This window comes from Eubalaena glacialis, chromosome 3, assembly GCF_028564815.1.
Source record: "Eubalaena glacialis isolate mEubGla1 chromosome 3, mEubGla1.1.hap2.+ XY, whole genome shotgun sequence".
NCBI classification, from domain to species: Eukaryota; Metazoa; Chordata; class Mammalia; order Artiodactyla; family Balaenidae; genus Eubalaena; species Eubalaena glacialis.
This window is the reverse complement of record NC_083718.1, coordinates 148,619,742-148,689,027: the sequence shown is the minus strand read 5'-3', so window position 1 is coordinate 148,689,027 and position 69,286 is coordinate 148,619,742. Positions and strand designations below refer to the sequence as shown.

At 44.0% G+C, this 69,286-nt stretch overlaps 1 pseudogene; it reads left to right on the top strand.

Annotated features, from left to right (window-relative positions):
- The first annotated feature begins 9,216 nt into the window (after positions 1 to 9,216).
- LOC133087178 (small ribosomal subunit protein uS8-like) lies at positions 9,217 to 36,874 on the top strand (annotated as a pseudogene).
- The last annotated feature ends 32,412 nt before the right edge of the window (positions 36,875 to 69,286 follow it).

Below are 69,286 nucleotides of genomic sequence, written 5' to 3'. Positions count from 1 at the left end.
TATATGTTACTGGATTTAGTTTGCTAATATTTTGCTTAAAAACACAGTGATAATGTTGGGGAAAGAGAGCAATTACTTTTAGAGGAATCTGGAGTCTGATTATTTACTGCAAAAAAAAAAAATCAGTATGAAAAAACGGAGAAATCTAGAAGAAGGAAGAGGAAAAGGTAATTTTAAGTTCAAGCCTCCTCCCACCCTTTAGTAAAGAAAGCATATTGCCAAATGGGGAGTCATTTAAAAGTTACTGTGGGGGCTTCCCTGGTGGTGCAGTGGTTAGGAATCAGCCTGCCAATGCAGGGATCACGGGTTTGAGCTCTGGTCCGGGAAGATCCCACATGCTGCAGAGCAACTAAGCCCGTGCGCCACAACTACTGAAGCCCGTGCGCCCTAGAGCCCTTGCTCCACAACAAGAGAAGCCACTGCAGTGAGAAGCCTGCGCACCGCAACAAAGAGTAGCCCCCGCTCGCTGCAACTAGAGAAAGACCGCGTGCAGCAACGAAGACCCAATGCAGCCAAAAATAAATAAATAAAATTAATTAATTAATTTAAATAAATAAATAAATAAATGGAAGTTAATGTGGTGTCTTTTGTCACTTAAGAAGATGATACAGGGCTTCCCTGGTGGCGCAGTGGTTGAGAATCTGCCTGGCAATGCAGGGGACACGGGTTCGAGCCCTGGTCTGGGAAGATCCCACATGCCGCGGAGCGACTAGGCCCGTGTGCCACAGTTACTGAGCCTGCGCATCTGGAGCCTGTGCTCCGCAACAAGAGAGGCCGCGATAGTGAGAGGCCCGCGCACCGCGATGAAGAGTGGCCCCCACTTGCCGCAACTAGAGAAAGCCCTCGCACAGAAACGAAGACCCAACACAGCTATAAATAAATAAATAAATAAATAAAAATTAAAAAAAAAAAAAAAACAAGAAGATGATACAACTGACCTGATGGCAGTCCAACTTAGCTTTTGGTTATTTTTCCAGCAGCAGCTATGGGTTTTCCTGAGCCCCCATGACTAATGGGCAGATCTATCCCCTGTACATGCAACCTGATTCCCCTACCTCCACTTTGGGAGGCTTTTCACTTGTCGTAGATGAGCTAAGAATCCAGCAGTCCACAACCTAAGGAAATGCATGCCATCAGATTGTGGAGTGAATGGGGGATGGGAGATAAGGCCAAGGTTTTGACTGCCAAACTGAGGAGTTTTCCTGAATTTGTTAGGCAGTGAGCAGCCATTAAATATTTCGAGTCTGGGAATGACATGATTGAAGATGTACTTTAAGAAGGTTAAACTGGCATTAGTGTATTGAACATAAAAGATCAAATAAACAGCTGTGGGGTGAGACTGAAAAGAAGTATGCAGAAGGATTTGGCAATTGGATTTGATGATCAAGGAAAAGGAAAGACTCCTAGATTTTAAGACTGGATGATCTGAAGTCAGGATTCAACCAGAAGGGAAGATGATAACTTAGGCTTTAGATGAACTGACATTTAATTAGGAAAGACTGTAGACTTTCCCAATCATATCACATGCATATAACTGGAAATAAAACAGTTAAAGCTGATAGGCATTTACACGGAAAGGAGAATGGAGCTATTTAATTTGGAAAGTGAAAAGATTTTACAAAAAGAGAAAGATGAAAGGACACATTTATTTCTCTGATGACCTAGTTCCTGGCCTTTAGCTCATCATACTCACCTACACATGACACAACATGGCAGCTCAAGAAAGCAAAGCTTGTTCAGGCAGAAGTGTCCCAAACACACGCTCCCATTTTTATTCCACTGCTCCTCATTTTCATCTTCCTGCTCCTGGGTAGCCGGTTCTGTACTCCAGCCTTCCATATTGTGGCTAATCTGCCTGTGGCCTCTCGACTATAGTATTATTCGACTCCCCTTCCTGCATGTTGGATCCCTCTGTCCATGGGTTCAGATTTCACCAATCTCACAGTTTCCAGTAAAAGACTTCCTCTGCCAGCTCAGACCTTCAGAACCCTCCTGTTCAGGCCGACCCCAGAATCTTTGCCAGGAGATAGAAATTGGGCAGTTTATCTTAATTATATTTTCTGAAGAATATGCAGTTATAATGTAACAGCTTGCAATTCTCTGACTGATTAAAAATTTGAATAAAGAATATGTTTACCTTGTTAGTAATGTTGAAACTCAGTTGTTGAAAAGAGAAAAATGGACTCCCATATCTGTAGTTGAAAACCCAAGACTTGAGGCTTTTATTTCCTCTGAAACCAGGAGGACCTGGCGGTCAGACTTCAGCTTAATTTCAACATGATTTAGAAGTCTGTTTCATTTCCCTGATGTTGACTCACCAGTCTGGATTAATTTTCCAGGGTGTTATGCTAATTATAGGCTAGTGGAACTAATGGACTAAATCAAAATGGCAACAAGTGAAAAAGTAGCAGAGCGCTCTGGGTTCTGCTCCGATGCAGATCTATTTATAACTTCAAATTGTATGGTTACTATTAATTAGGAAGTATTGCAATGACCCTCAGTTTTCAAAGGCGTCCACCATCATTTCTAGCTAATCTTTCCCATCTATTACCATATCCGTTTTATATGGAGGGTGGAGCTGATGAATTACTTGCCTGAAGTCATGTCTGTGGTAAAGCCAAAATCATACTTTAAATGTTATGAATAATAATAAAAATAATATATTTGTGGAGCATTTGCAGTTTTCAAAAGGTTTCCTCCACTGTCATTTCATTTACACTTACTAAGCACCCCTAAGAAGGTTTCCTGTTGGTTAGTTTGAGGAGAGCAGAAGAGAAGAGAGTTCGGTTGACAGCTGTCTTGGTTAAATTTGAATAAGTAAGTGAAGAATATAAAGTTGTTGTTCAGGAGTCCAGAGTTCTAAGTTGTATGATCTTCACTCTCTATCACTTCTTTCTGTTAGGTTTTCTTGGCCTTTGAGGATCCACAGGGCAAACATTGTTATATTAACCTTTTATTTTATGAGTCTCTACTTTTGTTCCATCCAAATCTTAAAGATAGAAGAATCTAGTGCCGCTAGAGACCTCAATTTTTTTAAAGTTGAGATAATCCAGAGATTGTTATGCTAGAATGTTGGAAGAAAATCTCCAAAAAGTGGAAGTGGTTCCAGTGACTGCCATGAACCGTGATTGCAGTGCACCAGCTTCTCTCCCATTCTCCACGCAACAGCCTAGGCCTTTCCTGGCCTTCACAGGCCCAGAGTGTCCAGACTCTCTACGTCCGATCTCCCAGAACCTTTTATAATCCCACAAGCAGAGAATTATACAGTTAGATGGGTTCTAAAAGGTCATGGAGTCTAACATCATCACCTTACAGATGAAGAAGCTGAGACTCAGAGAACTGAAGTGACTTTTCCAAGTCCCACAGCTAATAATTGTCAGAATTGAGGTGAAAACCTCGTGGACTTTTGCTCAGGTAGAAAAGGAACCGATGACGACAGTCACTCTCTCACTGAAGCTGTGTTTGCTACAGCAACCTAGTGAATTAGCCACACAGATAGCAGTTCCCAAAATGTCTTCACAGATGCTCCTTGACACAGGGTCCTGTGGTCATATTACTTTGCCCAGTTGGGAATTCATAAGGCAAATCGAAGACCCTGGAAAGTCTCATAGGAGGAAAGAATTTTGTTTAATCAAGCATTTCTCAACTTATTTCATTATTTTTTTTAACTCAGAAAACCTAGAAATAACCTGTGTAACTGGTGCTCCTTTGAACACATTGAAGAATAAATAAATGGTACCTGTTGAAAAGGAGCAGTCACAAGCAGGGTGAAAGCTTATTGCTTAGTTCTTAGCTACATGTTATTTTATCTTCATAACACCTTAGGAACAGGTATTATTACCCCTACTTACAGATGGGCTCAAGATTCTGGTTGCATGTGACAGATTGAACTCAAACTTGCTTAAATGCAAAGTGGGGTTTATTGGTTCATGTAACTGAGAAGCTTGGAATATTGAAACTCACAAGATTCTTTCTCTCCTACCTCTGCTTCTTGCTGTTTGCCAAGTCTATTCATTCATTTTACTGACAGATGTCCTCATAAGAATGGAGACATGGCTGTACACAGCTTAGGTTCATGCCCCAACTTCTCTGCAGCCAGAGAGGAAAGGATTTTTCCCCTGCCAGTACCACTTAGCAAGATCCTGGAGAGGGACTCTATTTGGCGGGTGAGGGTCCTGTGCCCCTCTGCTGTCCACCTCTATGGATAGGAAAATAGGTACTGTGATTGGTTTAGACTGAGTCTCCTGCCCTCTCCTATAGACAAGGAAGATACATTTCCAGAAGACCCGAAAGGAACTCAGACAAAAAAATAGTCAGTCTGAAAGTTAAGTAACCTGTCTCAGGTCACATAGCCAATAAGTGGCGGAGCTGGGATTTGAACCCAGGTCTGTCTGACTCCAAACTCTCTCTCTCTCTCCATATATATATTTTTTTCCCTGTACACTTCGTTGTTTCAATAAGATATAATCTTCACTCTTAAGAAAGGAATAGTCTGATAGAAAAGATGCACAACCCTGTAGAATTAGTGGTGAAAGTTACAAGAACAATGGGCGTTCAGAGGTTGGTGAGATCATGTCTTGATCATATCTCCAGAGCCAGTGCTCCAAATTCTTTTGGGATTATGGGCACCTTTGAAGATCTCATGAACCCTGTGAACATTTCCCCCCAAAATACTCACACACATACACACACACACACACACACACACACACACTGTTGCCTGCATTTTTTGCATGCATTTTAAAGGTGTTCATGGACTCCTGTAAGCTCATCCTTTGTTTTCCAAGGTACTCGAGACTTTGAGTTAAGAATTACTGCTTTGAAATGTACTTATCTAGAAGAACCAGTTCAAAAGATAGAGGCTTGCTGTAGAATGTTGGTATGACCAACCTCAGGTGTTGGTCCTTCAGTATTAGCAAGGAGGACCCAGGAAGCCCAAGTCAGAGCCATGTAGAGAGAGGAAAGGCACAGGAAATAGTGTGTTCCTTGGAACAAACTTTGGGGCACATCGATAAACAAATAAATGGTACTTGTTAAATGAGGCAATCACAAGCAGGGTGGGAATGATTGTTAGAAGTTACTGCTGCTATTTTTAGTATAAATAATAGAATCATAACCATCTAATTTGACCTCATTTTAAAGAAAAAGAAAGATGGAGAGGGTAAAGGGATTTACTCAAGGACACACAACTGATGAAGTTCTATAACTGAACAAAACGGGGTTCACCAGGTGCTTTTGTCCAGTGCTCTTTCTTCATTCCATGTCACCACATAATCACACCTTAAAGGAAAGAGGATGAATATAAATAATAGCATTCACTTATTATAACACTCCTCCCACTTTATTATAACTTGTTTTAACTGTTTGTTTTTTCCACCAGACTGTAAACTCCATGAGAGCAGAACCTACGTCTACTTAATAATTCACTGCTCCATCCCCAGGACATAGCTCATAGGAGACACTCAGTAAATACCTCTCTCCTCTGAATGCCTGAAGAATGACTGAGCAGCAGGAATTCCATTCCTTGAAATGGAATACATCCCTTGCTGTTTATATAATTTCTGATGTGGCTTCTGTCACTCCACCCTCATTTTTCTCCCTTGGCACCCTCTGCAATTTCTCAGTGCTCCTGACTCATGCCAAGGAAGCCTCTACCTTCCATATATTTTAAAGGCACAGGGACTTCTAACTCCTTGTTGACTGATTGATGGAGCCCTAGAAATGCAGTGCTCACCTCCGTTTCCCTCCTGACTCCCACCGGGAGAGTTCTAGATCCCTGGGAAACACTCCTCTGGCCTGCCTAAGAGAGGACCAGCCCACTCCACAGAAAGTACCACTTCCTCCTCCTCATTAACAGATGCCACCAAGGGGATAGATCTTTTCTAAATTTCCTTGAAACCCAGGCCAGCTTTGATAAAAGGAAAAGTGTTCCCCACTGTTTATTAACCAAACCAAATGTCCTTAGTCACTTGGCAAAAGGTAGTTATGGATGCTATGCTATGTCTGTCAGTAGGCAGCTTGTGTCTAATTAATCCAAAGGAAATATTTGTATGATGTACTTTTAATTTACTGAAGAAGGATATGTGTCCAAACCTTTGCAAATTTACACTGAAATTAATTTTTCAAGGTCCATATAACCACAGCTCTGTCAAATCTTCCTTTAAAACACACTTCCTTTAAAGTGTGACTAACCATGATAAATTACACACATTTATAAATGTCATCTCTCATAGTGTTGTTGTGAAACTTAAAGAGAATGAAGTGTGAAAAACGCCCAGCACCATGCTTGGCATATCAGTTGCCTTTCTTCTTATTCTATTTCCAGCTCTTAGGGTGGTAGAAGCCAAAACAGGTGAAATTCCTATCTGTATGGGCTAGGAATGGTTTGGGCTGTAAATAACAGAAAACTCCTAAGAGCTTAAGAAATAGGAGCTTTTTCCAAGAAATAGGAGCTTTTCCCCTCACATAACATTAAGTCTGATGGAGTCTGCTGGTTTGGTTTTAGTCTGGGAGCCCAATAAATCCACAGCCGGTAGCTCTTCAGTTCTCTTGGCCTTTGCCTCATGCATATTGCTTCATGGTTCCAAAATGGCTACTGCAGCTCCAGACATCCTATTCATATCTGAGACAGGAAGGAAGGGTAAAAGACCTATCTAGTCCTTTCATTAGGAAAGCAAAAAGCTTTTTCAGACCACTCTCTACCCTCCAGAATTTTCATGTCTCATTGGCAACTCAGCCTCACTGGAGTTGAGAAAATGAGTACTTAGCTTTTTCAGCCTTTATAGTGGAGGTAGACAAGGGAGAGGTGGTCAGAAGTGGGTCTTTAGTCAGCTAACTTGAAATATTGCCACACTGAAGCTTTTAGTATGACCCTCAATTGTTTTGCAGAGCTGGGGGAGAGAGTTGAGAGTCACTTAGTAAGATTCAACTTTGCTTTCTCCTCTTGGTCTAACTAAAGACTCAATTTAGCATAGTTCGATTCCATCTGGGACATATATGGGTCTATTAAGCTGCATAGTAAGTGGGGTGCTGGAGCTGGCTCTTACCATCTCACGAGAGCCAATTGTTAAATTTTTAGGAATGTTGTGAGCCAACTGATAAACACAGTCATTATTAAAATGGAATTATATTAACTTAAAATTAAATAAATTATTTTGAAAAAGGTCATAAATACTCAAAAAGACTCACCACTTCCTAACATTGTATTACATTTCACTATTAACTATGCTCTTGAGGCTATTTATGTCTGCTATATCTATATGGCATTCTAAAAATGTGCTACTGTGCATTTCTTCTCATCTCTGTGTTTAGTGACAACTTGTTGGTAGTTTTAAATTGGCCATGGTGGGAATATTTACACCACAGAAATCAGCAAATGCTACAAATCTGGTGGTTTTGTTTTTTGAGGTAGTCAGTTAGACATTTACTAGCACACCATTGTGCACAGTCTTAGAAAACAATAATTTGGAGAGAGGATGGATATGCATGGACATTTGAGGTAAGTAGGTAGGCATTATAAAACAATTCTCAGAGCCCCGCCAGAGATAAAACACATAAAGAGATGGTTCCCTGTGTTTTAAACCAACACAATAGGAAGGCATTCTATAGATTGCTTACTTTTTTGCAGGGATGCAAAGAAAAGTGCAATTTCTTCAGCCCCTGGTACTTAAAGAGTCATCCTCAAACCATACTGTTCTCCTTCATTGCCACTTCATCATTAATAACCCCCCACTGCATACCTACTATGGGTTAGATTCTGAGTTTAACCAAGCAACATTAAATATGGTCTCTATTCTCAAGGAACTTATGATTAAACTGGAATATGCACAGAAAAAAAAATGAAAGTAGTCTATTCTTTTGTTCTAAATGTTCTATGCTTTTTCTTCACAGCACTTATCTTGATTTGTATCACTCTCTGTGAGTGTATCATCTCTCTCTCTCTCTCTCTCTCTCTCTCTCTCTCTCTATATATATATATATATATATATACACATATATTTAATGCTGTGTCCTCCTGTACACTGTAAGTTCCATTAGGAAAGGCAACTTCATCTCGTTTGTTTACAGCTGTGTCCTGGTATCTACACAGTGCCTTCAAAATAGTAGACACTCAATTAATGTTTGTTGAATGCATAAGTGAATGAATGAAATGAAATGGGTAGCATGGACATGAAGAGCTGTAGGAGGTGAGAGGAAGGAACACTTCCAATGACTAGAATGTTTGGGAAAGCTTTACGGAGGTTCTAAGACTTTAGTAGGATACTGAAGAAAGGGTAAGGCATAAATAAGGTACATGACATATTCAACACAAGGACTTGTATGGCTGGAGTGGAAAGTTTATTCCCTTTTGCTGGAGTTGGAGCAAACTCTCTGGAGTTGGTGGGTTGGGGTCACCAGTGTTATATTCATTGAACTTGAACTATGTTGTTACTTGGACCCAAAGGAGGAAAATGTAATTTAAGAAACAAATGAAGATTAGGGCTGAGGAGGGAACTCAAGGTTGAGAGAAAAGAACAATATCTAACTAGTTTCCCAGCTGCCATTCTTGCTCTTCTACCCATTCTCCACAAAGAAACCAGAGCAATCTTTTAAAAATGTAAATCAACCAATATCTCTCATGAACTTAGATGAAAAAATATTCAGCAGAACATTAGCTTATTGGATCCAGAAATGTACAAAAAATTTATATACTACAACAAAGTGGGGTTTATTCCAGGGATGCAAGGCTGGTTCAATATTTGAAAATCAGTCAATGTAATCCACCACATTAACAGGCTGAAGGAAATTCACACAATCATATCAATTGATGCAGAAAAAGCATTTGACAAAGTTCAATTCACAATCATGAAAACTCTACAAAAAATATAGAAATAGAGGGGGGACTTCTCAACTTGATAAGGAGCAACTACAAAAAATTCTACAGGTAGCATTATACTTAATGGTGAAAAACCAAATGCTTTTCCCCTAAGATTAGGAAAAAGGCAAGTATGCTCACTCTTACCACTCTCATTCAACATACTACCAGAAATTCTAGCCAGCACAATAAAGCAAGAAAAAGAAATAAATGTCATATATATTTGAAAGGAAGAAATAAAACTGTCTTGATTTGCAGACAGTATGATTGTCTATGTAGACAGCCCCAAGGAACCTACAAAGAAAATTTCTCAAAACAAAACAAAAAAATCCTAGCTCTCTCGGCCACCTTTCCATGCTGCCATAATGGTGTGAATGAATGTCCTGACTGATGCTCTCAAGAGCGTCAACAGTGCCTAAAAGAGAGGCAAGTGACAGGTTCTTATTAGGCCGTGCTCCAAAGTCACCAACTGGTTTCTAACTGTGACGATGAAGCATGGTTACATTGGCGAATTTGAAATCATCGATGATCACAGGGCTGGGAAAATTGTTGTGAACCTCATAGGCAGGCTAAATAAGTGTGGAATGATCAGCCTCAGATTTGATGTGCAACTCAAAGATCTAGAAAAATAGCAGAATAAACTGCTCCTGTCCCATCAGTTTGGTTTCACTGTACTGACAACCTCAGCTGGCATCAGGGACCATGAAGAAGCAAGATGAAAACACACAGGAGGGAAAATCCTTGGATTCTTTTTCCAGGGATGTAATACATACATGCAAATAAAATGCCCCAGAGGAAAAAAGAAAAATCTTAGAACAAATAAGTTCAACAAGGTAGCAGTTTACAAGATGAACACACCAGGAAAATCTACAAACAAAAAATATGTGGAAACTGAAATTAAACTGAAATTAAAAACACAATACCATTTACAATAGCTCCACAGAAAATTAAATACTTAGATATAAATCTGACAAAACATCTACAGGATGTGTATGCTAAAAATTATAAAATGCAGATGAAAGAAATCAAAGATCTAAACAAATGAGAGATATACCATTTCATTTATTGTTCATTTAGTGTTCATTTATTGAAACTCAACATAGTAAAGATTTTAATTCTCCTCAAATTGATCTATAAGCTTAATGAAATTCCTATCAAAGTCCCAGCAAGCATTTTTTTTATATTAGAGAAGCTTATTTAAAAATTTATGTCAAGCTAAAAGAACTAGAATAGCTAAAACAAGTTTGAAAAGGAAGAGTAGTAATATCAGAGGAATCACTCTATTTGATGTTAAGTTTACTATATAGCTACAGTAGTGAAGACAGTGCGCTACTGATAGAAAAACATATAGATCAATGGCACAAAATAGAGAACCCAGAAATAGACACACATAGATATGCCCAAGTGATTTTTGACAAAGTTGCAAATGCAATTCAATGGAAGAAGGCTAGCCTTTTCAACAAACGGTGCTAGGGCAGTTGGACACCCTTAAGCAAAAAAATAAATTGAAAAATAAAATAAAAATAAAAGAACCTTGAGCTAATCCTTACAGAATTAACTCAAAATAGGTCCAAGATTTAAATGTAAACATAAAACCACCAAACTTTTAGATAAAACATAGAAAATCTTCAGGACTTAGGATGAAGTAAAGACTTCTTAGACTTCACACCAAAAGCACAATCCAAAAAAAAAAAAAAAAAAAAACCAAAACCAAAACAAAAAGAGAATATGATAAATTTGACTTCATCAGAATTAAATACTTTTACTCTGTGAAGACTTTGTTAAGAAGATGAAAAGATAAGCTACAGCTTGGGAGAAAATATTTGCAAATCACGTATCTAGCAAAGGGCTACGATCTAGAACATACAAAGATCACTCAAAATTCAACAGTAAAAACAAACGATCCAGTTAGAAAATGGGCAGAAAACATGTAGAGACATTTCACTGAAGTACAGATGACAAATAAGCACATGAAAAGATGTTCAACATCATTAGCCATTAGGGAAATGTAAATTACAACCACAAATAAAATATCACTATATGACTATCAGAATGGCAGAAATAAAAACCAGTGATAACACCAAATGCTGGTGAGGATACAGAAAAACTGGATCACTAATCATACATTGCTGGTGGGAATGTAAAATGTACAGCCACTCTAGAAAACAGCAGTTTCTTTTAAAACCAAAAAATCACTTACAGTACAATGCAGCAGTCTCACTCCTGGGCATTTATTCCAGAGAAATGACCACTTATATTCATGTAAAAACCTGTACAAGAATGTTCATATTATTCATAATACCTAAACACTGGAAACAACCCAGATGTCCTTCAATGGATGATAAACAGGGCATTTATTCCAGAGAAATGAAAACTTATGTTCATGTAAAAACCTGCACACGAATGTTCATATTATTCATAATAGCTAAACACTGGAAACAACCCAGATATCCTTCAATAGATGATAAACTATGGTACATACATACCATGGAATACTACTCTGCAATAAAAAGAAACAAAGTATTGACATAAACAACCAGGTGGATGGATCACAGGGGAATTATGCTGAGTCAAAAAAGCCAATTTCAAATGGTTACATAATGTATGCTTCCATTTATATAATATTCTTGAACTGTTGTAAATATAGAGATGGAAAACAGATTAGTGGCTGCCAGGGATTAGGGCTTTGGGGGGAGGGGGAAGAGTGGCTGCAAAGGAGTTACATGGTGGAACAGTTCTGCATCTTCATTGTGATGGTGGTAAGACTACTCCTGTTATAAAATTGCCTCGAACTATAGACACGCACACACACACACACACACACACACACACAAGTACAACTATAGAACTGTTGAAATCTGGATAAGCTCTGTGGATGGCAGCAATGTCAATTTCATGGTGTCATTATTGTACTATGTTATATATAGGTACTCTATATATTGTATGTCTATAATTATATGATACTAACATAGGGTGAGGAGGGGTGAAGTTTCAGGAGACCTGTCTGTACAGTTTTATGCAAGTCCTGTGAATCTATAATTATCTCAAAATAAAAAGTTAAAAAATGTAAATCAGATCATATCAGATCTCTTACTTAAAATCAGTAGGAGACTTACTAATCATAATTAAAAGAAAATTCAAGCTCCTTCCCTTATGTCATCTTCTCCCTATCTATGTGTCTGACCTCATCTCACTCTCCATCTTATTAGTAAAGCTAAAGCCACGCACATCTTCTTTTGCATACTCTGTGTTCTTTCACATGCCCAAGATGTTTCACTTGCTGTTTCCTTCCTGGAAAGCTCCTCACATATCTCATCTGCATGTCTTATCATTCAGACTCACCTCAATGTCACCTCCTTAGAGAACCTTCCCTTTGCCCCCAGTCTAAAGCATCCCCCTCCACTCTGTTACTCTCCATGACATTACACAGTTCATTCCTTCCTAGCACCTACCATTAACTGAATTTACCTTTGATCTTTGTTTATCAACTGTCTTCTTCCTTTGGAATGTAAACTCTATTAGAACTTGGGTCATGCTGTCCTATCTCTAGCGGTTTAGACAGTGTCTGGTCCTCAACTCCAAGGGACTTCCCCCCTACACACACACACACACACACACACACACACACACACACACACACACACACAATAAGCAGCATTCCTCTTGCCCTTCAGGTTCTGAACAACTTCAAGAAATATAATAAAAGAGTAAAGAGAGAAGTGAAAATATCACCTGTATTACCAGTAGGGGCTAATTTGGAAGTGTAGCCTAGGCAAAGCTAACTGGTTATGGAATTAGGCAGCCTTACCCATTGGGTCTCAGCCAGCTCTGGGCTGGATTAAGCCCTCCTTCTCCAGCACGTGGAACATAAATGCATGCTAAATATTTTGTGAATGAAAGAGGGAAGAAATAAAGGCTGCGACAAATCTCTGAGTCCTCCATCGTATTGGGTTTGGGAATAAGGCACAGAGGCCTGCTGATTTAAGGATACCGGGCCCAGATGGAGAATATGGTGAAGGTTAGAGACACAGGTAGGAGGCAGCCCGTAGAAAATCTCACATGCCAAGGCATTCAGAAGCTATTCAAAAGGAAGTTGGGGTGATGGTACATTACATCTTTTTATCCAATTCCATCAGCTCATTTACTTTGGTGCTATTTTCATTATTTGGGGGAAGTGTGAATGATTGCTTTTCCTATGACTAAGCTCACATCAGTACTCGACACAGGTACAGTATTAAGCAATCCATCAACCTTAATAGAGTTCATGTCTTTCCCATAACTCTCTTGTCGCAAAAGTAATAAAAGCACGCCTAACATGCCTACTTGTCAGCTACTATAAGGTGCCACATTAATTCGAAGTGGAATTTAAAAAAAGATAACTCATGAGTTCCAAACCATCACCACAGTATTTCCTTTAATGGAAAAATGAAAGTTTTGGGGAGCCAGATAGATATATTGTCCGGAGCAGTCTGGCTACAGTTACGAATAAGAGATTTAAAAAAGGTGAGTGTGAGCAGAATCAGAGGAAAGGAACACAGGATATTCAAAAGTATGAGGGATAAACAATACAGCAAACTTGGAAAAGAAGACCTTTAAGAAAGATGAAACGATGTCTCTATTCTGAACCACCACCATCACCAAATGGCCACAATGTGTGTTGGACACACATCCAACTTTCTCTTGACAGTTTCCCCATTATTTCTCCAGATATATATGTGTAAAGATAAATTTTAAAATATAATACATATATTTCTATTTTTCCAGTTTGTCCTGTGCCTACTGGGCAAGCTTCAGCCCGCGTGTATGCTCTACTGTGTCAAATGCTTCCGTGTGTGTGTGTGTTTTGTGTGTGTGTGTGTGTGTGTGTTTATACACTGGGGAAATAATAGGAGTGAGAGGTGCTGTGTGTAAAAACAAGATATACTGTGTTTTGGCTTCATTTTAGGATTTTAAAGAGTTGTAATGGGTCACTAACAGCTTGGGGTACTAGTTTTTCTCCTTGTTTTCCTGTGGAAGAAGAGATCCAGAGCCCCAGAGTAGCACGAAAGGAGGGAAGGGGAGGGGAAACAGATTTTTACTTACTTCACAATTTTACTTAATGCCTATTTATAAAAACCAATCCTTTGAAAATGAACAGGCCTCTCCACGTTAATCAACGTTGCTCAGTGTTGCAGAAAAAAAATCTAAATCAACTGACATTTGAAAATGTCTTTTAGTCAGAACTTTACCCATATTAGTGAAAACCACAAGTGGCGCCCTGTAACTCACAAGAAAGAGTTTTTGATACAGATTTGAGGAATACATTTCTGTAAATAAGGAAGATGGACTGCTTGCTTGACAGGGGCTTAAACTTTTCTCATGTTTGTTATGGCTTGATTCATATCGCCATTTGATTTTTCAACTGTTTATCCCTTGTCCCCCAGGTGTGTCAGTCAGGGTCGTGGCAGGAAGTAGAAGTACACTCAGGTGGAATTCAGGAGAGAATTGGACAAAGGGACTATTTATAGAGGTGAGGGCAGGTTAAGGCGCCCCGGGACTAGCCGCAGGGTGGTGGTCTCTGCCACCCCTTGGGGCCCGTGGGAGCTGGTCTCGTGAGGGACGGGCTCCCCAGCGGGGGCTGAGGCTGTGGAGGGAGGCAACCATTCCAGAACCATGTGCGGATCACAGAGGGATGGAGAAATATACTGACTTCACATTCCTTTAGCTCTCTACCTCCCTCTAGTACTTCCCATTCGTACCTCCACGAACCCACCTGGAACCCAGAGGGCAAGGGAGCCCAAGGGCTATGGTCCACGGCAACTAGTTCCTTGACACACAGAGCAGGCACAGGAGGAAGGCGAGGGTACCCAGGGGTGGCAAAAAGAGGGAAGTGTGCCAATTCATAACATTGTGCTTGAATTCCAGGTGAAAGAAAAACTTGATGCAGCAGATTCCCTCTGGATAGGACCATTCAGGAGAGAGGGTGAGATAAGAAACTTTACAGTTTTTTTTTCTCATAAAAAACAATGCAGTTGCCCAGACCTGGACTATTCGAGGAGTGAAAGAAGAAAGAGAAGATAGCACATTCTAGACTGGTCTCCAGAGGCAGCAGGCAGCCCAGATTTGAAGCAACTACCCTATGTTTGGGATGATTTATGCCCCTTCATGCCAGAGTGTTGCTCCATTTTGCCTGGAATTCAGGCAAAGTTTGATTTAAGAGGCCTGGGTTCTCTGAGAAATTGTCTTGGCCAAAGAAGTGCTGACTTAGCTCACCAGGTCTTCAATCCCTGAGGTCAAGCCTTGTGGCATCCTCCTCCTGGGTTGCTCCTGGCAGAGCCTGATGGACTCATATTACTGTCACTGTGTGCTGGTCAGAAGTCATACTGTTTAGAGTAAAGACAGGGATTATCTTGCCACCAGGGCTAGCTACATGGATGAAGTTAGTGTTCTTACAAGTGGCTGAGATTTGATGGAACATGCAAAGTCCCTTCTGAACTCCAGTGTTCTTCAGAGGTCCTCTTTCTATCTTGTTTTTGTTGTTGTTTACTTGTTCATTCATTCAATAAGTATTTATTGAGTTCAATGGGTCAGGCAGAGCTACTATATCTTTCAATTCTAGGATATCCTGCAATGCCATAGTCCTGTTTCTCAGGGGTATAAAGACGAGTAAAATACAGAACATACAACGTACAACATACAAATTTAGGAAATGCAGTGAGTGGGAGAAACGGGTGATAAATCACATTGCAACATTGGGAGTACTGCAAAAGATACCAATCAAGAGTTGGAGACACAGGACAGAGCAATGAACTCTGCCTGGGGCAGTGTAATGACCTAGGAAGTCCCACATCATCTATTACTTGGGTTAAGTCATCAAACACCCATCTAAAAACATCAATATTTCCTGGGAGATGGGTGATGTTAACTTTACCCATTAACAATTTTCAAGTCCATATTATAGAACATGATCAACTTCTTTCTTCCTATGTATACTTCTCCTCAGCATTTAAGGATGCTCAAGCCTTGTACATCCTAAAGAATTCCCCCTGGAGTCCACTTCCCCCACCGCTCCATGTCCCCTCTTCCCCTGTGTAGTAAGACTTCGCACAAGAACTGGTTTCTTTCTTGCCGTCATCATTTTCTTACCTCCTAGTCACTCCTCATCTCCCAACTCACTTCATCCTGGCTTCCACTCCAGTCGCCATCAAAATGATCTTCCTTAAGATTAACGATGGCCTCCACATTGCTTAAGCCAACTGGCAACCTTTCAATCCTCAGCTTACCTGACCTCTCAGCAGCATTTGATGCCATGGACCCCAGCTCCAGTTGCTAACTTGGCATTTGTGAAACATTCTCCTGGTTTTTCTCCTTTTTTAAAAAATAGGCTTTATTTTTTAGAGCAGTTTTAGGTTCACAGTCGTACTGAACACAAGAGATTTCCCGTATGCCCTTTTGCCGCTGCATCGCACAGCCTCCCCCATTATCAACATCTTGCACTGTAGTGGTACCTTTGTCATAACTGATGAACCTACATTGACACATCATTATCATCAAAAGTCCATAGTTTACATTAAGCTTCACCCTTGGTGTTGTACATTTTATGAATTTGGACAAATGTGTAATGACATGTATCCACCATTATTGTACACGGTAGTTGCATTGCCCTAAAAACCCTCTGTGCTCTGCCTTTTCATTTCTCTGGGACCTGATTTTTGGGAAGTTTAGGGATTCTAATTCAAAACCAGAATGACAAAATGTCTGATTCCAAAGCTCGAAGCCCCTAGTAATTATGTGCTGTTGTTTTGTCAATAAATACTATCCTGGTCAGTAGCCAGGTCAAGGAATTTCAGGCATACTTGTTTGAATATGGGCTTTTGAAATCTCAGTGGTTTTTCTCCTCCTTTGGCTACTCCTTCTTAGTATTGTTTGCTGGATCACCCTCCCCTCTGTGATCTTTAAATGGTGCAATTCTTAAGGTCTTTTCCTAAGCCTCTTTCTCTTATCCCTCTGTACTCTCTCCCCAGGTGAACTCATCTGCACTCATGGCTTCAATGATCATCTATATAATAATAACACTAAAAAGTATATCTTAGACAAATCCTCTCTCCTGAGCCTCAGATCCATATATTTTGACATTTCCATTGAGATGTCTAAAAGGTATTACAACTTCAGTTTATTTAAAACCAAACTTACGGTGTCCTGGGTCAAAACGGGCCTTTTTACAGTGTCTATTCTGGCAAATAGCTCCACTATCTACCCAGAAATGCAACATCATTCTTAATATCTTCTCGCCAGTCTCCCCAGCCACCAAGTTCTGCAGATTTTTCTCGAATCTCTCTCCAGTCTGATCACATCGCTCCTTCGCCAACGCTACCATCACTTCTCCCTTGAACCATGGCAATGGACTGCTCATTTGTTTGCATATGTTCACTGTTGTCTCTTCTCCAATTCATTCTCCACAGGGCAGCCACAGCCATCTTTTCCAAATACAGCATGACCTGCGTCTTTCCTCTGCTTAAAATCATTCAGCGGCTGCCTGCTGCCCTGAGCAAAATCCTTAACAAGGCCTAAGGCCCTGAATGACCCAGCTCCATCCTCCCACATCTCAGCCCAGCTCTTTTCACTCTACCACTTGCTCTGACACACTGGCTTTCTTTTGTGCTGCCCACTTTTGTGCTTCTGTTTCAGGACCTGTGGAGTGCTAATCCTCCCTAGAATTCTCCCTCCCCTCTTTTCACCAAATGAACTTAATTGATTTTCAATCTCATTTCAAACACTACCTTCTCAGGGAGTTTTTCTTGAATTCTAGACTAGATAAGACCTCTCTGTTATATGCAGTCATAACAGCTTATGCTTATAATAAGTTTGTAATTATATGCTTGCCTGATTATTTGATTCATACCTGTCTTTCCCTCTATACCGTAATACTCGTGATATCCGAGTCCATTTCTGCTTTCTCACTATGGGAACCCTAGTGCTTAGGGTAGTGTCAGGCACATGGTAGGTACTCAGTAAATATGTTTTAGGAAGAAAGGAGACTTTGTAACCTGGAAGGGCTCGGGGGGAAAGTGACCGAGGGTAGGTGGGTTATGACATTTGGAATGACTCGGAAAAGACGTAGACAATTAGGTGGGTGGGCCATGACAGTGGTGACCTCTGGGCAGGAAAGAACGGAAAGGGCCTGTCAGGGACAGAGGGCATGTCCACAGGTGCCCTCTGAGCCTCTGTAAGGCTGCGCCTTGTGGGAGCAAGTGCCCAAACTCTGCCAGGAGACTTGCTTTTGAGGCCTGGATTTGATGCTAACTAGCTGTGCGTTTTTCCCTCTCATTCTTAATTTCACCTGTAAAATAACAGAGTTGGATTATTATAGCAGTCAGGGCTCTTAGCTGCAAAGAACAAATATTGCCCCTGGGCAATTTCAACAGAAAATGAACTGATTGAAGGGCTGTTGGCCAGCTCACAGGATTCCTAGCAAGCTTGAAGATCCAGACGGAGAGAACTGGTAAGAACAGGGAAGACTGAACGGGCAGAACCGAGGCCAGCATCTCAGTGAGGGGCCAGACTCCCTCAAAGCCAGCACAGCTACCCACCGGGCCATTGAACGCTGAGCGACACAGCTTGTGCCCCTGCCGGGAGTGGGCAAGGGACACCCCTGTTGGCACCACTGTCTGTGCTGCCCTTGGGAACTGGATGTTGCTGCCTTTGCTGTTACTCTCGGAAAGAATGCTCTGCTTTCTTTCCTTTGTGTCATTAGTTTCTCACTCAAAAACCTGAGCAGGTGCATTTGACATCCTGAGCTTGGTGTGCGGGGGCAGGTGTGGGGATGGAGGCAGGGGACGACTATGGCAGACTGGAAAACAGCTTCCTAGAGAGGGAGGCAGGCTCTGTTGGCCATCAACCCTCCTGAAATGGAGAGTTCCCCAGGGGAGGAATCAGAGGGTTCAGATCCCGGGTAGCCAATCAAGTCGAATGTCCAGTACTAGGCAGTCTCGACGGTCCCTCCAATGCTAACAATCCATGCGTCCACCAGCAAAATGAGAATGATTCCAGTCATCACCTCACACCCCTTTCCATTAACCTCAGCAACATAGAAAAGCTACGACATCATCGTTTTGCCTCAGAAGACTTTGTTCGGTATTACAACTCCTTACTTCTAGGTACTTGGGAGACTACTCTGCGTGTCCTTGTCTTACGTGTTTATTTGAGCCACTGAAGCCAGCCTGTGTTTCCTGGCTCCACAGCCCTAAAAATAGGGCATTTTTGAGTAGCCTAATAACCTGTTCAGAGTGCAGCAGGGCCTGTGCTGGTTTGTATTTTTAGCAGATGCTCTTTCTATTGGAGGATCTATTTTTAAACTAGCCAAATGTCAGTTCTCTCTCAACTGTCGATTTTCATTCTCAAAGACATGCTGGTTTGTTTGTTTGTTTTTTCCTGGTAGAATTTACTCTACCATATAAAAGGCACATTTCAGTCATTAATGGTTCTTTTTGGACAGAAGTAACATTTTCTTGCCCATACTCTACAATATCTTTTTTTTTTTTAACTTGACTGAGAACTAGGAGAATCAGTGAAAGGGAATTCTGGAAGGAAAGGGTCCAGGATCTTGGAGTTGATTTATGGCACCTTCTTTTAATGCAGTTTCCACCATATCTGCTTCCTTAGGCAAGTAGCTTGCATTTAAAGTAGCCGAGCTGTGGGAACGAGGCAAGCTTTATAAAATCATTCAGTGTGAATAGCTGATTCCGGCTTAATTTGTTACCATTCCAAGGTAACATAGAGGTGTGAATGTAAAGTAACGTGACTGATGCTTTAAAAACCACCAGAGATCTTTTTTTAAATTAATTAATTAATTAATTAATTATATTTTTATTTATGGCTGTGTTGGGTCTTCGTTTCTGTGTGAGGGCTTTCTCTAGTTGTGGCAAGCGGGGGCCACTCTTCATCGCGGTGCGCGGGCCTCTCATTATCGCGGCCTCTCTTGTTGCGGAGCACAGGCTCCAGACGCGCAGGCTCAGTAATTGTGGCTCACGGGCCTAGTTGCTCCGCGGCATGTGGGATCCTCCCAGACCAGGGCTCGAACCCGTGTTCCCTGCATTGGCAGGCAGACTCTCAACCACTGCGCCACCAGGGAAGCCCACCACCAGAGATCTTACACATCCTAATGAATGTGGAACTCCTCAAAGAGCCCCCTTCGGAAGGCATTGTACTTGGTCTGACAATGTCTTTTTGCTCAAAGTGTTTTTGGAGTACCTTTTTCAGAACTACCTTCCCAGGCGTGGATCAGGCTCTGGAATGTCCTCAGTGATCAAAGCCGTATGTGCTTGGGGAACGTGGGGCATTCGCTCAGGAGAAGATGCTGTCCCATTCTGGTGGTGTGTGTGTGTGGTGGGGGAGGGCAGCGTAAGTGTGGTCAGAGTGGAGCAGGTGTGAAATTTGGAGTGAGATGTTTTGGGCTCAGTTCCTCTCTCTTCCAGTTACAGACTTGGTCAAGCTGCTCAGCGTCTTAGAGCACCAAATTCCTTGTGTGCAAAATGAAAGAAATCCCACCTTCCTTGTGGGGTTGTTGTGAAGATTAAATGTATTAATGTGTGTAGAGTTCTGGTACCTGGTAAACATTCAAAAAGTGTTAATACCCTTCTTGACTACGCAGTTCTTCTAACACACTTTGTCTCCAGCCAAATGAAGCTGCTTTGCTCTTCCGCTTTCAAGCCCTCCCTGTCTTTACTGATGTTCTTCCCCATCCCACCTCCCACCTGTATTTCCCCCTCCTGCATCTCTGTATGTCCAAATCCTGTTTCTCTTTAAGGTCTGGCTCTAATAAAAATAATACTAATGAAGAAAGACGTTAAGCAATTTGCTCAAGGTCTCACAACTCTCTTTTTTAAAAAATAAATTTATTTATTTATTTTTTATTTTTGGCTGCATTGGGTCTTTGTTGTGGTATGCAGGCTTCTCATTGCAGTGGCTTCTCTTGTTGCAGAGCACGGGTTCTAGGCTCTCGGGCTTCAGTAGTTGTGGCATGCAGGCTCATTAGTTGTGGCTCACGGGCTCTAGCGTGCAGGCTCAGTAGCTGTGGAGCACGGGCTTAGTTGCTCCGTGGCATGTGGGATCTTCCCGGACCAGGGATCAAACCTGTGTCCTCTGCATTGGCAGGCGGATTCTTAACCACTGCACCACCAGGGAAGTCCCAAGATGTGCTTTTAAAGACAGCAATTCTCCTTGAGCACTATCCAAGGAAACAGTGTTTACCTGCACTGGCAGGCAGATTCTTAACCACTGCACCACCAGGGAAGCCCCAAGGTCTCACAACTCTTATGTAAGTGCTAGAGCCAGGCTTTGGGCACAGGCCATCAGACACTAGTGTCAACACTCTACAATGTCTACACTACACTAGGCTACATTATACCCACATGTATAAATGCCTCTTCCACCTTCTACATGAAGTTTTCCAGATCCCTCATTTAGAAACACCCTCTTCTGCCTTTGAATCACATATACTCCATTTACAAAGCTTTTCTTATGAAGCGTTAACTTTCCACATGGTATGATGATCATTTTGGTGATTAGTCTTACTGCCCTGCAAAACTGAGTGCTCAGTAAGTGTTATTTTTTCCACAGTCTCTTCTTAGTATCTTGCATAATTTGTTGTAGGTGCTCAAGAATGTTTGTTGAGTGAATCGTTTAAAAAAATGTAAATCTAATCACGTCTCTCTGCTTAAAATGTTCCATTTACTTTAGGGTGAAAATGAAAATGTTCGATACAGCCAGAAGGTCCTGAGGGCCTAGTCTGCCGCCTCATGCCTCACCTGGAACCACTCTTGCCCTGGCTCTCTGCTGTCCAGCTCACAGTGCCTTTCTGTTTACTCTTCACCCGCCCTCCTCCCTGAGGACCTTTTCACTTGCTTTTCCTTTATCTGGAAGGTTGGATTCTCTTTCCCACCCTTGCCTTTGGCTTGGTCATGACTATTCTGATGACTTACCCTTGTTACCTTGCCTCTAGGTACGTTGGGGAAGCACCCCTCTGGCCTGCTTGGGAATGGATGTGTTACATCCTGGCCCAGACTGTCCAGCCCTGTGACAGCGGACCTACCTGGTGGCCCTGGCTCTGTCCTCACTCTGCTGGTGGGAGTGCCAGGCTGGGTGATACTTGGGGATTAGGGCCTGACCTCTGCGGTGGCCTCTGGGGCAACAGAGGCTGCTTGTCCAGTCCACCTTGCCTTGTCACTGAGGAGGAGAGCTCTGACTCCAGGCCAGAGATTGATCCTGGCAGTGGCATTTTCTGAAGGCAACTGTACCCTTCATCTCCCCTTGGTTCATACATTCTGACTGCCAGCAGGCCTGGCTGAGAGCCATCTTGGCAAAGAGGAATTTTTATAGCCTGATTGCTTTCATTTTGCTGTCTTCCCAGATTCCTATCCTTGGGCAGAAATAGTCTCCAAATAGCTTTTGTACCAAGGGTGATACGAGGTGGGAAGCATGTAGGGGAGGAAAGAGATCACAGCAAGGACATCTAAGCTGGAAATAGGTTACTTCCTCATTTAATAATAATCTATTATTTTTATAATAATAGGTAACATTTATTAAATACTTACTAGGTCCCAGGTACTGTACTAGGGATTTGTCCATATATTAGCTCATTTAATTTTTATAATTATAGCCCTTTAAGTGGGGCTCTATTATTATTCCCACTCTATAGATTAGAAAGTTGAGGGTGAAGGAAATTAAGAAACTTGCCCAAGGTGAGTAATAGCAGAAGTGGGCTTAAAGCTGAAGATAGGGGAGTTGAAATTTTTGCCTTGAGGATAATAATATCAAATTACATTATGATTTCCAGTGTAGGGGTCTAGCAAAGAATGATCATCAAAACAGTGGACTCCAGAGAGATCCAAGCATGATCCAGAATATTCCCTGCATGTTGACACATTAATGATTACTTTATAGTTACTTATCCAGTTCACTGGGAAGCAGCCTGATGTGAAAGAGAGAACATGAGCTTTGGAGTCATGTAGACTCCAAAGCAAAGAATGATCATCAAAACAGTGGATTCTAGAGAGATCCAAGCATGATCCAGAATATTCCCTGCATGTTGACACGTTAATGATTACTTTATAGTTACTTATCCAGTTCACTGGGAAGCAGCCTGATGTGAAAGAGAGAACATGGAGTCATGTTGGAGTCACGTAGACCTGGGTTTGAAACCAAATGCAGCCTCTTCTATCTGTACTGCCTCATACAGTTTATATAACCTCATTGTGACTCAGTTTTCTCATCTTTAAAAATGGTCATTGTGATTCGTAACCCATAAGGCTGTGAAGATTAAGTCAGAAAGCACAATACAGCTTTTTGTGCTATGCCTGGCATGTAGATAGTGACCAATAAATGGTAGCTATTAACATGGCATGGATGTGAAGGGAAGCCACAGGTGATATTATTACTAGCCTCCCCTCCATAGTTCATTATTAGCTGATAAATTCCACTGTTGACATTTGAATTAAGATGTGCTGTCTCTGGGAGGCCCAGTGGCAAAGAAAATACCTTAGGGGATTCCCTGGCAGTCTGGTGGTTATGACTCCGCACTCCCAATACAGGGGGCATGGGTTCGATCCCTGGTTGGGGAACTAAGATCCCACATGCCGCACGGTGCAGCCTTAAAAAACAAAACAAAACAAAACAAACAGAAAAAACCTTAAAGAGAAAACATTAAACCACGATCAATCTCAATTATTAAGTCTTAATTAATAATTAAGCTATTTATTGTGCAAGCTGGAAAGTAAGCTTGTAACTTGCAAAAAAAAAGCCTTAAATTAGTAATACAACAACTGCCTCCATTTAATTAGGGTACATTATATGTTTAATGTCTTTTATTTTATTGTTAATCCTTGTGACTACCCTGTGGGGATAGTATTATTACCATTCTATCTATGACGCTTAGGAAGAGATTAAGCAACATGTCTGAAGCCACCTGAGAGTAAGTGATGAGGAAAGGATTCAAATAGGCCTAACTCCAATGGCCATATTTTCCCCGATATGCCTTGCTACTCTTGGGACTGGCAGTCCCACTTCTGAGAAAATGTCCTAAGTAAAAAATTTTAAAAAGAAAAGAAGGTCAGTTGTTAAAACAAAACAAAAGCCCCCAAATCTTTATAGCTCATACTCATCACATAGCCCTATAGCCCCAGATTGGACAGTAAAGTGGCCAGCTGCCACACATTAACATAACAGAACAAACTTCAAAAGACCAATACATGAATCATGTCAGCGGAGAACATCTGAAACTATATTTAGTAAAAAGGACAGAATGCAAAATAGTACCACAAAGAGTATACACATGCTTCTCAAAGCTAGAGAAAATTGGTATCTGTATTCCAATAGGGAAGAGAGATATTCAGAGTTATGCAAATGATTAGCTTATGAAGCCTCTGTTGTATTTTGGGGTAGAGTAGTTTATAATATTCAATTAAAAAAAAAGAAAGAGGGCTTCCCTGGTGGCGCAGTGGTTGAGAATCTGCCTGCCAATGAAGGGGACACGGGTTCGAGCCCTGGTCTGGGAAGATCCCACATGCCGCAGAGCAACTAGGCCCGTGAGCCACAGCTACTGAGCCTGCGTGTCTGGAGCCCGTGCTCTGCAACAAGAGAAGCCGCGACAGTGAGAGGCACCGCGATGAAGAGTGGCCCCCGCTTGCCGCAACTAGAGAAAGCCCTCGCACAGAAAAAACGAAGACCCAACACAGCCAAAAATAAATAAAATAAATAAATAAATTAAAAAAAAAAAGAAAGAAAGCATATTGAACAAGTTTAAAAAAAGGAGATAGATTTTTAAAAACTATCTAATTTTAAGTTGTAAAACTAGCTTCTTGAAAACACTGAAACAAAAAGTGATGACTATCTTGAGAGGGATTTGTTTATTATAGTGTTTCCTTACCTGGAATGTTAGGACTCCTAGGGATAGTGATACAGGAGCTCCAAATTTGTGCTGTATTTCACAGAACATGATGGAAATTATGTATTTTAAAAGCACGTTTAATCATGTTGGCAATAGTTAAGGATAGTTAAGTTTGGCTCTGTTATCAGCTCACCTGAATTTGAACCCCAGCCTTGTTACCTACTTGCTAAGTGATGCTAAGCAAACTAATCTCTTCTGTTTCCTTGTCTGTAAAACTGGGTTAATAATAATGCCTACCTCAATGGGTTACTGCCCCAGCACATGGTAAGTTATCTGTAAACATTAGCTGTTATTAAACTATAAAGCTTCTTTGCTCTAATCTAGAGTTATATCAATTCAGCACTAATTTTATTATCTCAAGCAAATCAGAAATCTCCATTGACCATTATACAGCATTTGATTGCCAAAATATGGGAAAATGGGTGAAATGTGAGTAAATGCAGTTTGGTCAATAAAATCTTTCAAAATATGGGTGAGAGGGGAGAGGGAGAGAAGTGTCAGGGATCCTTGGTGATAAAATCTGAGGATGACTCTACAAGATGGATGCATTTGATAAGGATGAGGGGAATGGGAGGCCTGAGCAGAGCACAGAGGTGGAAAGCCACAGCCTCCTCAGGCTTTCCCAGAGTCAGAGGGAGATGGTCAAGTTTTGTTGAGGCCTGACACGTCCTGAAGACAGATTGTTGTTCTCCTCTGCTCTCTGTGCCAAGGTCGGATTGTGACACCTGAACCCAAATCAGGACTTGCAGAGGTGAAGATGAAGGGGGTTGTGTAACCTGGGTACCAGCTGGGGCTCCCCATCCCTGGGAAGTCTGTGTAACCTTGACCTGAAGCCAAATTCCATGGCCTGTGACATCACAAGACTTCTGCATGGTTTCTCTCTGGTTCTGATCGCTTCCTCTACTTGCTGCTTTGTGCTGCTCTAAATCAAAGCAGATGCAAAGCCCAGCCCTCCGACCAAGTTGCACAAACAATGCACAGGCAATGATTCTTTCATGAACTTAGTAAAATGCTACTGACTATGGACAAGGGCAAGTATTCCAGGTCCGGGGCACATCCCAGACACAGCCTCTGCCTCCTCCCACTTTCCGTTCATTCCTCCATTTTTCTGGTCTCTTTCCCTCTCCTCCTTCTGTCCTGCACATAAATTCCTCCCCTGTATCACATGGGAGAGACAAACCAACCCCAGCCCAAGCACTTACCACTGTATTTTGCCAACAAAGATAGTTTACCCATCTTAAGAGGAATTCTGGTCAAAATGTGTTCTCATTTACATTACGGTTATGAGTATTAGGTCAATAGAGCATTTGTGACTATCATTTTACGCAAAAGGAGTGCTTATTAATAATATAGAATTATAAAAATAGGAAAATACTTATAAATAGTGGTCTATCAGTGGAGTTTTGACATATCAGAACCGCAATGGTGGCAAAGAGCTGGGACTAACAGTAAGGGTGAGGGGAGCTCTTGGGCTGCACCTCACAGGCCTGCAAGCCCTGGACTTGCCCAGCCTCAAGCTGAAGAAAGAGCCGGAGTCAGCGACAGAGACACCAGTTATTTAATAGATGGAGGATCTTACACCTCTGAAGCAAAAGAGTCCTGGCGCGACACCCCACCAGATGGCAGGCAGGACAGGGCAGCAAGGGGAGAGGGAGGTTACCAGTTATAGGGGGAACTGACATCTCATTGGTTAGCAGGGAATCCAGCAGAGGGGCATGCACATCCCTCACTACCCCTTTGATGAGCTATCATAGATCTAAAGATTAGAATAATCACCAGCTGCGGCTGGGGGCAAGTATGTAGGCATTTACTGACTAGGCTCTATGATGAAGAGAGAAGGTCAGTCATGTGAGTAGGGTGTAGGTGAGGCAGGAAGGGTACTTCCTACAGGGGGAGGTATAGAGAGCAAGAGAACAGCCATCTTGGGTGGCCTGATCATACAGGAGCCATGGAGCCATTGAAGAATCCTAGTAGGAGATTTATGCCATTAGACTTATGTCTTTCAGGAAGGTCACTCTAGTCACCCTAGGTGAAATGACAGGAAGGAGGCAAAAGTGGATTCAAGGAAACCACAGGCAGAAGACAAGAAGCTCTAGGATAAGGCATGGTTGGTGGTAGTGGAATGGAGGGATGGACTCAGGAGGTTGAGCTTACAGAAGTAAGTGGCCAATGGATGTGGGAAGTGGGGGTGAGGATCAAGAATTAGGGTAACCAACTTGTCCTGGTTTGCCTGGAACTTTACCTTTTTTTTTTTTTTTTTAATTGGAGCATAGTTGATTTACAATGTTGTGCTAGTTTCAGGTGTACAGTAAAGTGAATCAGTTATATATATACATATATCCACTCTTTTTTAGATTCTTTTCCCATACAGGTCATTACAGAGTATTGAGTAGAGTTCCCTGTGCTATACAGTAGATCCTTATTATCTATTATATAATATATATAGTAGTGTGGATATGTCAATCCCAATCTCCCAATTTATCCCCCCCTTTCCCGACCCCTGGTAACTATAAGTTTGTTTTCTACATCTGTTACTCTATTTCTGTTTTGTAAATAAGTTCATTTGTACCATTTTTTTTAGATTCCATATAAAAGTGATATAATATTTCTCTTTATCTGTCTGACTTACTTCACTCAGTATGACAATCTCTAGGTCCATCCATGTTGCTGCAAATGACATCATTTCGTTCTTTTTTATGGCTGAGTAATATTCCATTGTATATATGTACCACATCCTTTTTATCCATTCTTCTGTCAATGGGCATTTAGGTTGCTTCCATGTGTTAGCTATTGTAAATAGTGCTGCAATGAACATTGGAGTGCGTGTATCTTTTCGAATTATAGTTTTCTCTGGATATATGCCCAGGAGTGGGATTGCTGGGTCATATGGCAGTGGAAGTTTACCAGTTTTTGTTTTTTTAAAAAATATTTATTTATTTTTTTGGCTGCATCAGGTCTTAGTTGAGGCATACGATCTTCGTTGCTGTGTACAGGATCTTCGCTGCGGCATGTGGGATCCTTAGTTGTGGCATGTGAACTCTTAGCTGTGGCATGTGGGATCTAGTTCCCTGACCAGGGATTGAACCCAGGCCCCCTGCGTTGGGAGCATGGAGTCAGCCACTGGACCACCAGGGAAGTCCCAAAATTTACCAGTTTTAAAACTGAAAGTCCTATGTCCTGGGAACCCCCTCAGTCCCAAGGAAATTGGGATGGTAGGTCATCTCCTAGGTGTATTACTCGGGAGAGTGGAGTTTGGCAGGGGCATCTACTGAGAGGAAGGATATAGAAGGAGGTGGTTAGTAGGTGATAAAGTGGGGCAGGAAGTGGTGGAGGTGGTGTCTGGTGATAATAGAATCTTGAATATCCTGTATTTGAGATGCCTGCGGGATATCCAAATCAAGGTAACAGTCTGGTGTTCAGATAAGAAGTTAAGACAGGCGATAAAAGCTTGATAATAACAAATCAACAACCACAACAACTGTGATTTAAAAAAAAAAACATTCTAAGTACTTTTCATTTTTTGCCTCCTTTGATCTTCACAGCAACCCTATGAGGTAGGAATTATTATTACCATTTTACAGTTGAGGAAACTGAGTCACACAGAGGATAAGGAACTTGTTCAAGGTCAAAAGTCAAAAAGTTAGTAAGTGGAGGTGCTGAGGCAAACATCTCTGGCCCAAGGTGTTCTTTGAGACATATGTTACAGGAGCAAGACATCAGAAACACCCTAACTAGGAGGCAAATAGATAGGACTAGGATACACTCATGAAACGGAATGAGTGTGCTCCACTTGTTCCCTGCCCCCACCCCCAGAAAAAGAATGCCACCTTCCTCTCTTTCTCTGCCCCCAGCAGTGGCTCTGGCTTTGCTGGTCTTGTTCTTTTAGGCCCCTGTGATGTCAGAAGGACAAGCAAGTGAGAGGGAAGATGAGGGAGAGTGCTGAAGACATTGGCATGGAAGCAGCTGTAATGTATCAGGGTTGTGGATGAGAGAAAAAGCAAACTTTGTAAAGACATATTCTTATTGCATGAGTCCCCTTCATGGTATTTAAAAATACAAAGGGCTTGAGCTTTTTAGAAATCACCTTCTGGTGGCTGAGGTCAGGTTCTGTGACATTGGCCACGTGAACGGTGCAACATGGTTGGGGTAATGGTTTTACCATTATTTGCCACAGTTTTGTCACCACCTCAGGGGGTGACAGAAACAAGGCAGGGGGTTCCTAGAAACCACCTGAACAGGAAGGGCACAGGGCTTGATCAGGTACTGAGAGCTTCCCATGTGCAGGTGCTAGAACACCTTTCAAACAGGGATAAACCACAGCCCTGGGCTGCCTGGAGCTTCCAGCTTCCCGGAGGAGAAGGATACAGAAATAAATTTTCCTTTAATGCAGTAAGTGGATTGGTGGTGATCCACACAGCAGGCTGCTCAGGCAGGGAGGAACCCCACTTTGCTTGGCCGTGGAGGGACTTAGGCTGTCAAACAAGGCTTCCTGGACCAAGTCTAGAGGGAAGGGAGAAGGCAGGAGGCGGATGATGTTCCAGAAGGAGGGACCTGTATGGGCAAAGACAGTAAGGCAAGAAAGAGCCTAGTGTGCACAGGGAACTACCAGCAAGTCAGTGTGACCAGAAGAACAAGTCTGAGGTGGGAGTGCTGCAGGAAGGGGGACCCCTTCCAGGGCCCGAGAGTGGGCTCTTGTCTAACACTTGGAAATGAATTGTCTGAGGAGACACATGTACTGACAGAGCAAAAGACTTTATTGGGAAGGGGAGTCCAGGCAGAGAGCAGCAGGGTAAGGGAACCCAGGAGAACTGCTCTGCCACGTGGCACGCAGTCTCAGGTTTTATGGTAATGAGGTTAGCTTCCGGGTTGTCTCTGACCCATCATCTTGCTTGGCCGATATTTGGTCTGACTCAGGGTCCTTCCTGATGGTGTGTGCATCTCTTAGCCAAGATGGATTCCAGCACGAAGGATTCGGGGAGGTTGGCAGGACATATCACGTCTTCCCTCCTCCTTGTGGCCCCTCCCGAATTCTCCCAGTTAGTTTTCGGTGGCAGCACCGATTCTTTATCGGGACCTCATGTTGTGAGACAACTCAGGCAAGTGATTATCATCGTGCGTGGCGAAGATGGGCAGTTGCCGTCAATGGTTCCCTAACAGCAGCAGGAGCTGATGGGGCTGGAGTGCAGATGTAAATTTTCTTGCAGCAGGAGAGAAAGCTCTGGGGGGTGCATTCATTGGCACCTCTCTTTTCTCAAGCAGTTTTTCAGAGTGTGTGTTAGGGGGTGGGCAATGATGGGAATGAGGGGGAGAGCCAACTACAAATTAGCAAAAGGTTGTCAAAGTCTGGGTCAGCTGAGGGGGGAGGCTGTGAACCAGTCAGCCTGTGCCATTTTCTCCAGCAGCACTTGGGGTGTGGGATGTAGGAACCAAGAAGACGGATTGAGGCAGGTGAAGCAGGGCTGCAAAGTTGGTGAGGAGGTAGAGGGGAGTCTCCTTCAGGCCAAACAACCATGGGCTGAACTTGGGTAGCCAGGAAGGAACAGAAAGGGGGTTGCTAGATTAGGAGATGATGGGGGAATCAAAGGCAAGGAAGTTACGGTTCGGCCCATTTTTCCCCACCCCGTGCCAGAATGGCTTGCAGTGGCAGTACTATGGTGCTGCCTGGCCTTGAATAAGTAAGTTCACCTTTCTGGGCCTCAATTTCCCCATCTGTATGATTACACAACCACTAAGGTATTCTCCAGCTCTAACTGTATGATTGTGCAAACCAGCATATTCCAGCCTCTTGGGCCCCCGGGTGAGACCCTTTCTGTACCTTCAGTACTGGAGGTGGAGAGTCAGTGTGCATCATTTCTGCTCAGAAGGAACTAACCCTGGGGAGGCGAATGAGATGTGAGATTTCAGTTCATCAGGGCTGGATGTGAAGCAATGGCCCAGAGTTCACATTCAGGTCACTTTGCCTCAGGGGTCTCAGTAAATATTAACCAACATACTGGATGACCTTGGTCAAGCTACTGAAATAATTCACCACTTGGTTTACTCAACCACCAAGGAAAAGCAAGTAGTTATATGCTCAGGGTGGCCACAAAGATGTGTGACTCAGAATCGTTGGGGAAACAAAGGTACAAACAGAAATATTTATTCCTGGAAAGGCTGCTGCCTTAGGTTGAGTTCCCTAGAAGCAGAGCCTGAGAGAGGGATTCTTGTTCAAGGGATTTACTGGGAGAATGCTCTCAGGAGAAGGGAGTGACAGAAATGGCATAGGGCAGAGGAGAAAATTTAGGGAAGTGTGGTTTCCTCCAGAGCCTGGCTTCAGTCAGCTCCTACAGGGAAGCTCTAGAGCACAAATTGTGCTGCAGGCTTAGTCTCATCTAAGCGTAAGAGAGTGGGCCTTTTGTACCCAAATGTCAATCAATTACTGTCTGAGGTCGGTGGACAGGTTGGGTGGAGGAGGGAGTTGTGTAACCTCCCTGGTGAGGTGCTCTTCTTTGGTCCAGGGCACTTCTATTCAGAAGAGGGCAGCAGAATTTTGTCAGCAGTACTCACATTCACTGGGTAGGAAAAGGGGCACCAATGGGATCCACTATAGCTACCCTAGAAATAATAAACAGAAGATGTATCTTCAGGTCTGTGGAGGATGGAAGATGACGTATTGGTAGTTAGAAAAGAAAAAAAAAGGAAACGATAGCACTATCATCCATGCAGAATTAAAAGACCTGAAGATCACATACATCAACTCATAAACATTACTCACATTCTAGTGACAAAGCAGTAGAACTACCTTCATTCCTTCTGCATGTATTTATTAAACATCACACTGCTGGCAAAGAATGAATATCCTTAGTATATAAAGAACTCCTACAAATCAATAAAAATGAAGACCCTGATAATTACATAGGTAGAGGATATTAATCAACAATCTACAGAGGGGGAAATATAAATAGCTAGCAGACATTTAAAAAAATCATTCAACCTTGCTGATAATCAAAGAAACACAAAGGAAAGGAATATGCAGATTTTAAATTACAAAGATTTAAAAATGAGAGCACACAAAGCTAGCAAGGAAAGGAGAGATGGGTGCTTTCTACTCAACTCACAGGAATGTAGATTAGCTCTTCTTAGAAAATAATTTTATGGTATGTTTCATGAGATTTAAAAATGTTTAAACTCTTTGATTTGTACTTCTACTCCTTAGACTCATCCTAAGGGAATAATCCAAATGTTTCACTGTTATCATATAATGGAATAGAGAAACTGCAGTGTGATAGGCATTGTGCTAAGTGCATTAATACGTATTATTTTTTTAAATATATACAGTTGACTTAGTAGGTGGGTACTTTCATTAAGTCTCTTCTTGCAAGAGAGGAAACTGAAGCTTAAGGAAGTTAAGTAAAGGTCACTTATTGTGAAAAAGTGGAGAAGTTGGGATTATCTGACTCTAGTGTATGGGCCCTTAATAACTTTACATGGGTCCAAAAAGAGGGTGAAAAGCTAGTGTTTTTACAAAGTGATTAAATCAGGTGTGGAATTAATTAAAGAAACCTCAACTAAAATTGGAGTCAGGACAGGCCTGTAGGGGAACTGTCACACACGCACCACGCATGTCAATTACTCTAAACAAGAAGAGACTTCTGCCTACATCTCTGATAAGAAGGTGTTGCCTACTCCACAATCCACCAGGAAGAAGAAAACGCTCTGTGAGAGTACAGCCCAGCCAATCAGAGACTGTAGCAGCCCAACCAATGAGAAACCTTCGTACTTTGGACTCCCAGCTTCCTCCAATGGACTCTTTGGTTATTACAGCCCCTCCAAATTGCCACCTTTCCCTATAAAAGCAAGTTCCCTTTCTTTGTTCTTTGGATTTGCCTGTGGTCCTCCTTCCGTAGTTCTCATATCTGGAATTGCAGTTCCATTGACTATTCCCAGGTAAACTCACTTTTGCTGTTAAATAACTGGCTATTATATTGTTAAAGTTGGCAGGGGCAAACTGTTCCTCGTTCCATTGATCAGAGAGCCTCAGCAGCATTTGGATTTCTAATTAAGTCAGACATTTAATTAGGGTTCCTGGGGCTATCACCCAGTCCTTTGAAATTTTTGTGATGAGTTTTACATAAAAATATAAAAGAGTCCTAGGCTCCTCTGTGCAAAATGGTGAAGTCAGCTACTGAGTTTGGCACCTTTTGGGGTTGAGGTGGTAGTGAACTGATGGCTTCATAACAACCGGTTACGAACAATCAATTGTATAAACTTGTTTACTTGTCTATCTCTCCTCCAAAACTGTGAGCTCTGTAATAACAGGGATTATGTCCGTCTCATTCATTGAAATAACCTTAGAAGGTGCGATTGGATTATGGGCAGGCATCCAGCAGTGTCTGCCAAGCTCTCCTGTGCCTACAGGAAGACATGTCACAACAATGGTCATTACAGTGGCATTGTTGGTATTTGTAAAAAAATTGGCAGGACATCTGGGTTGTTTCTAGTTTTTGACTATTTCAGATAAAGCCGCTATACACATTTGTGTACAGGTTTTTACATGAACATAAGTTTTCATTTTTCTGGAATAAATGCCCAGGAATGCTATTGCTGGTTTGCATGGTAGTTGCATATTTAATTTTTAAAGATATGGTCAGTCTGTTTCCCAGAATTGTGTACTATTTTACATCTGACTAACAATGCGTGAGTGATCCAGTTTCTCTGAATCCTTACCAGCATTTGGTGTTGTCACCCTTTTATTTTAGCCATTTGGATAGATTTGTATCGATATCTCACTGTGGTTTTAATTTGCATCTCCCTAATAGTTAACAATGTTAAACATCTTTTCATATGCTTATTTACCATCTGTATATCCTCTTCAGTGAAATGTCTCTACATATCTCTTTGCCACTTTCTAATTGGGTTGTTTGTTTTTTATTTTAACTGTTGAATTTTGAGCGAGGTTTATATATTCTACCCTTTGTCAGATATGTGGTTTGCAAATATTTTCTCTGAGTCTGTAGTTTGTCTTTTCATCCTCTGTATAGAGTCTTTCCTGGAGCAAAAGTTTTTAATGTTGACAAAGTACATTTTTCCTTTTATAGATCTTGAAGATTTTCTCCTACGTTTTCCCCCCAAGTTTTGTAGCTTTACATTTTACATTAAAGTCTATTATCCATCTTGAGTTAATTTTTTGTATAAGGTGTGAGATTTGGGTCAAGTTTCATTTTATCCCCCTTCTTTGGATGTTCAATTACTCCAGCACCATTTGTTGAAAAGCCTCTTTTTCCTCCATTGGATGACTTTTGCATTTGGGTGTATTTGTGTGGGTCTGTTTCTGGGTTCTCTATTCTGTCCCATTGATCTATGTGTCTTTCTCTCTGCCAGTAGCACACAGACTTGATTACTGTAACTATAGAATAAGTCCCGAAAGCAGGGAGTCTGATTCCTCCCATATTATAATTCTTTTCCAAAAATTGTCTTAGCTATTCTAGTTCCTCTGCCTTTCCATATAAATTAAAAAAAATATATTTATTTTTTAAATTAATTAATTTATTTAATTACTTCGGCTGCTCTGGGTCTTAGTTGCAGCACGTGAGATCTTTTAGTTGCGGCATGAGGACTTCTCAGTTGCAGCATGCATGAGGGATCTAGTTCCCTGACCAGGGATTGAACCTGGGCCTCCTGCTTTGGGCGTGTGGAGTCTTACCCACTGGACCACCGGGGAAGTCCCCCATATAAATTTTAGTATAAGCTTCTCTATAACTGTAAAAAGTCTTGCTGGAAATTAGATAAGAATGACGTTAAATCTACAGATGGATCTGAAGAACTGACATATTTACTATATTGAGTCTTTCAATCCAGGAATGCTGTATGTCTCCCATTTATCTCTTTGATTTCTTTCACCATCATTTTATAATTTTCAGCCTATAAGTCTTATACACGTTTTGTTAGATTTACACCTAAGGATTTCATTTTTTCTGAGTGATTGTAAATGGTATTTTAATTTTAATTTGTTAGTTATAGAAATACAATTGATTTTTGTATGTTCATGTTATATCTTATGACCTTTCTAAACTCACTTATTAGTTCTAGGATTTAATTTTTTTTTTTGTAGGTTTCTTGGCATTTTCTACATAGACAATTATGTCATCTGTGAGTAGGAACAGTTTTCCTTTTCTATCTATATGCATTTTATTATTTTTTTTTCTTGCCTTATTTCTCTGGCTAAAACTTCCAGCATGATGTTGAATAAGAGTGGTAAGAGGGTTAATCCTTGCCTTCATTCTTATCTTAGGCAGAAAGCATTCAGTCTTTCACCATTAAGTATAATGTTAGCTGTAGGTTTTTTGTAGATGCTCTTTATCAAGTTGAGAAGTTTCCCTCTCTAGTTTTCTGAGAGTTTTTTTTTTTTTTTTAAATCATGAATAAGTGTTGAAGTTCACCATAAGATTTTTTTTACAATTGATATGATCGTGTAATTTTTCATCTTTAGCCTGGTAACACGGTAGATTTTTGAATACTGAGCCAGCCTTGCATCCCTGGAATAAATCTTACTTGGTCATGGTATATAATTCTTTTTATGTGTTACCAAATTCTATTTGCTAATAGTTTAAGAATTTTTGCATCTATATTCATGAGGAATATTGGTCTGTAGGTTTTTTTTTCTTTTATATTGTTTTCATCAGGTTTTGATATCAGGGTGATATTAGCTTTATAAAGTGGACTGAGAGATATTCTATTCTCTTCTATTTTCTGGAAGAGATTTTGTAGAACTAGTGCTAATTCTTATTTAAACATTTGGTAGAATTGTACAGTGAAAACATATGGGCCTGGATATTTGCTTTTGGAGAGTTCAAATGAATTCAATTCCATTCATAGACAAAATTATGGAGACAGTACAAAGATTGGTGATTGTCAGGGGTTCAAGGGGGAGTAAATGAGGGATGAATAGGTGGCACACAGAAGGATTTTTAGGGCAGTGAAACTATTCTGTATGGTACTATAATGGTGGATACACATCATTATACAGTTGTCAAAACTCATAGAATGTACAGCATGAAAAGCGAACTCTGATGTGAACTGTGGGCTTTGGGTGATAATGATGTGTCAGTGTAGGTTCATCATTTGTAGCAAATGTACTACTCCGGTTGGGGATGTTGTGATGGGGTGAGAGGTGGGGTGGCTACCTGTGTGTGGGGGGCAGGGGTACGTGAGAACTCTGTACTTGCTGCTCAGGTTTGCTATAAACTTAAAACTGCCCTAGAAAATAATCTATTAATTAAAAAAAAAACACCAAAAACCAACTCTGAGCCTGTGTGGTTGCAAAATGGGTGCTCTTACACCATTGTCCCCATCCCTAGCGTTCAGCTCGTGACTCACATCGTGCCTGTATTGGGCTGCCCTTGTGTAGACACCTCCGGACTTCATTCTGTGAGCAGCTGGCCGGCTGTTGTGCCTAAGTCTGAGGCTGCCCTGGACTTCACTCCAGTTTGATCTGCTGTTCTGCTACCTCCTTCTTCCCTGTGGCTTGGTAGGTCTGGAACCTCGGAACTAGACAGACTTGAGTGGCAGCCTGCCTAAGCCTCTTTCTCCTCATCTGTATAAAAGGGGATACTACAAGATTATGATGCAAGGTACCCAGGGCGCTGCCTGGCACAAGGGGTAATTTCTTCCGTTTCCTTTCTCCTCTCTCGGTGGTGTGGCTTAGGGTGGCCCACTCTGGAAAGGCAGCCCTTTCAGAGTAAGAAGTAAGGAGACTGGTGAGGGAAGGAGAACGGAGAGGGATGACCCCCAGGAACCTGCACACAGTGGCCAGGCCAGCTAGTCAGTGCCCTTTCCCACGATGGACGCACGTCTCCAGATACGCTTGTTTCCTGGGTCCCCTTGAGGGTGGGGGTGGGAGCAGGGAGCACATGGGGTGACGGGGGCAGGATGTTGTTTTTCAGCTGACAAGAGCTACTCCGTTTCCGATTCTCACAGGCGACCTGAATGCCCGTCACATCGGGCAGGGAGAGCTGCCCAGATCTGACACTAACCCCTTGTCGAAGTGGCTGGCAGGCCCCCGGGGCGAGGGGACGCCTGCGGGCCAGCGGAGGCTGAATGAATTTGGAGCCTGTGAATGAGGTGGGGTTGGCATCCCTTGAGACAAACTCCCTCTTTGTTCCTGAGCTGTACCTCCTAGACACGGGCAGTGCCAGCTTTCTTCACTCCATCCTGCCCACATTCTCTGGCCCAACTCAGCTGTGCAAAGAGGCACAGAGGCTCCCATGTTTTAAGCCCTAAAAAGAATCAGTTAATTTGTGTCTCGGAGACCCACAAGCAGCCTGCAGCCTGCACGGCTGGGGTCGTAGAAATGAGTGTTGACAAGGCAGCAGTTTTCAAACATTTTTTTGACTGTAGCATTTAGTGAGAAATAAATTTTGCATCATGACCTTGTCTCGCACACAGACACCTTCATGTACACCCTCACGCATAATTTAAACATTTAAAAAAGGAAGTAAAATAGACTAGACAGTATCAGAGTGCAATGAAGATAGATACTCTTTTGGTGAAGCTCTCTTTTCTGTGTCACTGAAAGGAAAGGTGTATTCATTTCAATACACATTGGGTGTGTGTGTGTCTTGGGTCATGATATAAATCGTCTTTCTGACTGTGGATTGTGGTTAAAAAAAGATTGAGAAACACTTTTCTGGATCACTGTTTCCCCAACTATATATTAAATCGTCAGCTTGGAGAGGGACGAAACGTGTGCTTTTTAAAGGCCCTGAAAATTCCTGCAGTAAAGACATCCGTGGAACTTTGCTAATCCAGTGTGTTGCTTTGGATCGCTCCTTTCCTCCGAATCCTTATACTATCTCATGGAACTAATATTTCATAGCACACAGACTTAGAAGTAATCTGAAAAGTCCCCTAGAATTTCCTCAAGGGTTTCAGCAGCAGGGTGAGGGGAGGCTTCTTCAACAAGAATGCAGCTCCTAAATCTGTTACATTGTTGGTTGCCTTGTAAGATTGTGTCTGAAAAATTTCTCCTGCTAAAAATGTTTGAAAACTGCAAGTCTAGTTCAACTTGCTGGTGTTTTGATTAGAGAAACTGAGGCCCAAAGAAGGGAAGGGACTGGCCCAAGGTCACCCAGTGAAGTCATGTTAGAGCTGGGACTCAGTTTTGCTGAGTTCTTAATGGTAACCCTCTGACCCCACCTCCAGGGTCAGATAAACACCCTGGTGCTGGGGGCCTAGACGGGGCATCAGAGGGCCAGCCTGGCCTTATCCCTTGTCCCCTGCTCTATTGATGACCTTTTGAGAACGGTTTGACTACTCTGTATTTGAGCTTTCTCATCTGTAAGATGGTAAATAAGGATACTACCTTAAAAGAGTAGTATGAGGTAATAAATGACACTTCTTTGAAAAGGCAGATATTTTATAATAAATATAAGGAGCTTATTTCTTTTTTCTAAGCCTCAGAAGCGAGGTTCCATAGTTCCAACCAAGACGTTACCAACCCTATTGTATTGTAACTTAATGAATTTTTTTTTTTTTTTGGCTGAGCCTCATGGCTTGCGGGATCTCAGTTCCCCAACCAGGGATCGAACCTGTGCCCCCTGCAGTGGAAACACAGCGTCCTAACCTCTGGACTACCAGGGAAGTCCCTGAAAATTTTTTTCTGTTGTCCAACTCTAAGAAAAGTTGCTCATTGCTATATTTTAAAAAAGTAAAAGTGTTTAGGAATTCCTCTTTTGTCCAACTAAAACTCTATTCTTGTTTTCCCAGAAGTGACTTTGCTTAGATTGTATTCCAACCAGCAAAGAATATCTGTTCCACATCCACAGAGGTTTAAACTAAAATTGTTTTGCATCCAACAGTGTCTGAATATAGTACTGCTCATGGAGCTTCTGTTGAAGGGCCAGGCTTGAATGGTGTGTGATTGCTTGTACCTCTGAATCCTGTCATCCCCTGCCACCCTGCTCCTCGTCTCCGGAACCTGACATCCAGGGACTCTGTCAGTAGCTTCCTTGGTTGAGTCTGGCTGAATGAGAAGCCCTGGCAGGAGCTCAGAGGGTGGAGGACAGTGGGTCGGGGTATTTATCCCCTTGGTTGCTTCCCTCTACTGAGGGAGTCCTTCCGACCCAGCCTGCTTTAGCTCTGGGTCTAATAACCACTTCCTTGTCTGGCTTTGGCCTGCAGGTAAATGTCTGTCCACTGTTCCTTGTGGTTTCTTCACACCCTGATTGTAACTTTTGTAATTTCTTTATCAACTTTCCCTAAGTTACCCAGTTTGAACGAGGTATCTGTTTTCTGCTGGGACCTTGACTTATACACTGTTTCACACACATTTTCTCATAAAGACAGCATATTTTCTTGCATTTTTACCATTTGGTGTCCTGACACCTGTTAAAGTACAGAAGACTCACATTTTCCTTTCTTTTGCATTCCTTGTGTTGAGAGGCAGTGACGAGTAGGACCTCACCCTGGGATGATTTGAAAACCACTGGTGCCTGAAACCCACCTGGAGGTTTGGGTTACTGGGTCTGGGTGGGACCCCGAGTTATATTACCAGGAACTCTACATGGGAGCCACTGATGTAGGGAAGGAGGTCTAGCACTGCAATTTGTTTCTGCGAGACCACAGCTGAGGCCTCTGCCCTGAGCTTCAGTGCCCCACCTGAAGTGTGTGTGTTTGTATGTGTGTGTGTGTGTGTTTGTGCGTGCATGTGTGTGTATGCATGTGTGTTTGCGTGTGTTTGTGCGTGTGTGTCTGTGTGTGCGTGTTTGTGCATGTGTGTTTGTGTGTGCGTGTGTGTGCGTGTTTGTGTGTGTGTGTGCGTTGGTCCTTGACTGTGACTGGATCTTCTATAACGGTCCCTAATGCTGATATCAGGAGAACTTTTGTTCTGACCACATGCACCACTGCCCTCTTGTGGACAGTGGCACAGCTGTGATGGTGGCTGAAGTGTCACTTCACGGTCCCTGTCACCTACTGTCAGGACTGAATGGGGCTTCAAGAGGCGGTTTAATCAAGAATAAGAAAGGCTGCACTTAACCACTCTCAAGCAGACAGCTGTCTCCTTTTCTCTAACCGCCTTCAGTAAGGGCCTCCTCCTCGTTCCTGTGCATTCTTATTTCAGGAGCTTGTTCATTTGTTTAGAATTAGCTCTCCATGAGAAGGGCAAGGGGTGAATGAATTGCTTTGCAGAATAACCATGATTAAAAATAAGGCAGAACATTTAGGAAAAAACCCTCAAAGACCACAAATTAGCCCCTGGGAGACAGAGCCAGAGAGCAGAGTAGCCAAGCCCCGGGGACGAGGAAGCAAAGTTTCTGCATCCAGCTGCGCTGCTGAGAATACCCCACTCACCTTCCTCCCAGACGCCCCCTACACCCCTCCTAACATACCTCCTCCTGGAGATCCCTTCCTCTGGCTTCAGCCTCCTCTTGCCCGCATCTTCTGAGCCTTCTCTCAGCCCCTCCTCTGAGCATCCTCCTGCCTCTGATTTCCAGCCTCCACACCTGCTGCTCTATCCCCTTTCATGCAACGTGCTTTCAGCGGCCCTTTCACAGAAACGATGGTAGCAATTAGATAGCTGTTTTTCATCAAATTTATGTGCTATATGGTGCATTAATTATTAGTATATTTTACATTACATTATTATTATTTTTAGGGATGATATATGATGAAGAGTATTGTGCATTAATCATCAGTGTATTTTTTTTTTTTTTATATACTTTGCCGTTTCAGTGACTCAGGGGTATCGTGATGATGCTCTTTTTTTTTAATAGACAATCAGATGTTTTTATTTATGTATTTATTTTTGGCTGTGTTGGGTCTTCGCTTCTGTGCGAGGGCTTTCTCTAGTTCTGGCAAGCGGGGGCCACTCTTCATCGCGGTGCGCGGGCCTCTCACTGTCGCGGCCTCTCTTGTTGCGGAGCACAGGCTCCAGATGCGCAGGCTCAGTAATTGTGGCTCACGGGCCCAGTTGCTCTGCGGCATGTGGGATCCTCCCAGACCAGGGCTCGAACCCGTGTCCCCTGCATTAGCAGGCAGATTCTCAACCACTGCACCACCAGGGAAGCCCTCATCAGTGTATTTTATTTTTAAATTAAAGTATAGTTGATTTACAATATTAATTTCAGGTGTACATCATAGTGATTCAGTATCTTTACAGATTATACTGCATTAAAAATTATTACAAGATAATGGCTATAATCCCCTGTGCTATACAATATATCCTTGTTGCTTATTTATTTTATACGTAGTAGTTTGTATCTCTTAATCCCATACCCCTATCTTTTCCTTCCCCCCCATCAGTGTATTTCATATTAAACAATTTTTATGATTTTTGACGGGGGGATATATAAGAAAAAAGGCTAAATGTGTTCCTAAAAAGTGGATGTAATTTTGACCACTTAAATTTACACCAAACAAATTTTTGTGCCATATTTGGACAACTTTTAGTAATGATTTTAGGTTGCCCATGATCCCTACCACCATTCCTGCACTGCCATTATCTGGGTTAATATGAGTCTGTTCACTCATTCAGTGGTGGTTTTTCTTGAGCACATACTTTGTGCCAGGCACTGTTCTAGGCTCTGGGGAGACAGCAAGGAATAAAACTGTCTCTTCTTTCATAAAGCTCAGATTCTGATGAGCGATGAATGTGTATATAGTCTCATGGGCTGGATCATATTTCATTTGCCTCAATAGGTCCTTCTTGAGTTTTGGAAGTGGGAACAAGCCCCCAAGCTCCTTTCCTTTCACCATCTCCCACATGTGATCTCTTTTGGGTAAATTTTTGGGAGAACTTGGCTGCTTATTGGCAATGCCTGGTGACTGAGTTTAATTAACCATTCACAACCTGGTAACTTTTCTAGTCGCTGATGTCACAGTAAGAAGAGGAGGAAAGGGATGCCACCTTCCAGGGCTGAACTAGTTGTCACAGGGCCGCTGGCACTTGTACAAGGTGTGAGAGGAAGTCACACTGCATCAAGGCACTTTAGCATGGTGTCCACAGTGTAGCTCTGAGGACTCACAGACCTGGGTCCAAATTCTGGTTTTGCCACATATATATCTACACAGCTTTGGGCAGATGACTTAACCTATCTGAAGCTCATTCTCTGCCAGCTCCCACCCCTACCTCCCACAGAATGAGGAAAATGATAACTGTCACCTAAGAGGCTGCAAATAATCAATCAATGAGGTTTTATAAATGTATGTGTGTGGATACAGTGCTTGGTATAGTGAGTGCCTGGCACAAGGCTCAATGAATGGTAGCTGTTATTACTAAGTATAATTTAGTGTTACTTCCCTCCTACCAGCTTTACTGAGGTATGATTGACAAATAAAAATTGTATATATTTCAGGTGTACAGCATGTTTTGGTATACATATACATTGTGAAATGATTACTACAATCAAGCTGATTAACATATCTATCCCCTCACATAGTTGCCATTGTGTGTGTGTGTGTGTGTGTGTGTGTGTGTGTGTGTGTGGTGAGACCACTTGAAATATCAATGTATACTCTCTTGGAAAATTTCAAATATACAATATAAAATTATTAACCTTCTCTACCAGCTGTATCCTATAGTCATCATACTGTACATTTGGTCTCCAGAACTTATTCATCCTATAACTGAAAGTTTGTACCCTTTAACCAGCATCTTCCCATTTCTCCCAGCCCCCAGCCCCTGGTAACCACCATCCTACTCTGTAACTATGAGTTTGACTATTTTAGATAACACCTATAAGTGACATTATGCAGTATTTGTTAATGTTTCTTAATTTTCACATATAATGGGAGCTGCTTGATTAACTACACTGTAATGAGAGAACATATACCATACAGTTTGACAAGTGCTGAGACAAGGGAAATACAGGTTGATACAGGTGCATATAACAAGGACACCTGACAGTCTAGGCAGACTGCCTGGAGGAGGAGTGAGTTATAAGCATAACACTGAAGGATGAGTAGGATACAGCTGGTAGAGAAGGTGTGTATGTATGCATGTGTGTATGTGCCAGGGAGTAGTGGCTGAAGGGCCTCAGTCTTATGAGGGAGACCCATAAATGGACAGGACAGGTTCCAGTGTAATTTAGTAAATGTTATGATGGAGGAGAGCCTGGAACGTTAGGAGCACGGCAAAGTGTAATGGCTCTGCTTCATGAAGTTATGGATATGTAAAGCTAAAAGGTGTGCTGCATGCTTAAGGTAAAAGGTGTGCTGCATGCTTGTCAGACCTGGGTTTGAGTCCTCTTTTGCCTCTTAACAATTTTACTTTGGGCTAGATAATAAACTTCTTTCAGTCTGTTTTCTCATCCTTACAATAGGACTAAAAATCCCTGCCTGGCAGGATCTACATGAAGCTATCTGAGATACATCAGATACAATCAAGCAATTGGCAAAAGGCAGGTGTCAGGGCTCCGCTAGTGGGAGTGATTTTAATCCCCGGGTATCAGTTCTTACAATGTCACAATGGGCATCTGGCCCACAGAGAGACTCTGAGGTCATGCTGCCACTGCAAAACACCCAGGAGGCACGGCAGCAGGTAGAGAGGACAAGAATAGCCAGGAGCCCTGACAGAAGGAACCTGTGAGCATGGCACGCTCTGGCCAAGGAAGAGCCCAGCAAGCCGGAGGGTGTTGAAAGCCGCATGCGCAGAGCGCTGGGCCGGAAGATTTGGACCCTACCAGCTATGCACAGGCTCCTCCAATGAGCTTGGCCCTCCTGAGTCTCAATTTCCTTAAATGGAAAGTGCATTGACATATATACACTAATATGTATAAAATAGATAACTAATAAGAACCTGCTGTATAAAAAATAAATAAATAAAATGAAATTCAAAAAAAAAAAAAAGAAAAATGCAGGAGAAGTTTGCATGGCAGATTTGATCCTCCCCACCCGCAGTGGAGAACTAGATTGAGAAGAACTCAGAAGCTTTGTACAGATTCAGTAGGAAAAAGCATTCAGATCAATCAGTAGTGTCTGCTCTGAGTGACAGGGAAGTGGCAGCATGTGGGCCACGTAGTTTTTATTCCTGGAACTTGCTAGGAACCCCTAACATTGTTGTGTGCTTATTTTGTACCAAGCACCATACTAAATGGATCATGTGAATTATATAATTTAATTCTCTTAACAACCCTGTTAAGTCAGGGACTATTATTATCCTCATTTTACAGACGAGGAATCTGGCACAGAGAGGTTGAGTAATTTGCCCTAAGTCATACAGTTGTTAGTTGTGACCAGAGTCTCTTCCAGCTCTCGTAGTCCATTGAGACTGAAAGCTCTTTGAGAAGAGGAGATTTATCATACTTATTTTTGAATCCCTAGGGCCTGGTAGGCTTTCAGACCATATTTATTGCTATGCTGAACTCAGTGGTTCTAGCTGAACATACAATCATTTGGGGCCTCTAAAAATTTTCTCACACTTGGACCCAGCCTCAGATCCCTTGCACCTGAATCTCTGAGGCTGGGGCCTGGGCACCTGATTCATGATTCTGGCTAAATATTCTGATTCTTTACCAAATGCTAGCCCTCCTTCTCTGTTCCTGCTTCATGGCACTGGGGGGTGCTGTTGGATAGTCTAAGAATTAATAGCCCCCTCAACCCAGGAAAGGCGTTTCTTTTTGTTTTCAAATTTGTTTTGTGTTATCTCCTCTCAAGAACTTGGAGAACTTGCGAGATTGACCTGCACTAGACTTTCTGTGGCTCTTTTGAATGTTAACCATTGATGTTTAAGCAAATAGATGTATAAGATGGTGAGTCTGCAGTTTTGTTTTGTTTTCAGCCTTCCTTAGGAGCAGGAGTCTGTGTTCAGGAAGAGGAGGTTTGCAAGGTGAGGTGGTCTGAATAATAGGCCCTCAAAGGTGTCCATGTCCTAATCCCCAGAACCTGTGCTATGTTACCTTACATGGCAAAGGGAACGTTGCAGATGTGATTAAGTTAATGATCTTGAGATAGGGAGATTATCCTGTGGACCCAATGTACTCACACGTGTCGTTAAAAGCTGGAAGTGGATGCAGAAGTTTAGATCAGAGAAGGGGATGTGAGGATAGAAGCAGAGCTAGAGTCAGAGGGGGATTTGAAGATGCTTTGTTGATGGCGTTGAATATAGAGGAAGGGGCTACAAGCTTGTCATGGGATGAAGGCAGCCTGTAGAAGCTGGAAAAGGGTTTTCCCCTACAGCTACCGAAAAGAACACAGTCCTGCCGACACTTTGATTTTAGCCTAGCAAAATCCATTTTGGACTTCCGAACATCAGATCTGTAAGATAATAAAATTGTGTTTCTTTAACTACTATATTTATGGTAATAATAGCAGCAATATGAAACTAATACATGAAGAATACCTGAAATATCTCCCCATGGTAGACATTACTGCTTGGCTACCTAATGGCCATTCCTAACCCCCTCCTCCCTTACCTTCTTCCCAGGTACTTGTATTTCTAGCCTGCTTTGTACTCTGGTGATCATGTGACCCAATGAGTCATAAGGAAAAGTCAGCAGGGGAAAGTGTCTTCTTCCCTGAAAAAAGAAGCTAGATACTCAGCGAGAGCTCTCTCTCACTGTCTCAGCCACCCCCTGATTTCTTACTTTGAGAACATACTGTGAGAATGTGATGTTTAGAGCTGCAGCAGCCATCTTGGGACCATGAGGTGAAAGTCCATCCATCACACCCTCAACCATCCTTAGGATCTGAAACCATTGCTAGGTCATCCCAATGCGTCATAACCGTTATACTTCACTTTCTAAAATATGTACCTAATTGCTCTCTCAGGAGCCACACAATTTCCTCCAGAGAATTATATAAAAATCAATAAATATTTATTGACTGGTCCAGGCTCCAGGCTGAGCATTGGGATGAAGATATAGATTAAGCAGTCCTGTTCTGGAGGAGTTCACAATGTATTTATACGATTTTCTTCGGTTACAATTATGCCAGAAACCCAACTTTATAGTGGTGCTGTGAGACTCAAATGAGGCAAGAAATAAATAAATGGTGCTTAATAAATGTTAGTATACTGTGATTATTAGAGGACTTTCAGTTTAGAAAGCTCTTTTATATGTTTTTCTTTTTAATTTTCATCTTCATAAAGATCTTGAAAATAAGGAGAATAAAATTGTTACTCTCCATTTGCAGATGAGGAAACAGAGACCCAGATTTTGTAATACTTTCTCAGTGGCACTGAAACCCCATGTCTGGGTGCTCAGTAGGTCTCAGGTTTCCTAATTTCTGCTTTGCTGCTTTTTTCCCTCATGGATCATTCAATGTCAAAACGGGTAAAAATCATCTGGCTCAGGGATGGCAACTAGATTTTTATTTACTTCATGTGTCAGCTGTGGGCTACTTGTCCCAATTGCCTGAAGCAATGTATTATGTCCTGCTTATGGGGAAAGGGTGCTGTGATTGATTAGTAATGTCTGCATGGGCTTTTGGTGGATGAGTGAGGGTGGCATGTACTTGCTCTACCTGATCTAGTCCAACTCTGTCATTTAACCAACAAAGAAATGAACTTTAGAGAAGGAAATTGACTTACTCAAGGTTACATAATGAACTAGGGGCAGGGCTGGGACTAATGATTTTTCTCACTTCAGTCCAGCTTCCAAGACTACCAGTCATACTTAACTATTTAAACATCCTTTTTCTAGGGAACCCTCATACACTGTTGATAGGAATGTAAATTGGTGCAGCCACCGTGGAAAACAGTATGGAGGTTTCTCAGAGATATAGAAATAGAACTGCCATATGACCCAGTAGTTCCACTCCTGGGTATATATCCGAAAAAACCAAAAATACTAATTTGAAAAGATGCATGCACCCCAATGTTCATAGCAGCATTATTTTCAATAGTCAAAATATGGAAGCAACTTAAGTGTCCATCGATAGATGAATGGGTGCAGAAGATGTGTTATTTATATACAATGGAATACTACTCAGCCATAAAAAGAATGAATCTAAAAAATACAACAAACTGGTGAGTATAACAAAAACGAAGCAGACTCACAGATATAGAGAACAAACTAGTGGTTACCAGTGGGGAGAGGGAAAGGGGGAGGGGCAAAATAAATAGGGGTAGGGGATTAAGAGGTACAGACTACTACATATAAAATAGATAAACTACAGGGATATACTGTATAGCCCAGGCAATATAGCCAATATTTTATAATATTATAAATGGAGTATAACTTTTAAAAATTGTGAATTACTATGTTGTGCACCTGAAACTTACACAATATTATGGATCAACTATACCTCAATAAAAGAACTTAAAAATACCCATTCTTTTTCTTACCTCAGTGGATTTCCATTGTTTAAGTGGAAATCATTGAGGCAACCTAGAACATTAAAGACCATAGGCTCTAATCTCAGCTATGATGCTCTGTAGCATTAAACACACTAATCTTGTTGTATGTACAGATGAATCTGCTTCCCCTGCATATCTTCCCCTATCTCAAAGAAACTGGACAGCATTGTGAACTAGATATTGCTTAAGACATGTCAGCCAAGAAGTTTAACATGAAAGAAACACTGTGGCATAGACTATGTAGAGACCTTGAAAGGCAGCTTGAGTCAGTCAATTGGGCTCTCAGTGTGTGTCAAGGCTGTAAGCTGGAGAGGAAAGAATGGCTAGATTTGCACTTTGCAAGAAATAAAACAAAAGAAGCAATCCTTTCACCTCCCAGGTTACAGAACTCTGGCTTGATTTTTGACATGTGATTGGGCTTTGGAAAGAATCCCATTTCCCATGGGCATTTGGCCCTTTGTGAGAGAGGCTGGGTTGCTCTCAGGTTTTAAAGTAATCAAAAGCTCTGGGCCCTTCGGGTTAGGAGGGAGAGCAGTGACCCAGGCTGATGCAGGGAACTCTGACTGGCTCTTTCAGTTAACTGTAGCTCCTTAGGCCCTGGGATGTATGCTTGGTTTGTAAACTGTAAAAGCACCTTGCAGGTGAGAAGTAGCATTTCTATGGTCTGAACAACAACATAAATTATTTCTGCACTTTTCAGAGAGGGGCCTTGGGGTCAGAGGGAGTCTGTGGAAATTCTGCTTATCAGTGACAGTGAATTGGAGTGGCCTGGATAATTGAATCTGTATACTGGGTCTTCTAGCAGAAACATTATAGACCGTAAATGCAGAACCAGATCATAAAAAGTTAGCCTTTATGGTTTAGTATTACTATTGCCCTAAAAGTCAATAGTTTAATTTTTAAATACTCCATGGCATTTCAAAGTTTACAAAGTCCTTTTCCACTTATCATCCTGTTGATTTTCCACGAGTGGCAGGGGGGATTCTCCCTATTTTAGAAGAGAGGCAACAGAAGTTCAGAGATGCTGAGTGACAGGTAGAAGCTCAGGTGATGAATCACTGGAGAGGCTGGGACTTGACCTGGGACCTTTGGGTGCGCAACCCAGCGGTATTTCTGTCTCATGGTGGCGGCCTTTGCAGGGTGAGTGTGGTTACCTGGAGTCCTGAGGGAGGAGCAGAGGTCAAGGCCAGGGGAGGGGCACGTGTGGTTAGAGCAGTTGGAAGTGTTGGACTCGGAGTGGGCTTGCATTGGTGGAGGGCTGGGCAGGCAGGATTCTGGGGGTGAAGGACACAGCATAACCAGGAGATTGGTTTGTTATCAGCTGTTATTGATTGAATTCTTACTTTGAATTAGGCAATGTGTTGCAGGCTTAACGTTCATAACCTCATTTAATTTGTAGCAAACGCTATTACTTTTAGGATGTGCAACCTGATTCAGGAAGGCTGAACATCTGGCCCAAAGTCACACAGCTTGGGAAGGGACGGGGCCCAGGATAGAAATCTGGTGTATCAGCTCTGAAGCCTGTGCATCTGACGACCACGTGAAGCCCGAATTGCGTGAGCCCATGAGGTGTAGTATTGGGAAATAAAATTGTAAAAGTAGGCTGGGGCCAGCTGGGGAGGCTCTGAGATGCCAAATTAAGGAGCCTTGGGCATTGTCTTGTGGGCAGTGGGGAGCCACTAGATGGGAAAAGAGAACAGAAGTCTGCCTCTCCTTCCTGAGTCAAATGGAAATCTTACTTGTAAGTCAAGAGGGCGCACGCCTGGTGCCATTTCCATGGGCTCTCACTCTGCTTTACCCCCATTCCCACTACACCCGTCCAATTTCTTCTAAAAATAAAGTAAGAATCATTTAAGAACCTCTGAAATTCTGAAGCCATTCTTGCCGTGAGCTTGACGAAGGTCCTGCGAGGATGCAGAGGAACAGTCTGGCCCGGCCGACTCTTGCCTCTCTCTCTGGCCAGCAGCCTCTGCACGGCTGTTCCCCAGGGAGTGCGCTCTGGCATCCTCGACTTACTTCATGTGCCCCTAAATAAACACTGTGGATTTAAATGCTCCCACGGGGCCTTTCTAGAGAGAAGAGTGTTCCTGAAACAAAAACTCAGATGATGTTGACACGTGTCCAGCTCATTGGTCTCGCTGACGAGGGACCGCATTCCCGGCGGCCCATTCAGGAGGTCTTTGCTGATGCCACAGGGCCTGGCCTGGACTCCTTGCTGGCCTCACATGTCAGAGTGGAGGTGGCTATGAGGGATGTGGGAGTTTGCCGGGACCTTTAGTGGGGGAGTGACGTGATGTGATGGGCTGTGATGGAATGGAGTGGCCTGGTCCAGATGTGCCCTGTGTGTCCTTCACGGGAGGTGTGACTTCATGTCTGTGGCCCTCTCACCCCCATCAGATAGTAGAGCATATCTGTCTATTGCTTTATACTTTGTAAGGATTGTATACATACGTGAGCTCATTGAATTTTCTCACAGCAACCCTGGGAAATATTATACAAGTTATCCGAAATTTATAGGTCAGGGCACTGAGCCTTAGAGGATGTCTCTTGGACAGATCTCAGTGTCCTATCCTCCTTCTTCCCCATACAACTGTGTAATTGGGTGAAGCTGGATTTTAAAGACTACCAAGGCAGGCACAATGGGGGGCAATTCTTAGGAACAACCCATGGTGTGCTGCTTAGCAGAGGGTATGTGTGCTGTCTATCTGTCATCTGTCCTTGCAGATCCATTCTCTTCTCTACTTTACTCTGCACACTGGGAAGCTGACCCTAACAGACTCCTTCTGTGGGTTCCATTGCCCCCTGGCTTCTGGCTGGGTTCAGCCAATGGTTGGCACTGACAGGGGATTGGGGGGGTGTGGAGAGTGAGCTGGCAGGGGGTTCTCCCAGCCAGGAGGCCATGAGTTGGCTAAGTTCTAGGCAGCCTCACTGCCACTAACCCCAGGGAACTGCACTCCCCCTTGATGGTTTTCTTGAACTCTGCTCACATCTTAAAGAAGAGCCCCTTTATTCACGTCCCGCCCCCATTACAGATTTAGTGTACTACCTGCATCTGCTGGGGACCCATACAGCTCACTGCACAGGTAGTGAACTTGAAAAGGTTGTTTGTCACACACATTAAAGAAGGTATTGAGTATGAATGTCTGCTATTGATCTGCGGGTTGGGTAAGGACGGGCTGTGTCTCTCCAGGCACTAATTGGTGGATTTGAATTTTCTCCCGTTGGCCTCTTTCTTCTCCGGTTCCTGCCCAGTCAGGAATTTTCCACCTAGTAAAACTTCCAGATAATTAAATGTCCACTTTAAATGCTGTGAACCTGGAGAGAGTGACTCCGGGGCAAGTGAGAGTTTATTCTGGTGCCAGCAGTGCCTGTTTTGTGCCTCGTGTCCAGTGAGGGCCATGGTGGTGCCGGTGGTCCAGAGATGTGCCCCCATCAGACTCTTCCTGCCACAACAAAACCCCTGGTTGGCAAGAAGGTTTAACTTAGAGACTGTTCAATTATGTATGAGTGATAATGTTTGTGGATACATTTGTAAAGTGGATGTGATGATTATCATAGCAAACCCTGGCCAAAGCAGAGAAAGGAGAAAACCCATGAAAAATCCTGCGTCTGATGCAGCTCTGCTCTGATGTCCAGATCAGAATTGGAATTATCTCCATTTCTTTAAAGGTGCAGACAGTTAATCCCGCAGCTCTATGCTCTGACCAGAATCTGTCATTTGTATCTGGCAGATTGCTAAAAAAGATCCCCAGTGAATTATTTCTCCTATGTCATGTCCCTTTGCAGTGTGACCTCGCTTGCTTCTCCCAGTGAGGGGTTGGGGTCCATTTCTCCACCTTCTGGAATCTAGGTTGGACTTGTGACTTGTTTTGGTGAGGAGAATGCAGCAGAATTGACATCCTGAGATTTAAGGAGCCTTTTCAGAAGGCTTTTGCTTTCACTCAGAGGAAAACATATTTACTATGTAAAGAAGCCCAGAGTATCCATGTGGAGAGGCCACGAGGAGGAAAACAGACACTCTGCAGAGCAGAGAGGAGGGGTCCCTGCTGAGCTCTGCTGGACTTCCCTGGTGGCAGAGTGGTTGGGAATTCACCTGCCAATGCAGGGGACACGGGTTCGAGCCCCGGTCCAGGAAGATCCCACATGCCGCGGAGCAAGTGGGCCCGTGTGCCACAACTGCTGAGCCTGCGCTCTAGAGCCCGCGTGCCACAACTACTGAGCCCACATACCACAACTACTGAAGCCTGCGCGCCTAGAGCCCGTGCTCCCCAACAAGAGACGCCACCACAATGAGAAGCCCGCACACTGCAACGAAGAGTAGCCCCCTCTCGCCGCAACTAGAGAAAGCCCGCGTGCAGCAACGAAGACCCAGTGCAACCAAAAATAAATAAATAAATACATTTATAAAAAAAAAAAAGAGAGACACCACTGCAATGAGAAGCACGCGCACCTCAACGAAGACCCAACCCAGTAAAAAAAAAAAAAAAAGCCTCAGAATTGGGAGCAAAGAAAATGATTGTCCATCCTCATAACTGAGAGCAAAGAAAATGATTGTTGTTGGATGCCAACAGGGTGTGGTGTGATTATTATTTGGGTGGGTTATTATGCAGCAGTAGAAAGCTGGTACACTATCATGTCCAGCTTTACTTGACACACAGGGTGATGGGCTTGGAACCCATGAATTCACAAATATTGAGTGAATATTTTTTCAATAAATAGTTTATGCATTGTCATCTACTGGAAAGAGTCCAGTCTTGGATCTGGGTTTGGATCCTGACCCTGTGGGTGACCTTTCTGGCCATGACTTTCCACATTGGTTAAACAAATGTGGAGCATCGTGAGATTATAGGAGATAATGAACATAAAGTACATGGGCGTAGTGAGCACCAACAAATGCGGCCATTAGTTCACCTTTATGACTGTGAAGAGGACAGGGTCTTTGCTTTCAGTATTACAGGTTAGTGAAGAAGCATAGTTAATTTGGGGGATGAATATGATAAATTCCAAACTAACCATACAACAGAGTCCAGGCAGGGAGAGAGGGATTCCTTCCAGGGAGTGTCTTCCTAAAAGAGGTGGCATCTGAACCAGGGCTCTCAAAAGAAAATAGATTTTAGCAAGCTGGCAGTCTCCGGCAATCTCTAGATGACAGGCGGTCTCCTTAATGACAGCAATTCTTGTCACTTGGGGTTTTATGTATTGTTGGATTTTATTCCTTGTTTATCTTTGCAGCTTTTTCCTCTCAAAGTACAGTATACCCACAGATCAGCAGCAGGGCAGTACAAGTGGGAGGTGGTAAGTGGAAGGCAGAGTGCTTCCATATGGAGGGGCCAGGATCTGTCCTGCCTTTCCCCCAAAGCCTCCAGTCCTCAAATACCACTGCTCTGAGTGTAAACAGGGATACACCAGCTTGGATTCCAGAGCCACTGAGCAGGGCTGGATTTTAGCCAGTTGCACATGGCATTTTGCCTTCCTAGATCCTTCTGTGTCAGCAGCCAGTGTGTTGGATTTTATACAGTCTGGCCGAGAGTGGCAGTGGCCATGGGCCTCGGCCTACCCTTCTTGAGTTAGGTAGATAGCGTTTCAATCTCAGCTGCATCATAGTTTCAACTTTGGCTAGGTTACTTCACTTCTTTGTGTCCAGTTTCCTTCTTTGTAAAATGGAGACACTTAGACCTCTTTTATAGGCTGTTGTGAGGATTAGATGAGGTGACACATGGAGGACTGCCAATCCTGTGCCTGGCAGGCTGCTGGCCCTCAGCAAATGCTCTTTCTTTTTGTCTTCCTCTCCTGCTCTCACAGGTTGGTTTTCCTTTAAATAATGCTCCCCTCCCTCCCCCTTACTTTTCTCAGTAGTGCTGTCCCTTTAGCTTTGCCTCACTCTTAGCTGCTTCTGTTGGCGGGAAGAGGCCAGCATCATAGCACGTGTGAAGACGGCAAGTTTGAAGAAGGATTTGAGTTCAAATCTTGATGCTACTGTTCACTGGCTCGGTGACCTCGGGAAAGTTACTTATGCTTGCTGAGCTTTTGTTTTCTTACTTGCAAAATAGGCATCCAAATATCTACTTTATACAATCCTTTTGAGATTAAATGACTTAATGAATAAAACATACCCAATCCGGAGCTCAGTGTCTCTCCCCTTCATCCAGGAATATGTAATCCCCATCATGTTCCAACTTGTATTTTGGCCAATCACTCTGGCTTCTGTACACCCTTCACAGGCAATAACCAAAGGGACTGAATTTAATGGCACTTCTAGAGTTGTGTTCTCTGGTGACTCATCTGGAAAATGGAGCCAGGCATTGAATGAGTGTTCTCTTGGCCTATCCTCGAGGCCTGGTTGTCCTACTTAACTGGAACCAGCGTCCCGAGAGCAGATTCTGTGGTGGTGTGGCCCAGGGAGGAGCTGGATTTGCCATCCCTCCACGCCAGATTCTTCCCCAGGGCCTGGGGCTGCAGGAAAAATAAGACAAGAGTCTGCCTCTGAGTAGCTCAGAGTTTAGCAGAAAGGACCAAAATATAATGGTCTGACTTTACAGTTTGGGCTGCAGATATTGTCCTCCAAGTGTCCTGGAGTGCAATCTTCTCTCTAACTCCCTCCTGCTCTTACTAAAAGAAGCCTATTCATTCTCCTCCAGGAACCCTGTTAGGGTTCCTGGATACTCACCACTGTGTGTGTGGGGAGGCCCAGACCTGCTGTCTCCCAGCTCATCACAAGAATCCAGGAGGCAAACCCTATTGTCTAAGGCAGGAGGTGCCCACCTTCCACAGGAGATGGCTTGCTTTGGGATGGTTTGGTGGCTGCTGGGTGCTTGGACAGGGGAGCTGATGTAGCAGTTGTAGTGAAGGGAGTCTGAAGGAGCCTTTTTCTCTATTCTTCTTGTTGCTACTGACCAGGTTTCTTCAAGGGTGGATGATTCTCCTTTCCAAGGTTGAACTTCGGCACTGATCAAATGGACAAATTCTTGCCTGGTAAACATTGCCAGATGTGGCAGAAAAGGCTGGTACTCACCAATATTCATGTTCTTTTCTTCCTCCTGGGCATGGAGCTCAGCTAGACTCCCAGACTCCCTTGAAGCTACGTGTGACCACGTGACTGGGCTCTAGCCAGTGGAATGTGGGTGGAAGTAATGGCACCAGTTCAAGAACTGGCCCACGTGTGATCCTTGCTCTCTTTCTTCACCCACCTGCTGTATGGAAAGAACTCCGAGGACCTACATGGAAGGGGCCCGGGTTCCTGAATAACACATAGAGCAAGCCTCCCATCCCTACCACCTGGCACTGGGCTGTGGCATAAGACAGAAATAAACTTGTAATGGGTTCGACTATTGATTTAGGCCCTCAAGTGATTTCCTCTAAAGTGACTTGCTGCCCCCATTTCTAGATATAACAGAAACTGACCTCATTTGAGGTGGCCCTTTCCAAAGAGTCAATTATACAAGTGACCAGGAAAATCCAATACAGTGAGATGAAGTGGTAACAGGGACATGCAGAGGCTCTGGGAGCTCAGAGAAGGCTCTTAACCCAGGCTTGGAGGCTCATTCAGGAGAGACTCTGCCGAGCAACTCAGAGGGCAAGGTGGGGGATGGTGAAGATGAGGAGGAAGAGGCAAGCAGGCGCTAAGGAATCTGGGGCAGGGTAAGTGGTAGGGGGTTGAGGCCTCTGGCCAAGGCCAACTTAGGAGTCCCAGTTGAAGGAGAAACAAGGAGCCCTAGGGCAAAGCTTTAAGATCTTGAGTCTTGTAAGAGCTGGCTTGGTTGGCTTGGTTTTAGGATTCAAGTCTGGGGAAGGGTGTGTGCAGTTGAACAGGAGACAAAGCAAACAGAGCCATCCAAAGTCTCCAAATTACTGTCAGTTGGCCGGGCCTACCATAGGATCTGCAGGGAAGCCCCTACATGCATCTGAGGTATTCTAGGTAGGGAGTGGTGATGGATGATGGGTTTGAGATCCATTTAAGAGATACAGCAGGACTTGGTGACTGCTGGGAGGAGAGGAGTTGAGGCCAATATCCAGCTTTTTGGTTCAGGTGTCTGAATGGAAGGTTCTGCCATTCACTCACAGAGGGGACTTGGGATGAGCGGTATCGTGGGGTAGGTATGAAAATGAATCTGGTTTGGGAAATCTTGGGTTTGAAGGGCCATCCAGTACCTGGCTCCATTTTCCAGATGAGTCACCAGAGAATACAACTCTAGAAGTGTCATTAAATTCAGTCCCTTTGGTTATTGCCTGTGAAGGGTGTACAGAAGCCAGAGTGATTGGCCAAAATACAGGTTGGAACATGATGGGGGACTACATATTCCTGGATGAAGGGGAGAGATATTGAGTAAGCCCCGGATTGGGTATGTTTCATTCATTAAGTCTAAGTCATTTAATCTCAAAAGGATTGTATAAAGTAGGTATTTGGATGCCCATTTTGCAAGTAAGAAAACAAAAGCTCAGTAAGCATAAGTAACTTTCCTGAGGTCACTGAGTCAGTGAACAGAAGTTTGAAGGGCCTCTGGGACACCCCGCAAGAGAAGTCCAGTAGACAGATAACGATTGAGTCTGGATCTCGTGAGTGTGGTTGGAGCTGGAAGGGAGTAAGTGAGAGGAGAAGCAGGCCAAGACCGAATCCTGGGGAGCACCGACACTTATGGGATGGACAGACAAAGGAGGGCCCTTGTAGCTCCTTTGGGTTCCCCCCAGCTCCCAACAACAAGCCTCCCTTCCTGTTTAGGATACAACCATGCAACGCCCAGATGGTTTTTTCAGCTTCAGCTTCATTTCCCTTAGACTAGCTGTTGGCTAAGGCCCAAACATGCTCCCTTTCTGAGCCCACCTAAGCTGGGATAACCCCACCAAGGCAAGTTCTGTTCCGCATTAGTACCCTGCTCTCCTAAGTCTTTATATCCAGGCTTTGGTTTTCCACCCCCGCTGCTTCAGCCTCAGTCTTGGAATTGGAGTTGGTGGCAAGGCCTCTGGCTGCATAATTCATTACGGTCCCTGCTCTCCTCCTCAGGCAGCCCACTGACAGTCTGACTCAGGCGTGAGTTCACACTTTGGGAATTTTAATAAATGCTGAGCATCCCAGCCAGCCCAGGTTTCTCTGTTTCTGTGCCAGTGGCTTCTCTAAGGTGATCCCTTCCCATTTGTCATCCTCTGTGCCAGACTTCCTCTGGCCTTTTAATTAAAGTCCCGCACCAAAGAAGAAAGCATTTAGAAGGTGTGGTGAATGCTCCTTTAAGCTAATTGACCAAGGTGTCTGAACATTCATGTGGTTTTGTTTAAAGAGTCTGACCTGGGTCAGGAACATTTGCTTTCCGTGGGGTTCATTTTTTTCCGACTTGAAACTTCCACAGAACATTGTTTTTTCAGATTGATCTGAGCCAAATATTCCCCTAACTTGCCTAAGTTGTCACAGATGATTATCTGGCAAAAAAATACTGTAGACCTATCTGATTTGGTGTTATCGGTTGCAGAATGATCAGATTCCATAAAAATCACCCAAAGGATTTCTCCCCGCCCTTATGAAAGCATTACTTGGGTGTTGCTCTTCATGCCAGAAACCACTATGATTCCTAATTGGGTCTTTTAACCACCGTGCTACTCTTTTTATCTCTAAGACTGCTTTTCCTGCAGTGACCCGGTGGGTTCACTAGGAGATGGATCCTCCAGCCACCCTGGACACCTCCTTCTTTCTCAGGCTCCACATTCAACCAGCTACAGGCCTGGCTGATTTGTTCACTACGTATTTATTAACAGTGGACCATATGACAGGGATTATGTTTCAGTACTGGGAGTAGAGTGGCGAGCCAAGTGGAAGCAGTGCCCACAGTTCTAGAGATTCCACTTCACAAGGAAGACACTGAAACAAGCAATTACAATCGAGAGGGGTAATTCTTATGGTAGGACTACACCACTGTAAGCTTTCATTTAGCTCAGGATAAACAAATCTATCAATGCGAAGTTAGCTTTAAATTGCAAAGGTCTTATGCAAACATTGGTCATTCATTAGTATTATCAATGAGTTCTTAGAACCTACTCTCAAACATGAAAGGAAAGGAGGAAAGGGCCCAAGCTGTGGGTTAGTGAGAGACACACGAGGAGGTGGAAGCCAACGGTGAGAAAACGCGGGGCGGGATGACCAGCTCCAGGACTGAAGAAAAAGTTCATTTTTTCAAACTGCAGAGTTACTGGTCTCTGTGGTGAAAGGGAATTTCTGAACCATGAAATGGGAAGGAGGCCACCAAGACCGCTTAAACCCTTTGCCTTTACTCCCCACTCTCTGCTTCCTACCCAGGAGGCTGCTGTTGAGGGAACTGGGCTGCAGAGAGGAGAAGGGACCAGCCGAGGTCCCACAGTGAGCCAGTGACAAGCCTGGGCTGGACCCTGGGCCTCCTGACTCCTGCTCCAGGTATTTTTTTCACTATACATTTTTTCATTTTCTTGGTCAGGGGCACCCTTAATTCAATAAAAACAAAATTCACAATTTCCTTTCTGACCAAGGACATCCTGTTTTACCTTTGGGTGTCACAAACACAAATACAAACTGATTGACAGCCTGGTGATGTGCTCTCCCAGGCGCGATATGGGCTGGGCCCTGGCCTGGTGCCTGCCTTTTTGGGGCTGCTGGTGGTTATGAAGGGATCATCACAACACCTGGGTGGTGGTCATGGTGGGGGAAGGGAGGGGCCTCCCAGCAGGCTCTGCAAGGGCAGCCAGATCTGCGGTATGCACTGGACGGCCCAGGGACGCCCTAAGCTTGCCACCCTGGGGCCCCCAATTGTCCTAATCGCATGGGAGCTGGTCAGTGTTGAGGCTTCTCCTACAGGCTCTGCCCCAGAGCGCCTGAGCCATCCTGACTTGGGTGCAGGTCCAGCTCTCTCAACTCGGTGGATATGGAAGGAGTCTTGCAGCCTGGAGTGAGCTTGGGGTCGCCTGTGTGCCTGGGGATGATGGCAAGACCTAACATTAACTGAGAGTTTACCACCTGCCCAGAATTGTTGAAAGTGCTTCACGTGGGACAGCCTATTTAATCCTCCCGACAGCCCTAGTAGGAAGGTATTGTTTTGAATATCTGTATCATACAGATGAGGAAACTGAGGCACAGAGGCACCTCCCACAGACAAGAAATAGCTGCACCAGGGTTCAGACCCAAGCAGGATGATTTCAGGGGCCATGTATTGAACTATTAGGGATGCTGGGAATTGCAACCCTCTCCCAGCTGGGTCCCATACAACTGGGCTTTTGCTTCAGATTCCCTGATATGTACCTCAAGTCCTTGATGAGGTTAAGACCTTCTATATTAGTCAGGACTTAGTTGCATGTGTCAGAAACTCAAATTGGTTTAAGCACAAAAGGAACTGGGTTGGCTTCCTTCACTGGAAAGTCTAGGGGTTGTGCTGAATTAAAGCACAACTGAAACTAGGCGCTCTAATGATCAAGTCAGGATTTTCCTTCTTTTTCTCTTGCTCTGTGCTCCTTTGTATTTGCTGCATTCTCAGGCAGGTGCCTCCCAAGTGAGGAAAGGTGGCCACCAGCAGCTCCTGGCTGGTGCTTCTCTTCCTAGTTTTAGGAGCAGATTCCTGCCCTAGTTTTAAGAGAAGCCCCTGTACTGACTCTCATTTGCACTAACTCTGGTCATGTGCCCATCCTGAACCAATCACTAGGACCATTCCCTCCTAGGGACTCCACTGGCAGAATTCCATTCCTGAGGCAGGATGGAGCCAGTGGAAGCCCTCTTTGAACCACTTGGACTGGGAGAGTTGAAGGTGGAGAGGGGCCACCACTGAGCGACCAGCTGCTTTGTGTCCATCCCAGCTCACCTGGGTTGCGGCAGAGTGCACAATCCAGAAGATCAAGGAATAGCCTTGTGCATCAGTCAGGAAATAGACGGCTCAAATTAGGATGCATCGAGAAGTTAATAAGGGCACCCTTCATGGCGGAATGGCGGGTAAGGAGATCACAAGGGATGTTGCGGAACTTTGGAGTTAACAGCAGAGAGGTTTTTTACCATTCCTTGTCCTGAAAGGGTGAGGGGGTGGTAACTGGACCAACGAAGAGAGGGCTGTATGGAAGGGCGCCCCCCTACAGCATCTGGACCTGCAGTGGAGGGATTCAGCCAGCCTGTGGTGACCAAAAAGAGAGGGCACTGGGGGAATAAATACCCCAACCTCTTTATTCTCTTCCTTTAATCTCTGGATCACATTTCCCATTGTTCCCATGAGGACAAGGACACCCAGTGATATAATCCATATGTCAGCCAACAGGGACAGAGAGTCAAGTACAGAAAGCTGGTAAGTGGTGGAAGGGGCCTGGGCTCAGCTGACATATTGGCATGTGACCTTGTTGTTTCTGCCTTGAGGTTATTGGAGATGGGAGCATTTATTTAGCATAGAGGAAAAAGGGCTAGCGTCCTGTCCTGGTATACTGTCAGCGCAGACAACTGGCTGTCCCGGACTGAGGGAAGGCTGTGGGTGGGAGAAGAGAGGTGAGCCCACTCAGGTCCAAAACAAACCAAAATTTAAAAAGTAGGGTCCAGCAGGGTCCATGTTCCATTTATCGTTGCTCATAGTGTCTTGAGTATAGTAAGAGGTTAATAAACAACAACAACAACAAAAAATAGGGTCCAGAGACTTCACTGGTGGCCCAGTGGTTAAGACTCCGCACTTCTACTGCAGAGGGTGCAGGTTCTATCCCTGGTTGGGGAACTAAGATCCCGCGTGCTGTGCAGAGCGGCCAAAAAAAAAAAAAAACAAAAAACGGTCCACATTTGTGAATAGATTCTGCCTTTTGAGGAGGTGGGGTTGGAACTGAGGGGTTGGACATCCGTATGCAGTTCTGAGTGGTCTTTAAAAGTGTAGGCTGCCTGAGTTCAAGTTCTAACTGCAAGTTTGGGAGAGGTATTGGGTTGGCCAAAAAGTTCAGATTTTTCCATAAGGTGTTACAGAAAAGCTGAACGAACTTTTGGGCCAACCCAGTACTTAAATTGTGCCTCAGTTTCTTCATCTGTAAAATGGGAATTATACTATTACCAGTCTGATGGGGTAGTGGCACAGATTAAATAAAATTGTTCCAAGCACTTAGAACAGAGTCTAGCACATAGTAAGGGTTCAGTACTTGTTAGCTGCTATTATTGTTATTATTATTGGCAAGAGCACTGAACAGAGAGTCTTCAGACTTATATACCAGTCACACTCTACTACGACTTGCTTTGTGCCCTTGCGCGAGTCACTTTCCTTCTTAGGCTTTGTTTTTCTCTTCTGTAAAGTTAAGGGGTGGGATTCAAAGTTTCTGAAGACACATTTTGGCTAGAAAATTCTAAATTCTGCAAGTCCCAAGTCCATCACAGATTTTGCAAAGGTGCCCAAAGGGGAAATGTGTTTCCAGGGCCCCTCGGACTCCTGCTAAAGAGAGCTCAGGTTTTTCCCCCCAGCATCAGCTTGAGGAGTTCCCAGTAAGGGGGACCTATATGGCTCCTCCCCGCAGGTGTCTCAGGGCCGCGTGCTCATCTGTTTTTGATGGCCTCCACCTGCAGGAGATCTCCTGGATGCTGCCAGGGGGAGGGGCCATCCCTTTGCTGCTGGTCCTTGGGGCAAATCACTCACTTGTGAAGGTCTCCCCTGAGGCCTGAAGTTCACCTTCAGGAGGGCCCTGAGCTGGCCGGGCGCAGCGTGGGACCGCTGGGAGGCTGTTACACCATCCGTGGGTGAGTAGGATGGCCCAAGGCCAGTTAATGTTCTGAAATCTCATCTGGGGTTTTCAACTGCCGATTTGATCTCAAATGGCTTGAACTCAGGAAATTTGCCTTCCAGTTCTCTTTTCCTGCTTCATCGTTGTGTTTCTTCTATTCCTTTCTCTTGATAAAGGTAAGCCCCTTAGTCTGGCCTCGGGCATTGGCTCCGCTGCCTCCCAGCTCTCCTTGCCGCCTCTGCGGCCCTTGCTCTCTGAGCTCCTGCTGCTCTGGGGGCCTTAGTTCCTTGATTATGCCAAGCGGTTCGCACCTCAGGGGCTTGGCACATGCTGTTCCCGTGCCTGGAACACCTCTCCATCCCTTTTCTCATCAGCTAACTCCTACTCATCCTTTGGATCTCAGTTTAAAGCTCACTTACTCCTTGGAGCCTCTGTTGACACCCGTGGTTACCAGTGGTTACGGGTTTGGAGGATGTTCTCACTGTCTATTTTCCCGACAGGACAGGGAGGGCAGGGCTGTTTCTGCCCAGTTCACGCTGGCCTCCCTGCGCCTGGGACAGAGTCTGGTGCTCGGTCACTATTTGTCATTAATTGATCCTTCTCCATTTGTTGCTGCTTCTCTTCTTCTTCCTCCTTCTTGTCTTTTGTTCTTCCCATCTTCTCTTTCTAAAATGCAAACCTGATGACGTCAGCATTTGTTAAGATTGTCTGACTTTCCCATCTTCTTGGATAAAGGTTTGATTTACAGGACTCACCAGGACGGCTCCTTGCCCTCTTCCCAGCCCTGTCCCCACAAGCACTTTCTTTCACTCCACCCATGCCCGCCCCCACCCAAATGCTCTTTCCCACCTGCAGGCTTCTTCACAGACTGCTCGCTTTGCCTGGCCTGTCTTCCCTGACTGTTACCTCCAGTTTTTTTTAGTTCACAGCTCAAGGGTCCCTTCACTTGGAAATTTGCACTTAACCTTCTGGACGGTCCAGTTGCCTCTTCCCTCTCCCACAGTCCCTTGGGCCTCCCTTCCTCATGGTTCTGGCCCTGCTGGGTTGGACTTGTCTCTTTACTTGTATTCCTCACTACAATGGGAAGGGCCTTAAAGGACCATGCCTCCATTTGGAATCCCTGGTACCTTGTATATATTGCCTTGCACACAGCAGGTACTCAGCAGAAGTTTACTGAATACTGAGTTTTGTTAATGATAGTTAACCCGGGTCACGTCCAGCTTTGTATTGAGATAACATATCACTTACTACCTGAACAGACATAACAGTTACTCCACCCTTGCCAATGACTCTCCAGTTTTGGGGTATCGTGTGTTTAGGGGAGATGGCTCTATCCTCAGTCCCAGGAGGATGAATCATGGTTGGTTTAAGTCATCCATGGTGGTCTCAAACTCTTTGTCAGTAATTGGTTTGGATATGGACCCATGAACCAATCATATGGTCCCTAGGACTTGAGAGGAAACTCACTGTGGGGCTTCTGGGAAAGAACTTTATTGCTGATAAGAGAGATGCAGGAGAAAAAATGTCCCCTTTTTTAGATAGAGTGTCCTTGAGTGATCCCTGCTGCAGCCATCTTGTGACCATGAGGCAAGAAATCAGCGACATGCTGAGGTCACAAATCACAAGGCTGGCCAGCACTGAGCCTTTGACGACATCTTCCTGTCCCCGAATTAACCAAATGTAGAATTTCCCCTCATTCCTGGACTTCTGGCTACGTGGGTTAGTAAACCTTTATTGTTTAAGCTATTTAAAATCAAGTCTTCTGTTACTTTTAGCTGAAAACATTTAAACTGATTTACTGCCCGTGTGTTCTTGGGCAGGTGACTTATTCTTGCTCAACTTGAGTTTCTTTATCTGTAGAAAGAGATGCCAGTCTTTCTGCACATCTTTTCATTGGTGATCTTGTAAAAGAAGTGAATTTACTTGGAAAGAGGGCAGAGCTGCACGAATGGAAGAAGGGGTTGGCATCGGCTCCCGCTAGGGGGCTGGATGGGATAAAAACACTGGAGATGGCTTGCTCTTCCTCTGTTTTTTGACCAGGTGGTAGGTTTAAACATCGAAAAGTATAGAATGAACTTCCACAAAGCAGGAGGCTGGGTTTCACTCAGCTGCTTTCTCACCAAGCTGCAAAATCCAGAAGCAAACAGGAAAGTTAAGCTCTGCCCCGTGTCGTAATGTCTTTACTATATTGCCTTTGTCACATACATTATTTTTTATTCACCTGAATTGAACTTTTAAAGGAATGAAAAAAAACTGTAGAATGACATAACGTGAGAATTTCCCATCCACTTCTTCCTCCCATCTACTAACTCACACTGCCCACACCACTGCCCAAACCAACCACTATTACTCTCTTGTTTTTCTGCCTTAGAGGTGTTTTATGTACGTACAAGCACAGAGTACACAAAATAGAGTATTATTCCCCCACTTTTTTTTTTAACTTAATCAGTTTATCACTGTTCTGCACTTTCACTCAGAAGTATATCTTGAGATTTTTCCTTAACAGCATGTAGCAAACTTAATTATTCTTTTTCTTTTGTAGTATCACAATATTTCATTGTAGGGTGTATCAGTTTATTTACTCCGTTCCTCATTGGTGGTCCTTTAGATGTTTCTAATATTCATTATTACAAACACTGTTGTAATGAATAACCCCATGATTAGTCTGGTTTAACCATAGGAAAAATTTTTAGGAGGAGAATTGCTGGGACAGAGGATATATGCATTTATAGCACTCTGAAAGGTAGCCCACTTGAATCTTAAGTACTGAATCAGGGCCAAAGGAAAAAGATTTGAAAGTCCCTTCTTTTATCCACACCTGTACCTGTTCCAAATATCATTCTGGGCCAATCTGACTACCTTTCTTTGCTCTGCAAACATTTACTGTAGACATGGGATGGCTATTCTGGTGGAGTGGCTCTTTCCTGAATGAATGAGCCTAGTTAAGAGCCTGGAGATGATTTAGCCTATGAGGACTTGAAGCCCAGAGAGGTGGAGTCATTTCTCCAGGGCTCTACAGCACAGCTGGAGCCAGGACCTCGGGCTGCTTGAGTCCCAGCCCCGGACTCTTTCCTTTGTGCAGGCTGTCTTTTTCCTTTGCAGTGCTCTTCGGAAACCTCCGCAGGGAGATGCCACATAATTAAGGTCACACATCTTGAATAGTGTTCTTCACAGACCCCTTGTGTATTCTTCAGTCCTGTCACATGGAACCACTCACCACTTGTTCGTTCGTGTGTTCATTCATTCATTCGTGGTTCACAGAAAGGAAATAAACCTCAGAGTGCCCTGCAGACGTCGAGGGGCTGGCTGTGTGCTGGGTGGTTGCTCTGCTCTGAACTGGCCCAGCGCCACCAGGAGTCGGGAGGCCAGTCCTGCCTGCTGCACGTCAAGAGAATAAAATCAGGCTGGACACCCAGGGGAAGGAGCCAGAATGGGGAGGGAACTTAAAAACAGGTCTCGTACAGGCATGCTGGGGGAAAGTGGAAGTGATTGTCTTCAAGAAGGGTTTTGGAGAGTCGAAGGTCTGTGTTCAGGCTGAGGCTTCCCCGAGCAGAGGGGCTGGGGGTTCCGTGCTGCCCCTGAGAGGAGAGGAAGACAGATGCCTGGGCTGATGACAGGCCCGAGGAAGGGCGGGAGCTGACATTGCCTGGGCTGGGTGGCTTTGAGGGGTGAGCAAGTCATTCTTGCTGAAGACCCTTCAGTGGCCTCCCATGACTTTTAGGATAAAGACCACACTTCTTGCCATGGCCTAGGAGAGCCAGCATGGTCTGGCTTCCTGCCCCCCGCCCCCCTCCCCTTCAGGCTCTCCTTATTTTACCGTCTCCCCTGCTACTGGGCCTCCCTTCTTTGATCACACCACATCTTTACCTGTTTCAATGCCCTAGCACGTGCTGCTCCCTTTAGAATGGGGCCAGTGACAAGTCCTTCCTCAATGGTATGGCATAACATAATAACAACAATGATAATATTAATAGCAAACACATTGAGACCACTCACCACATCCCATTCTAAGCATTTTACATCTATGTTAACTCATTTAATGTGCACAGAAGCCCTGTGAGGCAGGTGGTGCTCTTATCCCCATTTTACAGGTGGGAAGCTATCAGACTGGGCTGCTCAGGAAGCCGACTCCAAGATGGGGAAGGGTGTGCCGGCTGCTTACAAGGGAGCGCTCTTGGGACCAGCACCCATGGAAGGAGGGGAGGAAGCGGGAGGGCCCAGGGGAGAAGTTGAATTGTGACCGGTCTCAGCCGAGACCTCAACTGACCCCATGGGATGCTCTAGCTTGGATGGTCCTTCAGTTGGTCCAAGTTGGGGGGAGGGGACTGGGATTTGAACCACTGTGTTGATCGGACATTGGACGTGAGCATGAACTTGGGTGAGGTAGTTTTCTTCAGCCAAAGCCATCCCCAAAGGAGGCTGCCAGCTGTGGGCTGTCCGAGGCAGCACTCCCAGACACTGGGGGCCCTAAGTTCTTCATTCCTTGAAGGGCATCTGGGGGCACTGCATCCACCAGGCACACAGAGGGCAAGCAACTGCCCCAGAGTTTTCAGGGGGATTGGAATTCATGCTATACTGCCTCCCAGGGAATCCTTGTGTTTTGAATAGTGCCTGACAATTAGTGCTCAATAATTGTCAGCTGCTCTTATTATTATTGTTATTATTTTACAGGTGAGAACACTAGATATTGGTGAGGTTAAGTCGTGTTACCAAAGTCACATGGCTTTTAGGGAGTAGAGATGGGGTTTTAACTCCATTTCATTAACTAGAGAATTAATTAATATAAGCTTCATTAGAACAGGGACTTGGTCATCACTGTTGTCACCAGGGCCTAACATGCCTGGCATATAGTAGGTGCCCAGTAAAAACCTGTGGAATTAATTAGTTACTTAGCTAAAATACTTACGGAGCTTTGAGTCTGATTTCCCAGGCCTCTGCTCCCTCCACCGGCTCCCTCCACTGGCAGCCCCTTAGAGAGTATCTGGTCTAAGCACCCTCATCTCACAGGTGAGGAACCAACACTCAGAGAGAAGGGGCTTGCCCAAGGTCCCAGAGCCTCTTGGTGGCTGGTCAGGACCCTTACCTAGGTTTCTGTGGTCAGTGGTCATTCTACCCATCAATGTGTACGCCAGTCACCTGCAGATTCTGACTCAGCAGGTCCAGTGGGTTTGAGGTCCTGCATTTCTAATGAGCTCCCAGGTGGAGTGAGGTTGCTGGCCTAAGACCACCCTTGGAGGAGCAAGGCCACTGGGGACCACAGACGTCTGAGAGCAGGAGGCCCCTGCGAGCCACAGCGGTTGGTGCTGAGATTTGGTGTCCAAAGCCTGGGGCCTGTTCCTCTTCCTGCCACACGTAATGCAGGTGCTGTCAGCAGGTGGCAGGAACACCTAGCTGTGGGATCACAAATGCACTCAGGCGCCTGGCTGTTCCTGACAAGCCTCCCCTCTAAATCAGTCACCTGCTGGAACTGGGGGGGACGGCTCGCTGTGTGTGTGTGTGGGCTGCCCAGGTGGGCTGGAGTCAGGCCCAGGTTTGAGACCAGGAGCTGCTACATATTCATGAGAGGCTCGGGGGTGCTGCTTCCCCTCTCTGAGCCTCAGTTTCCTCACTTGTGAAATGGCAGGATACTGCTTGCTAACTCACAGGTCATTGTGAGGCTTGAATGACATAAATGCATGTCAGGTCCTCAGCTGGCAGGTAGCAAATACTTGAGTGTTTGCTTTTCTTATTTTCATTTTTTTTTTTTTTAAAGATTTATTTATTGATTGATTGATTGATTACTATGTTGGGTCTTCGTTTCTGTGCTAGGGCTTTCTCTAGTTGTGGCAAGCGGGGGCCACTTTTCATTGCGGTGCGCGGGCCTCTCACTATCGTGGCCTCTCTTGTTGCGGAGCACAGGCTCCAGACGCGCAGGCTCAGTAGTTGTGGCTCACGGGCCTAGTTGCTCCGCGGCATGTGGGATCTTCCCAGACCAGGGCTCGAACCTGTGTCCCCTGCATTAGCAGGCAGATTCTCAACCACTGCGCCACCAGGGAAGCCCTCTTATTTTCATTTTTATGGGAGTCCAGTCTTTCAGGGAATTTCTTGGTGATGAGGGAGGGAGGATTGGAGGGTTACTCAGCTTCGTACACACAGGGTCGGCAGGAGGGATACCGCATCCTCAGTCTGAGCATCACCCTGGCCTCCATCCTTTCTCTTACCCCCCACATCCAATCAATCACTCAGTCACCGACTCCCCTTCTTCCTAACTTCTGAGTATCTTCCAGGTCTGCTCACATCTCTTCGTCTCCAATGCCTAAATAAGTGGACTGGGCTGGTGATTGATCAGTAATTTACTTAACTTTCCCAAGCTCCCTGCAAGAAAGACTTGCAAGAAAGAGGTCTTATTATACCCACTTAACAGATGGAAAAATCTAGGCTCACAGTGGTCAAGTGGCTTCTCTAGCTGGTCAGTGTCAAAGTCAGGATGAAACCCAGGTCTTCTGGATAATGGATACTGTGCTTTAGCCTCTACGCATTGGTCCTAGTATTCTCAGCTGTAAAATGAGGGATTTAGCTAAGCGATCTTTACATTTGTATACATCTATCACTCGATCTTGCCTATGCCAGATGCCTTCCTTTGTCCAGTCATTGGGCCCCATGCCTTCCCTCCCAGCTCCATGTTCCGAAGCCTGCAGCATCCTTGGTCAGGGGCAAGGTCTGGCTGCCTGCGCAGGGTCCCCTTAGTCAAGCACATCTTTGTATCAAAAGTGACACAGATTCATCCTGGTGTCCTGAATCTCCTCTGGAGGAATTGTAGATGACGAAGCTTTCACCATGGAATACTGCTGAGCTCCTTGAAATCATTTCCACACCTTCCCCCTCCCATCTCCATTGTCATGCGTCCAATCCACCATCATCTCTTGGGTTTCATTATAAGCTTCTTGAATTGGCATCTTCACTTTTCCAATCTCTACTCCATACTACAACTAGACTATATTTTATATACACAAATCAGATTGTTATTCCCCTGCATAAAACCCAGTAAAGGCTCTCTTTTATCCTGGGAATGAAGTCCAGAATCCTCACCTTGACCTCTGAGGGCCTTTGTGATCTGCTCCTTTCCTACCCCCGCTTCTCTAGACTCTTCACGTCCACTCTTGTCGCTGCAGCCATATTGGACGTTTCTCTGTTTCCACACCAGGTCTCTGCCCGAAGGCTCTCTCATGACTATTCATCCTGTGAGTCTCCTCAGGGATGTCTCTGACCCCACACGGCTGGGCTTGATCCTCTGCTCTGTCCCTCCCTAGAACCCTGTGCCTCTCCTGTCATAAGGGGCCCCGTGCTCTTACAATCAGTACATTGAACAGGTACAGCTTGGTGAGATACAAGCGTGAGACAGTTTTATTTCCCTGTAATCATTGCCTTCAGATGTGTTTGATGGAATGTCCCTTTATAGCAGATCTGAGCGTTTTCTGGCCAGATAGTCCTTTAAAACTCTAATCTCACTTCCAATGTAGAATTTATTTTCTTCCTGGTCCAGGCCAGGCTTTGGCCTGAAGGACCTGGGTCAGGAGGGAGATGTGTCTGCCTTTTCTCCCCTCCTACACCCCTCACTTTTCTGCTTCTGGATCTTTCAGGGTTACGGATGCCATAGCGTGGGAAAGGGCAGCAACACCCATTAAGTGCAGGGCGTGATATTTTAAATGAATGAATGAAGGGCATGGGCTTAGGAATTAATCCCAGCTTTGGTTTAGCTTTAGGCAGGATTAGTTATTACTCAGGACCGAGGGCAAATCAATTTCTTTCCTTAAGCCTCAGTTTCTTTATCTCTTACATGGGGTTAATAATCTCTACTTGGCAGTTCAGGGTGAAGAGAAAACGTAAAATGAGATAACTATAAACAACAGTGCATCACGGAGTGCATAATTGCTGCTTCATAAATGTTAATTCCTCTTCCTTATCTGTGAATGGGGGTGGGGAGGAGGTGATAATGCAAGTCCCATAGGGCTGGGCTCACGGCTGCCTGTGATAACATGCGAATGGGGGCTTAACAATAATCATTTCATTTCCTTAGGATTCCCATGTGATCCTTTCTAATGCCTCTGACTTTACAAGGTGACCTCAAAGTCTCTAAAAGACGTAGACCAAAAGGGCTTTTGATCCCCACTGTGCTAGGCTCTGTCCTGGGCGTGGAAGGCACACACACTGGATAGACTCCAGCCCTGACCTTAGGGAGCTCAGAGGCTCACTAAGGACCGAGACATCCCCAGTTCAAATTTTGGGTAGAAAAGTAACGTGTACTATTCTAGGATAGGAAAGAGACATGGGAGCAATTTTTCTCTTGCCTGAATGTGATACCAGAGATAGGCTTTTAGAACTTGAAGGAAGCTTCATAGGACTCAAGCTACACCTATATTGCATGAGTGGGAAAGTAAAGGTCCAGAGAGGAGAAGCAAGTGTCTGAGGTCACGTTGCTATTTGTTGGTAGGGACAGGAGCACAGCGCACAGCTCAGAGCTTCTGCTTCTTTGGCTAATTCCTACTCCTCCTTCCCATTAAATGACACGGCCTTAGAAGAGCATTTCCTC